Raw genomic sequence first — 53,078 nt, forward strand, 5'->3', positions numbered from 1 at the left:
CTGTCTCTTTGGGTTTTATTGTATGTAAAGCACTATGTAATTGTCATTTTTAGAAAAGTGCTGTACGAATACAGTTATTTTTATTATTGTTATTATTACAATATATAAGAAGTCAATGTATAGCCGGTTCAAGCCTCCATGTCGGCAAGCATCTGCCCTGCTGAAGTGTCCTCGAGTCCTTGGTTCTATTCTGTATCTGACCTCTGACCTCAAGAGAAAGACCCTTTCCCTCCATGGATACATAAAGAATCAGATTGTTATTACAAAACATACTGGAGGGCAAGGAGACCTAAAAACAGATCATTAACAACCTCATGATCTCCAAAGTGGCTGAATCATGGAAATTCTGGCAGAAAGCTTTTGCAATGTTGAAGTGGACATTTTTTATTTTTATTTTTTTTAGTATTGCATCACATCTTCCATGCAGGTTCCTCTTTCTGCTGGAAATCCTTCCAGGAGGAAGGTCACTCACCCTTCTTCCTGGCTCGCTAGAGGGATCTGGGAGAGCTTGGAGAGATTCTTGGCGTATTCCTCTTCTATCTTTATCCTGAGGGGGAAGTGGAGAGTTTTGTTACCACACCGCATTTGCAACACTCCGTCCGTCTCCATGTGCATTTCCTGCGTTGTGCAACCGAGCGATGTACATCAATGAGAAAAAAAAGGGGAAATAGCTTGTTTGAATAACAGCTTGTTTGGTTTTCATGGTAACTTGAAGATGAAGCGTGAAAAAAGGGAAGTTTGGGAGATTGCTGATTAAAAAACTGACCCCGCACACACCCCCACCCACACGGGCTTTTTACCTTTCTCGTACGAACTCGGCCATCTCTTTCTGCATCTGTTTCCCCTTCAGCTGTTTCTGCAGCAGAACCTCAAATCCTGTGATGCAGCCGTTGCCCTGAGGATCCTTCTTATCGGTCTGCGGGATCGACACAACAAAACACACGAGAAGCACGCTGAGCGAACAAACATGGAAACATCACACCTCGACCGCAGGGTTCGGTGACATAAACCGGCCTGCCTGCCGCATACCGCCTGAAATACTTAACGGTAATGCGGCAGCGCTAGTTAAACGGTGCATTAACTTAGGCTGTTAGAGTGGAAACAGGCAAACAAAGCAGGCCAGGGTAGAGTTGGACTGATATATTGAGCCGATACTGACCTTTTATTTAAAAAAATCAGCCAGTCAGTGTGGTTCACCTCTGATATGATGCGGTTTGTTTGATTACATATTTATTGTAGAATTGATCAATACTCTACTGGTTGTCTATGGGAATCAATTCCAATATGACAGATTCCACACAATGAATAAGTTTTATTATCATTAGAGTTTTAGTGTCCCATGATGGTCTAAATGCCGCTTCAGAGGGTTTTCCACCTTGAAAAGACTAAAATTCAGGGGGGAAACACTGAATACTTATAATTTTTGAGGATTTTTTTGGTATGAAAATGGTCAAATTTAAAGAATGAAAGCACACAACATCTAAAAATATCTGTATCAGCGCCAGCCTTCAAACACTCATATCAGTCAAACACGAGAACAGAGGCCACGTTACATAACTGGGAGGACTGAGCGTTTGTACGGTTCATAATAAAAATTGATCCGGTTTGTTTTGCCATTCCCAGGCTCGGGTGTACAGTTCCTCCGCTGTGTTGTCGCCTCCGTGTGTGTGTATCGCTGGAGTGTGTGTTAGCACTGCACACCGCACCTGGCTGAGATTACACCGCAGGGGTGGGGAAAGCGTCCAAACAGGCCGGCGGAGGCCAGCTGGCTCGCACTGGTCCCACCAGCTACATGTCATGTATTATCCTACAGCTCTGTCTGTCGGATCTCGGTAAACCCCGATCCCGTTTCTCACTTTCGCAGCCCGTCTCAGATGAGAGCGGAGTCAACGTTGGAGAGATGAAAAGGATCCGGTGTTGTTTCTGTTCTCGCGGACTTCTCAGGGACGCTAACTGAGTGATTTACTGGTAAGGCGAGCAAGACGCAGAATCACTTTACTGAAGGATTGTTTTCCTTCCTGTGGTTACACTGCAAAAACACATCCAGCTTAACAAGTCACTTCATCTAGTGCTGAGCCTTACAATCTTGCTTTTCTTAAAGCAAGTGTAAGAATCACCATTGGGGTGAGATAATTGCACTTTCCAATGAAAAGCAACTTATTTAAAGATTTTTTTTGGATCAAGTGTCATTGTCTCGATACTAGTAATCTGCAAATTATATGATATGATAATAACTATGATATGATAATAACTCAACCTGTAATAAAATGTCCCACTAAAAAGAGTCAAAAATGTAATACGACCTGTTAATGGAGTAAATTGATGGAATATGTAATAATATCTTCAAACTGATATTGGAATCATTTTTTTATTAATGGGAGTACCTTTTTCAGTTATTACAAAATCAGCCTGAAGATGTTCATATATTATTTGGCAATCAATAACTCTGTGGCTCTGTGTATGTGTTTATGCTTAGGGGAATTACGGTATGCACTGTTTAGGCAGCACAGAGCCCTAAGAACCATGCATGAAGGAAATCCATTGTGCGCTCATACACCAGGCAGTACGGTAGAGGTCAAGCCAGCATCATCCAACTGAACATCCACATACCAGACAGCAGCTTGGTGATTTTCTAACTGCAGTGGCTAAGTCGATGCATGAATTAAATCTGCAGTTCAGCGATGCTCTTAGTTACAGCAACACTGTGCTGCCACAGCACTTTGGTGTTAAGAGGCGTTATTAAAATCAACATAGTTACACTATGTTGTCACTCCAATCATCGCACTTGTTACATATTCAATCCATTTAGAGGGACCGCATTTCATTTTGAACAATTATTATATTATGTCAGCTCTTACAATATAAGTTGCTGCATGCCTTATTCTGGCTGGTTTCAACATAGACACTTGCTTTTAGAAAATGCAAGAAAAAATTCAGTAAAATACTCTCATCCCATTGGCAGAAACTTTCTGCTGATTTAAGAAAAGTACTATTCTAAGATGAAATATGAGACGACAGGGCTTGTTATGGAGATTTTTTGCAGCGTATTACTACATACTGTACTGTGCTGCAGCTAGTAGGAGCTGCAACGACATCAATAGAAGGTGTCTCTTCCTCCACAAGTCTCTGGCACAGCCCTCCAACCCCCCCCCCCACCCCCGTCCCCCACACCTGTCCTCTTGAGCTACGGTGGCCCGCACTCGACAGAAACAATAAAGTCACATTTCCCAGCTAATTAGAGCAGCGATCCGGCAGAAACGTCTCGCGAAGAGGTAAGTGTGTCTTGAAATGCAAATTCGAGGAGGAGTTTTTGTTCCAAAACAAGAGTGCCAGCTGGAAAGTGAGTTTTGAAATCTAGGAATCTCAGCACCTGGTGAAGTAATCATTAAGTATTGAGTATTGAAAGAGATATTTGATGGTGTTTTTGTGCCATGGGGCAGTAAAAAATGTTACTTATTGCCCCTTTAATGTTATGGTGCATTTACCCAGAAGTAGTCACAGTAGCTCCACTCGTCCGGTTTCAGCAGCTGTTGCTCAGGCATACTCATTGGCATTGGGAACGTCACACAGTTAATCTGGAGGGGGAGAGAGAGAGAGAGAGAGACAGAGAGAGAGACAGAGAGAGAGAGAGAGAGAGAGAGAGGGTAGTTTAATGGTAGTGGATTACAGTATCAGGAGGGTGACAGCTTCACTTTGATGAGTTTTACTGTACTGCAGGTTGACAGTGTGGGGTCACACGGTACACAACGCGTTGACAGACAGAGTTTATATAAAGAAATATCTACACACACACACACACCCACCCTTGTTATTCAAGGTATTCCGCACTCTGTTGCTTTGGCAACACTCTTTCAAACCAAAGTAAAGAAGACATTTCCAATCGACCCACGACTGTTCATTCACTTTTCTCTATTCACCCCGTCCTTGGGGATAGTATTGTCGATACAAAAAGGGCTCTGCCTTGGAGCGCAGCACTCTGCACCTCTACCTTGGCCCGGAGCAATCAGCGAAATTGATTCTCAGAGATTGCCCTTAATTACCTCGCCGCAGTTAATTGTCTGCTCCCTCTCCCAGCAGCAGGGGTGTTGGATTCGTTGGCTGAATGGGTGCCTGCTGGGCTCTGCCTCGCTCTGCTCTGGGGTGACGCTCTATATGACTCCATGTATCTCACTCCAACTCTCTCTCAGTCTGTGTGTGTCTCTGTGCTCGGGGCTTTGTGCTGTGCTCTTATGTCTTTTCTCCAAAACCACCAGGGTGTTAGAGTAAGGTGGATGAGACCGGTATTATGTGGGGAGCTCATGTAATTAACGAATTACACCACACAACCTCTCCGCTTGGTAATGAAATGCTCTGTTGTCACCGCTGCCTTGGATACAATCGTACATGGTCAAGATTTGACAATTGACAAAGATTTGACAATTCGTTACTGATTGATTTAAGTTCAATTCAATACATATATGCATGTATTAATGTACTGTATATGCAACCACACACAAACACACAGCATCCAAATGTCCTTTTCTCATCTATTTCTATCTTTATATATGTCTCTATTAAATTTGTTTGATCCTGTGTTTGTAAAGCGTCTTTGAGCACCGAGAAAAGCGCTATATAAATGTCATGTATTATTATTATTATTATTAAAGCTGTGCTGCAGTTGCAAACCAAATGGGAGGTGGGGGGGGAGATGGAGAGAGAGGGAGAGAGAGAGAGAGAGAGAGAGAGACACACACACAGAGAGAGAGACACACACACACACACAGAGGGACACAGAGAGAGACACACACAGAGAGAGGGAGAGAGAGAGAGACACACACACAGAGAGAGAGAGAGAGACACACACACAGAGAGAGAAAGAGAGACAAAGAGAGAGACAGAGAGAGAGAGAGAGAGAGAGAGAGAGAGAGAGAGAGAGAGAGAGAGAGAGAGAGAGGGTTTAGCAGAGACTCCGGGGCAGACAATAGAAGCTTTATCTTCTCTCACATTCATTCCAATTAACCTCAGGAGGTAAACAGCCTGGAGTGAGGATGCACTGTGTTTATATATATAAAAAAAAACTTTATCTGACAGACTCAGTCGCACCAGCGTACCCTTGTTTAATGCCAAAACCTCGCCTTTCATAACAAAATCGACAAACCCCAAAACAGCTCAGCGCAGAGCCAATAGTCAGATTTAAATGGAGGGAAGAGGAAGGAGAAGAGGCCTCTAATTCAAATGCATCTTGGCTTACGGAGCTTATAATTTGTTTTGAGGCCTCCTGTTTAATCACTGCTGAGGTCCAGAGGTTGACAGCTCGCAGTGCGCCAACACTGACCCCCAGCTTCTTTTTCTTTATGAAGATGAGGGCAAGACTACTGCCTTTCAACACACACACACACACACACAGCCTCCAGCACTTTCTCATAGATTCTTCCCTGACCTTCCCTGCCCTCTATCAATTGGCCTCTTTAACTCTTGACCCATAGCGGATATCAATGTGGGACTAAACACAGTACTGAATGTAGCTCTTTTCTCCTCTCTCTCTCTCCGTTTCCTATTATAAACATCTGCTTATCAATAGCATCACCCTGGTTGCTATGGAAGCAGAGACATGCCCCCCCCCCCCCCCCCCCACCTCCTCCATCTCCCTCCACCTCCTCCATCTCCCTCCACCCTCTAAAAAAAAAAGGCTGTGGCTTTAAATGTAGAGTGAAGAAGAAAAATAAACAGAGAAAAAAATAACAGAGAGAGAGAGCTCCACCAACCCCCCGTACTAGACCTCTAAAACCCCCCCAAAACAGCACCTCTGCTATTCAGCGAGCAGCGAGGCCCACAGGACATGATGACCCGACAAACAAGAGGGGGTGGGGGGGTGGGAGAAATCATCTGGATGCTGGATGCTGGAGAGGATGATGTCACTCCGAATCTGTGTACTAGCAACTGAAAACACTGAAAAACACTTGACTTCCCGGGCAGGAAAGTAAAACGGAGAGAAAAGGCGAGAGAGCGGATGAGGAGGAAAGTCGTCCCACCTTCTGCTTGCAACTTGTTCACGAGCAATAATGTGTATAGATGGAGAGATATTTATTGCTTATTGTTTATTGCTGCCACATGTGATATTCGACTGTGCTGCCCTTTATTGGATTTGCAGCAGAAGCAAATTTCTCACTAGGGAATGAGAGAGGAAATCCACAATTTTGAAAACTATATTACAGTATATCTTCATATGCAAAACTACCTGAGGTTTTTTTTCAACAAACATATAGCTTCAAGAGTGGCAATTCGGGGCCGCTGCAGTCGGGTGAAAGCCGGAGTTGAGAGTTCTGGGTGAGTTGTGGTACTCACCGTGATAGAGGTCTCCTTGTTCTGTTTCCTGGTGGGCGACGTTGATCCCGGGCTCTGCGGAGAGAGGTAGGACGCTCCGTCAAAACCGTCCTCCGTGTCAGACATGATCTCTCACATACACACACACAGCCGCTTAGCACACACACACACACACACAAAGACACTGTTTTCCTGGCGAGCTCTATTAGCGTCCGTCTGGGTGCTGTTGCTGCTCCCGCTGCTGCTGCTGCTGTGAATGTGTGTGTGTGTGTGTATGTGTGTGTGAGAGTGTGTGTGTGTGTTGCCGTGCAGAGTAGGGAGGGTAGTTCTGCAGCGCAAAGCACCGCGTGGTTGGCTTTCTCTGTGTGTGTGTGTGTGTGTGTGTGTGTGTGTGTTTTCCCACATTTACGCTCGGAATAATTTCCAGTGGCCTGAGGTAAATCATCAGTGTGCGAGTGTATGGAGGGAGAGAGCAATGAGGAAAGAAGTATAAAGTTAAAGTGAGAGAAAAAGGATGATAGCTATAGAGGGAGAGAGAGAGAGAGAGAGACTACATCCCACACTGCCCATGCAACGGAAAGAGAAGGAAAGAGCGCTTGTTTGAAAAGCACCACGCCTCTTCTCCCGCAAAAAAAAACAAAAAAAAACGACAGAAATAAAAAAGGGGAATACACTGAATCATCAGTGGCGGGATGGCGTTTATATACTTGAATGGCTCTGTGTGTGTGCAGGGCGCGTGTGAGACAGAAAAAAAGAGGAGAGATGAACAGAGAGAATGAATAAGTAGTGGGTGGATACTGTAGAACTGCACCCTGATTGCCTGGCTAATTATGATCAAGGGAACAGATACTGTAGGAGGGATTAATCTGCTCTAAACTCCTATCAGCCTCTCCATTAATGATGGGTAAGGAAAGAGAGAGCGTTTTTTATCATCTAGAGTGTGGAAACATACTGCATGCATCATCATTATCATCGTACACAAGCCAAATATACTCTATATTATCTATGATTTATCGGGATTACGCCTGTATAAAGAGACCATTATGAGGCAATTTGTACATTTTGTCATGTAGAAAACACTTCACACCCTTCTACAAATCGCTGTTATCATGTGTTCATAACTTCCAATTTGGCTGATTTACATGATTTAATTTCAGTTGAATGATTGCATGGTTCCTCTATGGGTTGAGAAAATTCTACAGCGCCTTGGTTTTATAAAACACTTTCAAACCCTTATTGGGCAAACTCAAAAATTCATTGTGGTCAAGCTAAAAAAAGGTCTGTTCTTTCTTAGTTCCTCTAAAGTTACTAGGCTTTCACCTGACAATGGCATATGGTTTTGCATAAGACTGCAAAATTAAACCTGGGCTGCTTTTTACTGGCACTGACTGGACTGTACAATACATTAAATCAGGTGTGAAACATGGAAAATAGAAGTATGGTCAAAGATTAGAGAATATATAACCATCAAACGGGCACAAACTGAGACATTATAAAAGCATGTGGTCTTGAGTTACTCCCACTTGACACAAAAACTGTTTAAACCACAACACCAGACCATGCCAAAGTTTCTCTTTAAGTGCTTTTCTGAGCACTTTATGAATATCTAAAGGTCCAGTATAGAGCAAGGCTCCAGCAATGCCAGGGTTCATAAGGTCTGATTCCCACCCACGCTCAAAATGAAGTACGCACTCATGATTCCTGCAAGGTGCTTTGGATAAAAGCAAATGACAACATCTATGACTGTAACTTTGGAGGTGTCCGCAGACAGTAAGAGAAATAAATGACTCATAATATCCTGCAGCAGGCAGCACAAGGTAGCATTGTTATTCACATGTGGTGAGGGAGAGCCTAAACAAAGGAAGCTGTAATAAGTCTCATCTCTGAACAGCCTGAGGCAAAAAGTGCGTGAGGGCATTAAAGACAAGCTAGAGAGGGAGGAGGAGGAGGAGGAGAAGAAGGAGGAAGAGGACCTGTGTAGCTCAGTGGGTTGAGAAAGACACCAACGCTGCCATGACTAGGACAGCGGGTCTCAAAGTGGGGTACGGGGACACCCAAGGGCCCTTGAGGAGGTTCCAGGGAGTCACCGTTGCGGCAAAATGAGGAATCATTTAATGTAATTCACTAGAAATGATCCCAGTTTGAGAACGTATAAGATGACTATTTCAATCACAGGTTTCACTATATTCGATACCATGGGAAATATCGCGATATTTCTTGAATATCGCGATATTCAATATTACCAAAAATTGGCCCAAGCCTACTACAATTCAATACTAAATCAACAATGACAAATATCTCGCCATATGGGGATTCCTGGGACGAAATCGTATCAAATGTGGGCCCCTAGTCCTAATGCATGTCTACTGGGGCGTCCAAGTAATGAAAATGGGGTTTGATTTCCACTGGGAGCACCTATACATAAAATATATAACAAAATACAGTCATATAACGGTCTCATGAAATTTTGTGAAATGAGCATGACGTCCTAAAATGCATATAAGGTGCATGAAAAGTGAGAAAAGTACGTTTGCCCACCAGGAAGTAGTTTGATGTTGAAATAGTGGAAAGTAAGGGTGTGGACGTGGGGGGGGGGGTGGATGGGTATATACATTTACCTTCAACTCCAACAACCCGGGTTCAATTCTCAGCTCATGCCAAGACGTTAACCATGACCAAAACCATACCCTAACCTTAACCGAAGTTGTTTGACTTAACCTAAACGTAACCGTTAGCCAACCTTTTTCAGGTCCACGGTGGAGGAACGCGACCTTCCCATTATTCACCTCCATAACACGTAATCCGCATTTCGGAAGATTCGCGCTCATTTCGCGAAACCTCTTGAGACCGCGTTGCCTATCGCGTTGAGGAGGAAGGAAGGAAGGAAGGAAAGAAGTGCCAGACAGCCTTACCTGTGGTTCTGTGCTGGTCTTCCTCACCAGGCTGTTGTGCGAATGCTCCACATGATGCAAGGGACTCCCGCCCGAGTGAAATCCATTCACTGGAGAGGGAAATTGAGTGAGAGATAAAGAGGAGAAGAGAAATTTCATTTGCCGTTCGGCGTCTGCGGATGAGGTGCCCCCACTGTAAAACTTCCGCTGCGCCTATTTGATCCTCGGGGGAAATTCACTTATCTTTACGACCCGAGCCCGATGGCAGCGCTGAACCGTCTCTTTGTTTTTTTTTTGCGGCCTGATAAATGTCTTTAATGGGGCGGAGACAGGTAGTCGAAAACAGAGCCGAGCTTGATGGGAAATTCGTCAAGAGATTATTGACTCGTGCAGCCAACATGAGCAAGCATTTTCCCATGTTTTTTTTTTGGGTTCAAATGATGATGATGTCTGGGTACGCGTGGGAGTTCGGGCTTGTAAGTTCGAGACAAAAAAAACTACGCAGCGGTTCAGACGCTGGACTTGACTGCAATGATGGAAGGGAGACAAATGAATGGGAGCTGCTGCTGGCGTTCGACCACTTCTGACACTGGGAGACATCTGACAAACCTTACTGGCCGTGGCTGTTTGCCGCCTCTTTAAGGAGCGGTGCCAACAGAAAGACAGAGGAGGCCTTAGTTCTGCAGTCGAGATAAAATTAGTCACAGGAAGTGTGTGCGTCTTGGTGTGTACGAGCGGGCCACTGTGGAATTTTAGACGCATTCACAGCCCCGGGGCACTACAAAGATGAAGTGGTATATAGAGAGAGAGAGAGAGAGAGATTTGTCATACCTGCTGGTAGGGAGTTCTTGTGTCGGAGGGGGGTTTTGGGCGTCCCGGGCACGCTGGACGGCCTCTCCCACGTCGTTTCTGAAATGAAACGGAACATTCAGGAGAAGGGGAAGAAAAGCAATGAGATCAGAGGACAAACGCTGGTCAACATTTACATAATGCTATAAAACTGTGTCGACCGTGTTACGAGGAAAGTATTTGCGGGCGCTTGTGTTTTTTAGTCGGAATTAGTGATTCCAAGCGTCAGCTGTCAGCGTTGGAAAACAAGAGCAGATTGTGTTCGGTCCAGATTTTGGTTAATTAATAACGAGTTTGAATGTGAATTCAGCTCTCTGGCTTCCTTGTTGATCAGCTGCCTTCATCTCCTCCACAGTAACGTTTGGCTAGCTGGTTTGCTAGCTAACGTTAGCAACTGAACTGTTAGCTAATATTGCGTATATATAGAAGCACTGCCTGTACAAGATGTTTATTATAAAATGCTAGCATATAGGTTGTCTTACAATCATAAAATGTTTAGCTATATCACTATATACCAGTGATTCTCAACCTTTTTCATATCAAGGACCCCTAATTTAGTCCACATTAGGGCCATGGACCCCCATTTGATGAGATTTTGTCCCAAATGGACCCAAATCTGAGAATATTTTTATTGTTAGATATGATTTTGTCCAGAATTCCATGACTATCTGTATTGTAGGTAGAGAGATAACAGAGAAACTATGATCAAAACAGTCATTCTTCTACATTCTCTAACTGAGTTAACTTCTTGTAAATGAAATAATGCTGAAGTTTGACCCCCTGGAACCCCCCCCCCCCCCCCCCAAGGACCCCTGGTGGTCCCCGGACCCCACGTTGAGAACCACTACTATATTCATCATTATATGACAGCAGTCTAGGCAAACTAATAGAATAGATACCCAGAACTAAGTTATCCCACTGTGTGACATTGTCAATGTGCATATAAACTGAATTATGGGAGAGTCAAATCACAGCAAAGATGTAAAGATCTACAGTTAAAGTTAAGTTTTACCTATCACAGCTTTACATTTGACTAATTATACACTGCTAAATAAAGAACAGAGCTGATTTGTACAAAATTTCTTTCACCACACCATGACGGAGTTTCACAGCCTGCAGGTATAGAAGAGTGATTTGTCTCACTTCCAGTTGCCCGGGCTGAATTTGGCTCTTCAAGACCACAGCGCTGTGGTAGAAAGACCTTATTTATACCAGCCCGGGGTGGAAGAGGAGCCTCGCGGTTAGACAGGCTGTCCTGTAACTGGATGGTTTCAGGTTCAATCCCAACAACAGCCGTGTGTCCTGCTGAAGAGTCTATGAGCAAAACACTGAACCCCCTACCTCGCTCACTCATTATAAATCACTCTGGATAAAAGCATCAGTGCTAAAATGTGAATCTTTTCTCCAAACATCTGCTCTGTAGCTCGTCTTGCATGCCAATTAAAGACAACAGGTGCAAGCTTTCGTTAACAAAACAGAGACAAAAAAAAAAAAAAGTGCTTTTGCAAATGTTTCATGAATCTCTTTTGGTGGCTCTGCAGTTTAATTCGGCTCCACAGCGGCACAACTTTTCCATCCTCTGTCCCCATTTCAACTTCTGCTGGTAAAAAACGCTGGAGAGAGAAAAGAGGATACAAAAAGCATGACCGGCAAAGACCAGAACAGAGAGGAAGGTCTCTCTTTGATTTTTACTCCCCTATGTCCGTACTCACCGCAGCATTTGAGCTCAATTAGCCCTTTACTGTCAACATAGAAAGAATAGGCACAGAGATGTAAAGGGCTCTTATTTCATTTGGGTCTTTTTGGCCGGCTCTGCCCTGTTTGGCGCTGCTTAGCAGTGGAGACAACTGAGCCAAGCCCATCAGCTCAAATGACACGCATGGAGAGGATAACTGGCAGCCAGGCTTATGGAGAGAGGCTGCGCCTTCGCATTTGATGTACAACACCATTGCAAAACCTTCACTCACAGGCCCCAAATGCCTCAATTTCTCTCCCTTAGCTTGTCATCAACAAATCGATACCGTGAGAGAGATAGGATATTAATGCAGAAAAATATTGCATAACCTACTTAGCTCAAGGAAATTGTTTTTTATTGTGATTGTCTGATGCGCCGGATGGTTAGCAGTTAAAATAACATTTATAAATCCGATTTTATACTTGATTTAATATGTGGCTAATACCCAGTTTGCCATATTCAAAAGGTAGAAAGTTGAATTGAAATGAGAAGAAAAGTCAGCATACCATTATCAGTTCAAGTCAATTAAACATGCACTTAAGTATACTCTTTTGAGTGCAATTAAACACGGGTTGACCTCACAACAACAGCAAATCACCCTTCTTTGAAATAAGGAAATACTGTAATCATAATAAATTAAGTGACGAGGAGGCAGGGAACCGTGCATATTTACTATAACGCATGACATCGGAGTGGAACAGGTTGGGTTACTAGGCAACTGGCTCTTGAAATGCAGATTGCCGCGATCGTTTCCTTCAAAACGAGTTTGAACACAGGTGAGAGAGATGGGCCTCGGCACCTGCCAGGCTCACGCCCTCCGACGCTCAGGCTGGATAAACAGCGGCGCCGGGAATCATTTCCGACAGCCGCCTTGTCACAGATGAGCTGGAGTGTAAAAGTCGTCAATCACCCTTAATTGCCTTGATAGCTCTGATTGATCCCTTTAATTACGTGGGTGGAACACCGGGGGGATGTAGTGGAGGGTAAACGCACCTCAGCTCAGTTTACACACCTTTCTATTTGCAGAATAGTGGAGTTTATAAAGTCATAAACCTTAATGATGTGAATTTATACCATATATCATAGTAAATAGCATCAAATGATCCACGTTGCATGAGGATAGGGTCTTTTACTGAAAATAAAAGCATAAATTAACACTTTTCTGAAAGTATAACTGGTTTCTGTTCAGATTGGTGCACCAGAAGTCGTCGATTATTCCCTGAACTCAACACTGTTCAGTGGAGCAGCTCAGTGGCTGACAGTAGAAGACTGTGGCTGCACTGGGTGTGTATGAGTGAATGTGTGTAACTGTATAAATACAAATATGATGCAGGGCATTGCTGAAAAACAGCATGCATGCTCACTGCTCAGCCAACCTTCCCTGGGTAAATAAAGGTCTTAAAAGAAAAAAAAAAAAAAAGGGCATCAGCATACCGTCTACCATCGCTACCAGAAGCGATGCGAGATATCCCCGACTCCGAGCAGGGAGACGGAGTAATGGCCTAGTTAGGTTTGACACTGCTATATTTTATTCATAACCATATGACACTCGCCCCCCTGTTGCATTAGCGGCCTTCTGTCTCTGGGTTTTATCAATCACAACACAGAGTCCATTCACACTCCATAATATCCCACAGAGGAGCGAGCGGCGACACTGACAGGAGCTCGTCTTATAGTGTCAGACCAAACAAGGATGAAACAGAATTTACACATTTGATTATTGCGAAAGTATTTACTGTTGCGTCAGGCTCCCCCCGGATGCTGTTTACACCACAAATTCCAACTACAAAGCATTTCTATGCATCTGCAAACCAAAACGCAAAGTTATTTATAGTTTAGGAGAAATTAGAAGTCATTCATAAATACCTGGAAACCAAGTGTCTGTGGTAACTAAAGCAGCAGCGTGTGTGCTGGGACTGTAAAGCATTTGGTTTAGTGTGTTTACACAGCAACCCGCTGGACAGGGAATGACGAGCGGTGAGTCTTAGAAACCGCCGAACGATGCACCGCTGCACCCAGCAATGCAGGAAGGAAAACCTCTAAGAAACAAAACCATAACACAAGGCCATGCAGCGCTCACCCACGCACACAGCTCTGTTACTATGGCGATGGAGAAACACAGAGGGCACGCACACAAACACACACACACACACACACACACACAGGCACACAGGCACACAAGCTACTATCTAATCTTGCTGAACTTTAGCATAAAGAAAGGGAGGTCCAGCAAAAATAGCGGAGATGCTATAAATACCGATTGTTTCAGTAAAATGTTATCAGATGGGGTTTTGTTTGGAAAAGGTCCGCTGTGGTGAGTTTGAAAGAACCGGAGGGGGGTGGGGGGGCCTCCAGTACAGTAATGACTGAGTGTGTGTTGGGAAGGAGCATTTTCCCTGCTTCAATTTTCTCATTATGCAGCGAAGACACAGTAAATAAGTCCTGGTGATTCCCCCCCCCCCCGCCCCCGCCCCGCCCTCAGAGGGCAGTTTCATAATACCTCAGCAACAACGCTGGTTTCATTCTGTGCCGAGATATACAGTAGATGCTGCGGATGTGTGCGTTTTGTTTTGGGTTTTTTTATGCAAAAAGTTATGAAAATTTAATCGCTCTCCCTCAAAGGAAATCCTGAAAACGGGTAAAACAAAGGCTGTGCCGCATCGCTCTCCTCACGTCTGACTCCGTCCCTCTGGGACAGCAGAGCCGAATTACTACTGAAGATAAGCTTCCAGCCCCCTGTCACATAAAGACAAAACAGATCTGTGCAATCCCCATAGGAATGAAACGGGGACAGAGGGGGGGAAACGGCAAGTGAAAGTTAGGAGGTTGTCTTAACTGTTACAGCATCTACACACACACCACTAAGTCCCAAACCCTGACAAGAAGGCGGAGCTGCTTTCGTTCGGTTTCCTCCGTCTAATTTCATCTAAAAAGAGACGGAGGAGGAAAAGGAGGGGAAAAGACGGAGCGACTTCCCCCCCCCCGGTCTCGTGCCCGGGTGGAGCTCCCGGCTTATTTTAGATCCCCACTCCCGCGGCCGCGACCAGACCGCCGCGACCACGATCGGAGACGCGCGCCCACGCGAGCGGGCCTTCGATGCTGATGTGAGGAAATACAGGTTGAAACCGCGAGTCGAAGTCATTCTCTGAGTGTGATGTGTTGAGCGGAGTCTGGGAAACGAGCCCTTTGTAAACCTTTATTACACCCCCGAAGTGAAAGGCGCATGAGAGTTGCCGCCATGCCAAGACAAGATATTAGTGTCATCAGTCAAGCTTTTACTGTGAGTTCACTTAGGGATAGTAAAAGCAGGCGTTGCTGTGTCTATGGGAGAGAAGAGGGTATTAAGCTGTCTCGGTGCCAGTTAGTGTGTGTGTGTGTGTGTGTTTGTGTGCTTTGGGGAGAGACAGAGTGGTAATTGTGTTGACAGAAACAAGGCATGGTGAAGAAGCGCTACCAGTTCTTATAGGCCCCTGATGTACTCTGTCTCCTTCTGGTACCGGAGCTGCCATAGGGAGACAGAGGGCACGGACGGCATTAAACTGTATTCCAGACAAACGGAACTGCTCAAGTATCATATTCAGGGTAAATTAATGATCCGCTATGCAACATTTTCATTTTCAACAAAAATAGCCTTATTTTCAATCCGAGTTTAAGTGCTTTGGTATGAAGAAGTGATCCATGAGACTTCCTGGTTCTGCCCATAACAGCCCGTGTGGTTGGGTATGTGGAAAAATCTTCTCAGCGCACGGAAGTGACAAATCAAAACTGGAAATTGCATGTTTTATGAGACTCTTTAAAAAAACATTAGAAAACATGCCATCTTTTGCCTCTCGTCCTGTTGCTATCTTTGGTATAAAGCCTCACAGACTGGCCGGGTTGGTAAACATGAGTGTGCTGTATGCAGTTTACTGACGTCATGTTACATGGTTTTGGAAATTCTCAAAATTAAATGTGCATGTGCCAATGTGCATGATTGCATAGTGAAGCTTTAAATCTGCACCAGGATTTTATGTAAAAATACACCCAGCCTAAATCACAAATCGGGGATGCAAAATTGTCAAGAGCGTCCCATTCCCCTAATTGATCCCTCCATAGTTTCACCCCATTTTTGCCCAAATTAAATTCTGGTGTTGGGTATGGTCACCTCTCCACCCACAAGAAATGATGAACCAAAACTGTCTCCTAAGCAGTCACATCACATGATTTCTGGGCATTGAGGTTTTTCAAGCAGTTACCTCTCGCTGCCATTTGGAGTCACCAACATACCAAGCTGCTGCAGCTTTAAACTGGTGTTTTTGTAGAACTTGAAATCTCTGCTACTCCTGAAATGGGACTATTACATTACATTTGCTTCTCCTCTTACCGTTGCTTGCTGTGTTGACATAGTATCGCCGCCCTTGTGGAGACATGTAGCATCTCCAGTGGGGAGGCAGGGGGTCTCTGAGGTCCTCAACGGGAAGCTGACTCAGAGATGCTGTCCTCTGTCAAAACAGAAAAAGCAATAAATGTATCAATAAGTGGCAATAACCCCAAACAGACTCGTCAGCAACTTGAAGGTTAATATAAACACCACCTCAGCTCCTAGTCAAACTGTTGTTTTTATTTCTCATGGGTCTGTCATAATTGAGCATAATCGCTGGAGATATAACTCTGCAGATAAAACAAAACCGCTAAAGATCAGGCAAGACAAGAGACACAGAAGAAATGCACAAGACTCAGCCTGAGTTCAATGAGGTTCTCATTTCCTGAAGTATTTCACAACCAGCAACCAATGACATCATAGCGGAGAGGGCTGAGTTGCACTGCCACACAAAGAACAACAAACTGGCGTGGGTCTTGCAGTTGGACCGGGACCCAGAGCTACAAAAGTCAGTCAGTGTATGTGCACAGAACGTACGGCTGAAGAACATAGGCAAGCATGTAGGCAAACTGCACCACATCTGCTATTGATTAGCATGAAAACAACATCAGGCCCCGAGAACGTTGTAACACATTGTGGAGATGCTGTTGTGAGACTCGGGGAAAGCCAGATGAAATTCCATATCAGTTACAGTTTTGCTGTTGGGGCCCGTGCCAAGTCATTCAAGCATCTAGGAGAGGTTCGTTTTAGGAACTGGAAGGGAATACAATCCAGTTACTGCAATGATTCAGAGGAGGCCCGCAGGCCAAAGACAGCTCCTTAACTCACGTCTACAGGAGGATGAGGCTTCGGGGCGTTTACGTTGACGTCGGGATTACCTTTAATATGATGCGTTTAAACATCAGATGAAGGTTCAACCCGTTGCAAGCCATTTGTTGTCTCTAAACCGAAACAGTACGGGTCAGTTCCTTTGTTTACATTCTCCTAAAGTGGTAGAGAATGAGAACAGGAAAGGGTCGTGGTTGAGGAAGCCAGTAATCCGCCGATGGAGCTCGGATTCTCTCTTCTGGAGTCTTGGGAAGCCACTCTGGAGATGTGTTTGGATGGCGGGGGTGGGGTCGGGCGGGATGGGTGCTAGAGTTGAACAGGAATGCTATTCGTTATCAGTAGACACAGCTAGACACCAGGCCCAGGACAGAGCTGACCTTTCGGCAAACGCGAGCATCAGCACTAAACAAACCTCACCGCATTGCCTTTCTTCATTAGGTATTTACCATCTCATCAACCAGTTGTCGGCGGTAATCAAGCGGTACTGAGTGCCCGCGCTGTATCGATTCGGGCCCGATCTGTCCCTCGAGGTGGAAGCTGCATCTCTTCTCCCCTCCTTTACCTCACACAATGAAGTCATTAGATCGAACTGCTGTCCTGGAAGAGGACGAGAGGAGAAAACGAGGCTTCTGGTCCCGCAGGAGCGGCGAGTACGAAGCCATGTCAACCCCGGGTGACTTATGACTGCATGTAATTACACAGTCTCCTACAACATTGCTGTGATGTTTTCCCTTTGATGGTCTCGGTGGCCACTGTTATATTCGTCCCTCTTCCGCCCTCGAGAAACGGATCCTGCTCAAACGGCCCAGTATTTTTGCTCCGAGCGAAAATGCAGGCGTATAATATTTCAAAAATGCAAACGCTGCGCCGATAGATGCGGGCGAGAAAGCGTGCGCGATGGGAGGCGGTGGCAGTAATCCAACATGTGCATGAAAGAAAATCTAAGCTATTTCCAATCATGACAGTGACAGAGGATCAGAGGTTTGCATACTGAAAACTAAATTGAGAAAAAAGTCAATATCGGTGCCAAAACACACACAGATACGGTTACAGTAGGACTAGGCGCTATATGAATGTGTGCAGAGGCAAGGCATCCTTCAATTGTCCCACACCCCACTGCAACAATGCTGTTTGTTGTTTCTAAGCCAAACAACACGGGTTATTAAATTTGTTTGCAGCATGTAATTAGATGAAAACAGGAAAGGGCAGGGAGAGCCAGTCATGAGTGAAAGTGACGGTCACCTGAACCCCATGCGCTGCAGTAACAAGAGACGCTTGGGGGTTTTCTCCGCATTTCCTGCCTCATGCCAAGTTTCCTGCTGGCTTCCTTCAGATACAATTAAACCTCATATCATCTGGGAATGTGAAACACAATGTTGTTTGGTCACATGTTCATTATCAGTAAAGTGATACCGGAGTATTGTTTTCCTCCGAGCGAAGCGGCTATGCCTCTCCAAGGCAGGCAAAGACAGATGGGAGTGGGCCGGTTATGGTCAGGAGGACGCAGATACAGTCTGCAAGATTCTTGGACATGAACACGTTTTAGCTCGTCGACATGGTGCGTTTCCAGCACCGCAATAAAGAAAAAAAAGAAATGCAGAAACTGACTCTGAACCTACTGTGTAAATCTGTCTTCAAACTATTACTGGAATGTCCATAGGTCCGCTTCAAGTGCGTCTCAAAGCTGAGCTACGCCTTGAATGAAGAGCGTCTCGAGCCACTAGAGACGGAGTTAAAATTCTCCCTCGTGACAGAATGTTTGTGGAGGATATGACAAGTCTCTCAAGCAGAAAAATAGACATGAGTGAGTGAATGGGAGCACCTTGGTGGTGGGAACTGTGACAAATCTAGAAGCCAGCTTGTCTCGGCATATGCAACATTAAATAATGCACCATTCCAGATGGTTAACCTTATAAACCCCAGACTGCCTTTGGCTCCACATTCACAGCATGCCAGAAAAGCCCCTGGCAGAGAACAGAAGGACTCATCCACGGCTCCGATGACTGAGGAGCAACCACAACAATCATGGCTGCTGTCTGTGAGCCATGCAGCCGCACTCAACTTGTCTGTCTTCTAGTCTGAAGTTGAAGTTTAATTAAACATTTATTAGTCATTACGGAAGGCACTGGAACAAAAATCAGATAAGATAAGCAGGAACTCTACTCTTCTCTCTCTTTCATGCTCCACCATGGGCTTACTCACAAGTCAAGAGCAACATGTTTTCTTCCAGCAAATTGTGACCTGGTGAAATATCGATGTGATGTCATGTCTTCTCCGTGGGAATAAGAAAAATACTTCACCAAACAACAACACGGGCCAAGAAAGACGAGGTACATCGCCAATAAGTGCCTTTTTAACAGCGGTAAAGTGCTTTAGGGTGGCTGTTTCCTTTAATGAACGCTGATTTGGTTTCAACATGCTCTTGCTTCATGCGAATTGCAACCTTAAATGCTAGCAAGCAAATAAAAAATAATAGAATCCATTCAACCAACAGAATACGACACTGACTCAGAAAGAAACAGGAACCTTGATTGGTATGCCTGGTATTATACACAGATTCCTGGGTTTTCTTCCTCAGATTACAGACGTTTTCCCACACCCCCAAAAACACGGGCAGCATCTCTTATTATGGAAAACAAAATACCTCATGGTCTCTCCATTTCAGTGACACTGGCTCGTTGCCTGGAAAACTAAGAATAATTTGTTCAATTCCCTTGGAAAATGGCTTTAAATAAATAGCCAGCCTTTCCTTGAGGTCAGTCGGGGAATAACAGCGTAGTAAACTTGGGTCGTTACCCCTTCACCTGGACTTTAATAGGCCGGGCTGGGGCCTACGGGAAAGATTCTGCTTGCTTCAGCTTCACAGTCATTACAGAGAGAGTTCAAACCCAGGGCATAATCTCACTGCTGGTGAAAATGTGGTATAAAACAAGCGGTTTATTCAACGGCATCCCATAAATATCGTCTGATCCAATGTATTGCAAAACAGAGTGTGTCTCTGAATGTTAATTGGACAGCCGGGTTAGACAGGCCACTTCAATATGTTGAACAGAGGATGCTCACTTGAAATATTTGACTTCAGTTCGGGGTTAGGAGAGGAAAAAACATGGAGAACTTAATTGGTTCCCACTAAGACCGGCTTAAAGTGTTGATTGGGTTTCGAAAGTCAGACCACATAAACATAACTCGGGAAAAACTATCATGTTATTCTAATAATCCGCAGAACAGTAAAATTAATTTCAAAGTTGGCCTGCTATGATATACAGAATAACCTTAAGTTAAATAGATTCTACCACTGACGTCAGAGAGGCAATTACTGAACTGAACAGTTTCCAACCTTGAGCAAGACCGCAAAATTCAGCCTTTCAGACGGATTTTGAAACCGAGTGACGAACGGGTCCTTCAGCTTTCAAGCCCGAGTTCCAATTTAGCAACGTTACAATAGAAACATTGTCCTGAAAAGGTGATTCACTGGATGCAACTGTCACCGTCTGAGGTCACATGGATTGCGAAAACGGTGAGTCGCCCACTCATCGGCTGTGTGGAGGAGGAGAAATGTGCAGCCTCAGTGGTCCAGAGTTTCAACAGAGTGGATTACTGGATAGGTCCCACTCTATACTCTAGCTGTCCTCACACTTGCCTCAGTGAGTGACTCAGTACCTCCTGACTAGTGACAGGGTGTGTGTGTGTGTGTGCTCGTGTGGTTTGCCATGTAGTATATATCGTCCCGTTACGTTATGCGCGTAAGCCGAGCCTGACCTCTGGTAACCCCCCCCTCCCCCCCCCCGTGAAAACATCTGGACGTGGGAAGGCGAGAGTCCGCGGGGGTCAAGGTCTGTCGGACCAGCTGTCCGCTTTCCATTTGGATCCTGAACGCGAACATGAGGCGGAAAAGGGTCCGGTGCTGCCTCAGCAGCAGGGAGAGCGTCGAGATTCTTAGTCACTTCACCCCCCCCGAGCTATTCTCGGCGCGAACATAGCCGTTAACGTCTTCACTTTTGCCAATACACTGATTAGTCTTTCCTGAAAAAGAGGAGAGTATCACGCTTTTCCATTTTGCTAAGATTTTAATGCAGCTGTGCAAATTGGAGCAGAAGCCACAAACACAAGGATGTCTTCTTCATGATGAGATGCGCACAGAGAGCGTAGGCCACCTCTAGTCAGGAGTTACTACTAAAATAGTAGCGATGGCACACAGCATCTCTGTACACTCTTTTTCCCTCCCTCTCCCACCTTGTCCTGTCAGCAGAGTACAGGAACAGAGGTGTGACAGACAGGGGAAGTGTCTGTTTCCTATTATTCGCTCATAAATACCTCGGCCTTTCCCTTTCTGTGTCAACACTGTCATATTAGTATAGCCTGTGTTTCTAGCCGGTTCGCACACAACTGCTGATGCCACTGTCTGCGCCCCAATCAGTATTGTCATGGAATAGGACGGCAGCAAATGCTGATGCTTCAATTTAACATCATGAGCAATGTAGCGTCAGCCTGAGATATCGGATAGACTGCTGCCCTTTCACTAAAAATCCAATATCGGCCAGTCAATGCTGTTTACGTCCGACTCTGGAGAGCTGGATGGAGGTTGCTTCTTGGCTTTCTCCCCTACTATTGGAAGTTTCATGGGAATAACTCATCTTTGGCTGCAGAGAGCGCTTACCCTTGTTATTTATTTGTTATTCAAACACATAAGGTATGGGATAGGGCTGGGCGATAATTCAATATTATCGTTTAGCGTCTTTCAGTGGAATCATATCGTGATGATATGAAGATATTTTGAAATCGTGACACACATTTCTGATGTCTGAATTGATGATGACAAGCAAATTTTACTTAAAAACTCGGATAAAATGAGGTATGGTAGGAATATTATTTGAATATTTCTGTTTTGTTTGACACCACACCTAACATCACCATTCGGTTCAATGAGATGAACATTCATTTGATTATTTAACGTGATTTTGCATACATGAACCATATCGTGATATATTGATATCGAGAAAAATCCTTATGATTATCATGATATTGATTTCAACCATATCGCCCAGCCCTAGTATAGGATGGGGGCTAGTATCCCACACCTAAAAGAACTCCATTAGTTTGGATTTTAGTGAAGCGTTTAGTGTGTCATGATGTAGTCTAAATGCTGTTTCAGAGGATTTTCCACTGTCACAAGAATAAAAGACTAATAATGTTTGACATAAAAATGGTCAAATTTAAAGATATTATTGCCACTATCGGCGGCTTCAATCCAAAAATATCAGTATTGGCCTTCAAAAACTCAGATTTCGCAAGCGACCCCAACCCATGCAAAAGAAGAAAATGCTTCCACTCAGACTCCCACACGAACAAGGTGGCTCTCTCTCTCATCACCGCTGTTACATACAGGCCCCGGTGGAGACTGGAAAGACCAACAAACAGCTCTCGCCCAAGAGTTTTGAGGCCGAGGAGAGAGTTCCCAACCCTCTGGGATCACTCGGCGGGTGTCTGGGCCTCTCGGGGTGTGAGAAGCACAGCCGGGGGAAGAAATTTCTCACACGCGCGTCGGCCGACTAATTACTACCGTAAGACCGAGCGAGAGGAGGAGAGAGCGTTCGGATATGGAAAGACTGAGCTGGTCTCGATGGAGGGGGAGTGAAATATACACCCTAGACCTTGGAGGGAGGGAGGGAGAGAGAGAGAGAGATGAGGGCTCTAGACCATATCTTTATTTGGGAGACATTGTTTTGGTTTGGGCAGATGTGGGAGCCTGAAGCGAAGCCACATTCCCAGATGTAGAGGCACTTCAGACATACAGAGACACTCAAGAGAGGAGGAGGGACACACATGCATGTTGAAGCATGCACTCGCGCGCGCACACACACACACACACACACACACAAACTGTCGTCATTGTCTGCTCAATGCCTCAGCAGTGCACGTGTGTTGTATGTGTGTGTGTGTGTACATGCGTGTGCAGGCTGGAGTGCTCAATCCAAGTAACAAAGCCTGTTTTGTGCGCACCCCGCCCCCCTCCGGTTTATGTGAATTGCTTAAACCCTGTTCCTCTCTGTCTCTCTCTCTCTCTCTCTCCTCAAGGCTTCTTCTTCTTCAGCCATACAAATGACACGAGAATACGACAGGACCAATGTGACACACAACTGAATTAGGTGAATGAATGAGTCCACTGAATACTAAGCGAGGAGCACGCTCTCCAGCGAGCGGGGCTTATCTGGACAGCGCCGGTCATGTTCTCAGGATCAGATATGGCAGCATGTCAACCCACACTGAAGTACTAAACTCACTGTGAACTCCACAGTAAATAATGCGTTTTTTATCTACAAATTGGATCATGCACATTTGTTAATATAGATTATGTTTCAATGTGTGCTATGGATTGAGATCTGACATTTTTTTGTACCTCGGGTGAAGCTAAAAGCCACACGAGGCAACATTATTATGTAAAAATACACTTCTAATCGGCCTAAATCACAAGACAAGCATCCTATCCCCAGAAAATTCAGGTGTTGAGTAATTTTTTTTCACTACCTCCAGCCACTAAGAAGGAGAAAGAGGAGTGCAGAGTTGCGGTGATGTCACCACAAATCCTGCCTTCCTGTACGAACTATAAGAGAAGAAAAAACATATGACTTCATCTCTTTGGAACCCTGACACTGAAAGGGGTTACAACAGGATCTTTCTGGAGGTGTCGCTAGTCTAATTCAAACCAACATCTGAGATGGGAGATGCCCTGTTGATATACTCTCCCATACCTCCTCTTTCCTCCATAACATCCAAGCTAGGCTTCTATATAAGGACTCTTCCAAACTAGCACAACCAATAATAATATTTACATCAGATCTTGTGTACTGGTACATATTCTAATCTATTCTATAGAGGGCTTTCTGGTGATGTAACATATCCTCTGGAGGTCCTCAGCTCTTGGGCAACAATAGCTGTGAACAGCATGGATGTGTTTCTAAATGTACAACTTGGTCCAGCAGAATCAATCGACATAATGGCAACAAATAGGAAAATAAGGCCCAGGTTGAAAATAACCAGAATTACTGAGCTGATGCATCTCAAGCAACAACGCAAAGAGTGTTTTGGAGTAGAGACTAGGGCTAAAGACAAGACCTACATTTGGAAACGCATCTACTTCATCAGACATTACTGAATTGCCCTACTGCCACACCACAACAATATCTTTTCAGGCGTCTTTCTTGCCCGTTTGTTATATATTTAGCCATTATTTGAGCAGAACCAGCGCACCACTGGACCTCCATGACTGCATCAGCCACGGTTGCTAGGAGATTTGTCACACAGCTTCAAAAGCCTCGATTCTATTCTATCCTTCAGCGTCAAAACATACAACAGATTGTGGTTAACAAGGGCCAAGGCGCTGTAATGCTTAGCCATTAATCTGACATTTTAGAGCTCTACACATGTTCCATGACAATAAATGACTATGTATTTTGGTATGACGTCTGCGCGGGGAGGTGGGTTGAGTTTTCCAGCGTGCCGGGTGGGGGGGGGGGGGGAGTGGGGGGGGGGGGGGAGTGGGGGGAGCACCTGGCCGCGTGTCGGAGGAGCCTGACCCCCGGCATTCCACTGCAGGGATTATGCCAGGCTAAATCACCATCCAAACCTCTGCTGGAAGGCCCCGCGGCCCCCGGTTCGCACCCGCTTCCACGGTTTCATAATAAACACAGCTGACACACCACCAGGAGAAGCATTAGGGAAGCAAAGTGGTTCTCCATAATTTACGGCTCTCAGCAAATTGCTTACAATAGTTCCCCCCAGGCTACGCGGAGACGTAATGGCATACAGTAATTCACGCTGTAGTGAAAATAATTCATAATGCTGTAATAATGTAGGCCGAATATTAAAAATTTGGGAATATCAACATTACATCATCTTCAAAATGACTGGCCTCTTTAACTGGAGGAACAAACTCCTGGACTGGACTGTGCCAAAGTGCACCAGCAGTTTTAGACTGTATAGGAGTCAATGGGGACTCTCCAGATGGCTCCTGCTGGGCCCAGCTGCAGGCTCCTATTACATGTTAACTGCCCGTGTTGATATTTCAACACTTATTGGCGAGTCCTGATTTGTTGTGGGAATGCCCCATGGATCCCCAGAGCAACAGCACTGGATTTACTGCACTCCAGCCAGTCGTCAAAGGCTATAACCCGGCGTGTTGGACTGGTTCAGTGAACTACACTACAGCCAGTGTTGTGTCTATCACCAGATGGGTTCTGGAGCATGACCCCGAACACCTACCTGCTCACTCATTTTAAGCTGGAAGTTGGAATGTTTCTTCAATGATTGTCACCTTCCAGATAAGCTACTAATCAGCCATTGCGGTCTTGATACATAGTCAGTTCAGATTTAGTCACACATGAGCATAATGCTGGCTACAGAAAGGTCTTGGTAATGGTTAATCCAGTAAATAGTAGCAAGTAGAGGGGACTAGGAGAGCGCATACCTCCGCCAACACTGAGCAATTCTCCAACTTGCTCTTACACCCATTCCTATCTCTTCAATTTTATGTTAAATTGATTTCCTGACCCTGTAAACAAACCCTGAGGATTTGGAATGAAGTCTCTATCTCTGTTAGTTTCATAGTTATGGCGAAAAAAAAAGAAAAAAGAAAAGATAATTGTCTAATGGCGGAAATCCCAGAGTCGGATCGCCACCAAAATCTAATCAATTGTTCCTTGGCCCGTGGCCCATCTGTCCACCAAATTTCACGGAAATTTCATAAGTCATAAGTGTCTGCGATTTCCAGCTGACAGACAGACAAACAAGCTAACCGACAGGGGCGAAAAAACATAACCTCCTGACAGAGGTAAAAGCAAAAATCCCCTTGAGTGACAGTAAGAAAAAGGACGGAACGCTAAAATGAGAAGCTGCTCCACAACAACTAATGGGATAATGGAATAACAGTATAATAACTCAGAGTCAGAGTCAGAGTCAGAGTCGGGTCGGGCCAAGAAGAGCTTAACAGCACATCTAACATCTGTCTGGAAACAGTGATGACGCTGTGACAGACTTGATTAGATATCGGCGGTCAAACGCATTGGGAGGCTGACAACTCATTTGCAGGCCAGCAGGTTAAAGGAATGCGAATTGTTCTGATTCATTTGACAGCAAACGCTCTCCGACATCAGAGCGTTTCGAGTCTGTTTGGGACAAAATATTCCGTTCCAGCTGCTGGGTGACATCAGCGAGTCATCAGCCGAAGCTCATGGCACCCGAGTCATCATCGATCGCGCTCAGCTGCCGCTCTAACTCCCTTTTGTTCTAAATCCTTCCCTGCCATTTCCTCCTCATTAGTTGGACAGTGCGCGCTGATGAGCCAATCACCAATATGACTCACTGTCATGACTCACCGTCTAATGATCACAAAAAAAAAATCCCCTCCAGTATACGAGTGAGGCTTCGACACTGACATTATGTACCATTCCTCATAGAACTGAATTGTTAGCACCTCTACACACCAACTCTGAATCTCATTTTACACCTAATGTCCACTGACAAAGAGAATCCCGGCTTTCTTTCTTGAACCATCATATTGAAAATGATAGTTAAAGCCGAGGGAAAGGCTGATGAGCAGTTCCTCATCCATACAAAGACAGGCAGCCTCATCCTATCCGAAGCATCATCCGCTCCGATCATCCGTCAACACTCAAGGTTCAAACTCGCGGCGAAGTCACGACGCACGCAAACTGAGTTTCGCAGTATTATTGACTTGCCTCCAAAAAAAAAAAGTGACGCAGCATCAAGTGTTGGAGGCTCTGGGGAATGTTTAGAGCGAGATGCGCCAGGCGACAACAGGTTTTCTGCTGAATGATTCATTGGGCTGCGAAGAATAGAGCTGCTCGGAGAACAAAGCCCCCCAATGCTAAAGATGACAATAGAGGGTGTCTCAGAGCTAGATCAAAGAGCTGCATTGTCAAGCATGCCAGCTATGGAAATCCTCACCCAGACTATTAGCGCACATTAGTCTGAATTTGTGATCATTCGGGATTATGAAAAGTGAATTCCTTCCGCTGGAGTTGGCGTGGAGCAGCTTGAAGGAATGGTGGTGATTTCCTGGAAGGGCCCCCGACCTTTGAACACGTCACCAGATTGAGGAAATAAAAGAATTGACTTTTGCTTGCCTCCTCGGTCGGCCCCCGTTCGATCTGCAGACGACAGATTCAAGGGGAACTGGGTGAAACCTCGAGTTTCAGTATGCGTAATTCAACCCACATGTGGTAAGGAGATGCATCGCTCTTGTCGTGAACTACAGCGCTTTACATTCCACATGAACGATTGCAACACTCATATGGAATATTTCTCCTTCTTCCACAGGGGCAACCGGTCCTGCTCTAAAATTGAAACCTTGATTTTCTAGCCCTGCCCCTGCTGGATGTACTCTCAGTTAACACATGAATAGAGATCCTTTGTGATTCCCAGCTGAAGCGGTCCGCCTGGTGGAACGGGTAGGCTGAGGTGATGGTGCAACACTCCCCCCATCAAAGCAAACGATCAACAAGCTCTCTCTTTCTTAATGGTTATTTTTGGGGCATTTCCACTGCAGAGACCGGTGGAAAAGTGACAGGGAAGGTGGGCCAGCGTGGGACGAGGTGACAGTTCAGATTTGAACCCGCAACGGCAAAAGCTGCAGACCACGGAGCTCCAAAAAAGCCCTAGTTGAGATGAAGCTGGGGAGAATATTCGCGATAAGTCAGACCTCAGATCAGATAAGCATGCCGCTGATTCCTTGAGGGGTTGAGCAGTTATCTAGCTTTGCATCAGTGTTGTGGAGAAAGCACATATGCATCCAACCGACTGAGGGACACACCCAGCATGACTTGATTTTGTTACTGCTTTTAGAAACCAAGCAAATGCCCTTCCACCTCTTCAGATATTGCTTTTCTGCCATCTCTGTATGGTTGAAATCAATATCACGATAATCATAAGGATTCTTTCCGATATCGATACATATCGCGATACGGATCGAGTGGTAATGTCAGGCGTGATGTCAAAGAAAGCTAAAATTTTCAAATAACATTCCTACCATACCTCATTTTTTCAAAGTTTTTACATAAAATTTGCTTGTTATCATCAGTTTAGACAGCAGAATTGTCATGATATCCCAAAATCACCATATCATCACCATATGATTCCACTGAAAGATGATAATATTGTACTGTATATCCTTTCTTTACATCATACTAGTACACTCATCTAAAATATCTGGAGACTTTATTGGTCTTTTCTCTTGCCCCTGCCCCACAGGGAGGTCAGAGGTCAAAGGTCAGGGTCTGGAGCTGGCAGGGATTCAGCGTCCGGCTCGAGGACACTTCAGCAGGGCGGATGCTGGCCGAGACGGGGGGGGGGGGCCTTGAACCCGGATCCTCCGGTTGAAGGGCAACTTCTCCGCTTACTGCCCCACCCTGCTGCCCCACCCATCCATGCCATTCCTCAACAGATCTGAGAAACCATCATAGGGGATGTTGTGCTTGAACTGCCTGCTGCTGCTGCTGCGGGTTCCCCAGTGCTTCATATCCTCTTTAACCATCAGCACAAGCCCAGTATTAGGATGGATTGGGCCGGAGTACTGTCAGTTTCAGTCAGTTTTTTCACCAGATCACGTTATATCACCTCGCATCCAGTATGATGATAAAGTGATAAAAATGGCAGGGAACGCTGGCCACGTGCCCGTCTCTCTCGAATACAAGCCGATTATGACAAATTGTCACAATACAGAGTGGTGTCACCGACTGGAGACCGCAAGCCATTTCCTGAACCCAAGATTCAATCTCTTCCAACGGAGTGAGCCGAAACACGATTTTTTGCAAATGAAATCAGCACAATTGAAGAAATGAAACAGAAAAAAAAAAAAAAAAAAAAAAAAATGTGGGTCTCCTCTGCCTCAGCTTTTTCTGAGTTGGAGCGAAAGAGAAGGAGGGTGGGGGTGGGGGTGGGTATGGTGGGTGGGTGAGGGGGGGGGGGGGGTGTATGTTTGACCACAGTGAGAGAGTGCAGCATGCCTCCTCTCTGCCCCTGCCCCAGTGCATTCATGCACACAGAGAGGAGACCTGAGAATTTAACTGGAATGCGCCCTGGAATGAGGAAGTGCGGAGGCTTCAGCCAGCCAGACAGCCAGCCAGTAAATAGGTGGGAAGGTTACAGTTAATCTGATAAGCACAGCAATAGGGAATCTGCTTGTTAGCTCATCTCTGAAAACTATCTTTATCTGTAAGTACTGTGTGTGTCACTTAATTCTCTCTCACTGTGTGTGTGTGTCACTGAACTCTCTCACTCTGTATGTGTGTGTGTGTGTGTGCGTGCATGAGAGAGAGAGAGAAAGAAAGAGACAGAAAGACATTCCATTTTCTCACTATTTTGAAAAGCACAAACTAAGAACGCATGTGCAAAGTCACTTGACAAAGCAAAACTGCATCCAATTCGAGGCTGGTGTAAAGTTGAAATAAGTTGAGATAATAAAAGTCTCATCTGTAAAGCTACTGGGGCTGCAACCGGACCAGCCTGACCTTACCTCCAGGACCTGGACGTAACTTGAGGGAAACCATCCCCGGGCTCCATCCTTCTCTCCCTCCCACCAGCCGCCGGGCAGAGGCTGGACGATCTTGATAATGTCCCCCGCCTCGAAGCTGAGCCCCTGCTGGTGCTGGTCCCCGCTGAACGCGTACAAACTTTTGCAGTAAGATCCAGACATCGCCAGCGCTGCTGATGGTGTAACGGCGTGACGATCCCCCCTCCTCGGAAGAAAACTTGGCTTTTCAGTTAGCCTAAACCGAACGGGACTTTCTTGCTAGAGTTTGTGTGTGTGTGTGTCGCTTAGCTCGCCGATGTGTATGACATGGCGAAGTCCGAGTAAAAGTTGTCTGAAGTGGGGCGAAAGTAACAGGTTATCCCTCTCGGTTGTCAAGGCGTCGCTCTCCGCTCAGCTCCTCCAGCCTGCCTGCCAGCCTGCGTGCCCTGGACTGGGGTAGCATCAAGTTAGACAGAGGAAGATAGGGGAAGACCGGAAATGAAGCAACTTCCCCTTCAAAATAAAAGCACACGAAGTTGTTTTGTTTTCAGTTGTTAAAGCACTTTGTAAATTCAATACTACTACTACTACTACTACTGCAATTAGTTCATTAATTACTGTTATAGTATTTCTGATTGACCTGACACCAAGAACAGGAACTCTCATTCTATAGTCTTTATTGCTGCTATAAATTAAAATGTAGGCTACTTTTCAACATCCTTCCAAGTTGTCTAGTATAGGTTTCGTGTTTGAGTCTGTGTGTTTTGGCAGCCCTAGATCATAGAACATAATGACAGATTATCTTGGTAGTAATTACAATTATAGCAACAATTACAATTGCTAATCCAGTTTGAATAGACACATATATTCTGGACATTACATACATTTAGTCCTGAGGGCTCCGTCCCTTCAGCAACAGTTTTTTTTTTATTAATTCATTCAGGAATAATTGCCACTACAATATTTTCAAACTGACTTCTTCGAGACAGTAGACATCCTTCCAAGTTGTCAGGTGTAGATTCTTTGTTTATTCCTCCTTAAATGTATTCTCTATTTTCACGTTGGTACTTTCCATGTTTTATTTTGGAAAAGTATGACCGGAAGTCTTATTTCTTATTCTGGCTTGCTTGACACTGGTGCGACTGTCAAGTCAAATTTGCAACTCCCCTCCAGCTCCTCTCTCACTTTCATAGACTTGCTTTTATGTAATGATGATTTAGTGTCTTTGTTGAATTGTATTTTCCTTCCCTTTTATGTTTTACTTTTACATTCTTGCCTTGTTTTTGTCTTTCTTATCTTACTTCAATTGCCGATTTTTTAAATGTATTTTATAATTTACATAAATAAATAGCCAAAGTCAATCATTGTCCTTTTTTAAAGCTTATCTCTTTGATCATTTAACTTAACAATATTTTTGTAAAAACCCTCAATGTTTTGATTGCTTTCTTATTATTACTGAATTTAAATATGGAGTTGACAAGACCTTTAATTTCAAAGCAAATCAAGCAAGAATGAGCTTTGGTATGAGCCACTCTGGACTTGTGATTATTTCCCAAGAGACACAAAATCTTGATAGTTCCTCTGCTGCTCTGTGGCTCCACTGCTGTTGTAACACATCACTATTTAGTCTCAGCCTACATATCACTCCTTATGGATGATTCATGTGGCTGTAATTAAGCTTTTTTCCTTTCCATGTTTGGATGAATACAACCGACTTGAATTAGGGAAACGTTTTTATCAGTTGAAATAAAGGTTTCTCCTATGGAACTGATTAAAGTGAGAACTGTTTTATCTCTATGGTGACAACAGTCAAGAGTTGCTCTTTGAGATCATACCAGAAGGTGGCGCTATCAGCCTTTATCAGCACTATCACTCTGTAAAGCACTTTGAATTGCCCCAGTGTATGAAATGTGCTATACAAATAAAGCTGCCTTGCCTTGCCTTTATAGAGTTGCATAGACTCCTAATGTGTTGGGCTTAAAAGTGAAAAAATTAAAACATATTGTACAAGTAGACCTAATGCATCACATACTCTAGATATGAAACAGTACATAACCTTAAAAAAAACGGTGATTTTCAGTCATTTTGATCCTGCTGTGTTGCTCTCTTTCTTTCATTCTGCTGGGAAAAACACTATTGCAAATGATGTAATAATAATACATCATGTAATCACTTGTTTTACTCCCGAACGATGCGCTGTAGCACCAAGTGGCATCAATTTATACTTATGGCTTTGGTCCATTTGAAAAATATTGTCATCATGTACAAGGATTTAAATTAGTTGATAAGATACTTTTTTTTATCAGTGGCTGTATTAGATGATTTTTGCCTTTTATTGAGTATTCCTGCCTTTTATTGAGTACATCACTAACTTTTGACCCCAAACCTCCTTATTCTGGCTGTCATATTACTGTCTGCTTCCAGCTCAGACTGCACCGTCCTTAACTTAGCCAGGTGCTGATTTGCCTGTTCCTCCTGTTGATCATTTCAAAATTTATTGTACACTATCTGCATATAAAAACAGATGTGTTCAGGAAACGGGAGATGAAATACGGTCTTACGGCTTCCTCCCTGTCTGCCGGTTGTAGGCCTTCACTTCCAGCAGCAGCAGGACGCTCTCCTTGTCCTCGGCCTGGGGGAGAAAAAAGAATGAAGTTAGCTTGTGTGCTGCGACCTCCGCTACTTGTGATTTTACTGATGATCTTGCCAGCATGGATATAAACAGTGACATTGGACATTGTAACTCACTGGACTTCTTTGATTTTCATTGTTTTACTTGAATTGATTAGGCTACATAGGTACCCTAGGTAAGGTTCATGTCCCTAGGGCCCAATCAAAATCCATTTTACAGTTTAAAAAAAATCCAGTTTTTGAAAGCTTTATCCCACTTCTGGAAATCAGACTAATTGGAGACACAAACGCTTCATCCGACAGCTGCAGTTTGCTAATCTTTTACCATATTTTCTGACTCCCTTCACTCCTCTTTTTTTGCTCGGTAGCCGGCTCTCCTCCAGCTCACGCACCTGCAACAAAGACATCCATAAATCCATATCTAACTTAATAAAACAAAGACATACACCTATGAAAAATGCATTACTGCCGTTTCCGGTTTCTGGAGCTGCTCCTCGTCTCCCGTCAAAGCCAGTTTCTCTCTCTTCTTCTTCTTCTTCTTCATCCTCTCTTGGTGTCCTGCTCCTTCTTCATGGCTGCCTGCATTTACACAGTGAAGAAACCATCTAACAAAAGTGGATTGTGGTCCTGGTTCCCACTACAGGGCCAAACAAGGCTAGCCAAGGCTTACTTGTCATTGCTATGGAATTTCCCCCATAAACAATATCTCTGTGACTCTTTACATTTTATTGCACATGGAAGTGATTTGTCTTCTGGACAAAAGTTTCAACTAAACAAACTGCTTTTGATGAAGTGGGCCTGTGACCTAGCATACCCCCCCCCGTATTGCCTTGCTGTGGGAAAACTGAGTGAAGGGATCCTGGCATAATATCCAAGAACAATGCAATAGCGTGTATCTAACCACTTTGAGTGTCACTACCATCAGCAATGGCTTTCTCCTCAGCATTCTTAGCTTCGTGGACGGGGTCCAACAGGAGAGGAGCGGCATCAGCTTCCAGCTACTTCTTCTTCTTCTTCATGTTCTTCAGGTTGGCATTCTGTAACAGAAGTTATGGATTCTACTGTATCCCTGGGGAAGCAACAGCTTATGATATACTCTGCAGATTACTCAGTCAGCTCTAACTTACTCCTGGATGGATTCTTCTTCTTCTTCTTCTTCCCTCCTCCAAACCTCACCTTTGATCTGTGCTACACCCAGCAACCTTGGGTTCCTCAAGCTCCAAAGAAGCTTGTGAGCACTTGAATCTTACCTTTCACGATCTCCACAGTCTTCTTGGCCTTTTCCTCCTCATGAATATTAACATCTTATGTTGCAATAGCTTGTTCTCTCGCTGGAGGGTTTCCAGTTGTTGGATTTCCTCACATTTTTGCCTCTATTCGGCCAGAATCTGAAATATTTGTTAGATGTACAGATCAATTTTCACCCCGTGGCAAAAAGATACAACAACAGTGTTTTCCCAGGTCCATTATGAAATTCCTGGGCCAGGTTCAAATCCCCCTCCAGCTTCTTCTTGGCTCTTTCTACCTCCATGCTCCTTCTCTTGTTCAAGGGAGCCCTCTAGCTGCGACATTACAGCATTAAAGATGATGCCAGAATATTGTGTAGCACTAGGGCACTCCAGTTAAATTGGACTATCTCACACCTCCTCTCTGCATCTGGGTCTATCTATCTATCTATCTATCTATCTTAATGTACAATAAGCGTACCGTGAACGAGGCTGAGGCTGTTTGAAATGACCCTCTTTTGGTCTTGGCTGGGTAGAGCTGAACTCCCTGACTCATCCGGAGGTTCTTTATTCTCGTCCAGCCAGTGAGTGATGCTGTAGTCCGCGGGGAGCGAAGTGAGCCTCAGCCTTGCCGGTAGCAAGCGTGGGCTTCTGGAAACAGACGGGTTTCATCCAAACGCCGATACGTACAGCTGGTTTTTGAAGGTGGCGTCTGATGCTTTAGGGAACATACACTCCTCTTCAAGGATGGAGAAGATGCCCTTGATGATAGAGAACAAAAACAGCTGATAAAAAAGCAATCCTCATATACATTTCTATCTTTATCAGTGTGTAATAACATCTTTGAAACTAACATTTTGTACTATAAAACCACCAAAATTGTTGGTGCGATACTTGTAAGACTTTTTCTTAACTTTCAAAACAGTGATTTATCAAATACAGGTTATATTCAGTATAACAGTTCATTGGTGCAGTAGAACATGATCCATCTGCATTTCAATTTTTTATTCCATTCACCTGCAACTTGCCCCTTCCTGAAGCCAAAAGAGAAGCTCTGATGATAGAACTTGGAGCTTGGAGCTTAAGTGAAAAGGATGTACTGGTTTTCTGTCTGTGAAAAGGAACAAATAAAAAGTGAGCAGAGAATTACACCTACATTGATACTACATTGATGAAGACACTACAGCCTTGCTTAGACTGGGAGCCACTATAGGAGTCCGTGGTGACACAGAGTACGTCTGAAGCACACAAAATTGTCAATAAATCAACTAGATCATTTTATCTCAGTGATACACACGAGGACCTACAGTATATAGGAAGGGTCAAGTAGATGTTACTCACATAGATCTTCCGTGCTGCATCCTCCACCTTGTCATGCACATCAACATTCTTCACTGTTACAGCCTCGGAGACATGAGGAGTCAGGAAGAAGCCTGGATCTCCATAAACAAACGTCACATCAAGCGTCTATTTTTTTTCCGCTACAATTACCTGAATGTTTAAATAATTGTACCAGTAGTACTTTAAACATGATCACATTAGTCACTTGCAGTAGTTTAGTATAGTGAGTAGCACTCACTATACTAATGGTTTTCACAGTGACTTTACCACGTCTCTCTTCTGAATGTTCCCCTTGACATAAAACTCTGAAGCATCAATCACACAGTAGATTGTTTTGGCATCAAATGACCTGTTCTGAGCCTCGACCCTGTACTCCTCTTAACAGCTCAAACATAAAATGATGTGACTTTAAAACGACCATGTCACAGCTAATTTACCCTAATCCACAACTGTTGAAGCAGATGTGCATATCTCTCAAAATCTCAATATCAGACATCACTTACCGAGGTCTTCACTTTTTGTCTTGTAAATATTTCTTTTTAAATATTACAGCCAATCAATGACCATTAGATATGAGGATTAATAAGGTAAAATAGTCAAGAAAATTAACATTAAAAATAACATTTAAGATTTAGCATTCATTTGATGAAGACCAACCAGTCTCTTAACAGTTTCATTAGTAACTGAAAGGACTGCTTTTATTGAGTTAATTTGGTCCAGCAATTCTTTGCAAAAAAGACTGAGCCAAACCTCTGATCAGGTTTGTGACATATCGCATTATAGGCTTATATTCACATTGGATGTCAAAGTTGTGAGACTGGTTTTGAGTCATTAATAGTATAGATACTGTATAGTGTATATTATTATAATAAATAGTTGTCTCTGGAAAATATATACTGTATGACACATTGAAAAACTGTGCAATGCATTGTCATTCATGCTGTACAGATAATTTTCCTCTGAAGAAATTACATACAAAAATTAAATTACATTTTTTGAATGATTGGTGGTTTTGGAAAACACTTTTTTAAAGTGTACAATTATTTCTCACTTGGCAACCAACAATCAATTGCTAATTAAGTTTGTTACTCAATATGCCTTTTATTAAGGTAGAGACCTGGTGATCGAAACAGAAATCTAATTAAAACTCTATGTAATCCTGCAGTATGGAAGACATGCAGATGGGTATTATACTTCCATGTCAGGCTTAAGTTCCAGTCTGGCTCTCAGACAATTGAAATTCCTGTTATGATGAAGACTTTGAGACACAGAGTATTTATGACTGAACCCCAGAAAAAACAAAACAAACCAAACAAAAAAAAACTGCAAATATGGAATACCTCTGTCTAGTCTAGTATAGTAAACAAATAGCCTCAATGAAAGGAAATGCTCTGCTGCCTTTCTGATCGGCCCAGGTTATTTTATGGTTATGGGGCCTAATTGTGGTTAATCCACTGATCTCATGCTAGCTTTAGGTATCGTATGTGCATGACTGACACTGCAGAGGAGCCTATTTTAGCCCATAATATAAATGTCAGCAGGCATTCTGCTGAGGATCTGCCCTGATCTCTGCAAACACCAGAGTTTCTCAAATTAGACTCTTTGTAGTAGGAACCAAATATCCATCCATTTATGTTGTTATTTAGATCAGTCAGCCTATTTTCTTACACAACAGCTGTAGGATAACCATCTTTCTGTGGGTCACCGGAAAATTTGACTGGGATTTTTGGTGGCTCATTAAACTAAAGAGTGAGTGAATATAATATGGGAGCAGATGTGAAGAAAAATTCCAGACAAAACGTATGCTTCACACCACTTTATTGTACTACGGTTTCACAACGGAACAATAAGGTTTGCTAACTTCAGTGAGGAACGTGCATAGTGGATGTGCAGTGAGCCATCACCTCAAGGTCTACTCAGATTCAGCAGGCTGATAGGACATAAGGGAAGGAAAGGAAAGGAAAGGAAAGGAAAGGAAAAGAAAGAGGTATCTGAATAAACTGTACCCTTTCAATTTTCAGTTTTCACACAGTAAACTGGAATAAGCCACATATCACATATAATATATCAAATCACAATCACTCATCCAGGTCACTCAATAAAATTTTACAACTGGATCCATAATTCAGGAGAAATGTTCCGATCATAATTTGATTGTCTACTTTTCTCTTTTATTTCCCAATCAAACAGAAAGACAAAATAAAATGAACTGTATTCATCCTTGAGGGGGAAAATTGGGCAAGAGGGAGAATGAGACTGGAGAATGAGGAGAACGACAAAGAAAACACATTGGAATGATCAGAATGGATATTACCTTTCCGGCGTCCCTGGTCTTGGCTCTCATCTTGCTGACCTGGGACTCGGCGATGTCCGCCCGCTCCTCTGCCTCTTCCAGCTCATGCTGCACCTTCCTCAACTTAGCCAGGTGAGTATTGGATTGCTCCTCCTGCAGCGATCAACCCAACCTTAATAAGTCCTAGTCATCATCAAAAACAGCATTTGGTTTTCTGTCAGTCAAAAAATGTGATCTTACAGCTTCCTCATTCTGCCGTTTGTAGGCCTTGACTTTCAGCTGCAGCTTGTCCACCAGGTCCTGCAGTCTCAGAATAGTCTTCTTGTCCTCTTCAGTCTGATAGGTGAGCTCCTTGACCCGCCTCTCGTACTTACGGATTCCCTTGATGGCATCGGCGCCTCTCCTCTGTTCGCTCTCCACTTCTCCCTCCAGTTCACGCACCTACAGGAGAATCGAAACCCCAAAACCCGACTCCAGCTGTTAAGATGTAATCAACTTTATTTAGTTCTCAGTGATGCTATGTTAATCTCATATAAAAGGCTGAGGTACCCGAGTCTCCAGTTTCTGGAGCTGCTTCTTGCCTCCCTTCAAAGCCAGGTTCTCAGCCTCGTCCAGACGGTGCTGCAGATCCTTCACCGAGGCCTCCAGGTTCTTCTTCATCCTCTCTAGGTGACCGCTGGTGTCCTGCTCCTTCTTCAGCTCCTCGGCCATCATGGCTGCCTGCATTTACACAGCAAAACAACAACACAGAAGGGCACTGGTTTCCACTAGGCAGCTAAACAGTGCCAGCTGGGGCTTACGTTGCATTCCAGAGATGTCAAAGTCAGAATTTCCGGCTTCCTACTTGGAAAAATGCAATGGAACAGCCTTTTATGTTGGAATTCCAAGCAAGTTAGTTGGTAGCAAGATTTCTCAACCCTGATGTTTCCTAGATGCAGTTATCTGATGTCACATACTACTAACCCAACATGGCGGCATACACTGTTACATTACTTTTAACATGTTAAAGTTCTATCTTTAACATTGCATGGCCTTAAATCTATCAAAACACCTGTGTGGTAAAACATATACATATATTTGAAATGCAAAGTTACTAAAGTTCAATGCTCCTAGCTAGCTAGGGAACATTACTGGACAAAGAACATTTTGCAGATGCCCGTGTTTCTTCCCTCGTTTTTTCCAAGCTGGACCACTGGAACACACAGCAGTTGTAATTACGACCTACCAGCTGGGAATTTCTGAATTCCGACTTTCAGTGGAAGGCAGGATTACTCATTGTTGACACCGAATTTAATCACAGCAATAGTTATGTTATTCTTCTTACATGTTATTGCAAGTGGAGTTGTGATTTGTCATCTGGTCAAATAACCAACTAGTGCAAGCCGCCTTGACCCCACCATTCCCTAACATGCATACATTGGATAACGGGATCAAAATCACTGGAAATAGCACAAGACGGAACATGTATGATATTTACATCAGTGATAGCCTTCTTGGCCTTTTCCTCTGCATTGCGAGCCTCTTGGATTGCATCCTCCACCTCACCCTGAAGCTGACTGACATCTGCATCCAGCTTCTTCTTGGAGTTGAGAAGGCTGGTGTTCTGCAACCAAATGAGTTAAGAAACTGTAAATAAAAGGACTTAGTATACTTCACACAATTGTGCTTACAAAGAGAAAAAGTGAGTAATCATTGAGTCGCTGGCATTGATCAACAACTCTATCAACCCCCCGCAGATATACAGTATTAGGGCCATTTTGTGCTATGGGACAGTAAAAATATGTATTTCCCCTTTAAGATTTAGATGGCCTCAGTTGGCATGCTTTCTAGTGATGCTGCTCACCTGGGAGTGCAGTAGCCCCACTCTCTCACAGGCGTCAATCAGCTCCTGCTCGGCCAATTTGCGGCTCCGTTCGGTCTGCTCCAGAGCGGCTCTGAGCTCCTCCACCTCTGCCTGCAGCAGGGTGCTCCTGCGCTCCGCCATGGCCACTTGCTCTTTCAGATCCTCCTGGCTACGCAGGGCCTCGTCCAGGTGAAGGGTTTGTTCCTGGGGTGAGAAAGGAAAAGTAGGAGGGTTCGACCAATCGTTATTTGACCATTTTCAAGCCGAAAAAAGTGGATGGAAATGCCTTTGAAACAGTGTTTAGACCATCATGGGACACTAAAATTCTCCATTGAAACCCAAGGGTTAGCAGCTCTTTAAACTCCCACCCCTTAACAGTAGGGAGAACTATGGGAAACATTACTAACTTAAATGTCATTGCGGGTAGATTGGTCATGGTGGAACCACCATCATATCAGATGTGGACAAAATGACTGGTTGATATCCAGTATTTAGGGAACCTCTGCTGTAAATAATTCCTCTCATTGCAGTGTTTTTATTACTTTGAGGTGCGCTTGGATGTTCCTCAGCTGCTTCTGGGCTTCGGTGGCCTGCCGATTGGCATGGCTCAGCTGGATCTCCATCTCGTTGAGGTCAGCCTCCATCTTCTTCCTGATCCTCATGGCATCGTTCCTGCTGTGTATCTCGGAGTCTAATGCCGACTGCATGGTTTCAACAGTGCGTTGGTGGTTGCGCTTTATCTGCTCTATTTCCTCATCCTTCTCAGACAGCCTGCGATCCACTTCTCCTTTGACCTGAGTGAGCTCCAGCTGGATACGGAGAATTTTGGTTTCCTCATGTTCCAGAGAAGCCTAGAATATAGATAAAAATAAGCAAAATACATCAATAGCAAATTATAAATGTAATAGAAATAATTTGAAAGCAACAATCTCGTTGAGTTACCTCAGCCTCCTCCAAAGCAGACTGGATCTCTGTCTTCTCAGTCTCAGTTTGTTTCTTATTCTTCTCCAGCTCATGGATGGCTTTGCCATTTTCCCCAAGTTGTTCAGCCAGATCAGAGATTTCCTCTAAAAAAAATGTATCATATTTCTTCAATGATGGGTCAAACAAAAAAACATCATAAAACAGGATTTGCATATGTTAATTCTAATGTCAAATAGTACAACTCTCAAACTATAACGTTGTTGTCTCTGTGATGTGAGCAAGCGATAGAACCTGGATTGTTGCCTGAACTGTCCCAGATCACAGATCAGAATATATGGGAATTATGACCCAGGATGAAATTTCCCTTTAACAAATCGGTATCACATTAGGTAATGTACATACGTTGCAGGTTCTTATTCTCTCGTTTGAGGACCTCTAGGTGCTCCAGAGCTTCCTCATAAGAGTTCTTCATTTTGAAGAGCTCAGTGCTGAGGGAGCGAGACTCTTTCAGTGACCCTTCCAGCTCAGCCTGGCTCTCCTCAAACTTCTGCTTCCATTCTGCCACAATCTAAGGAAGATTCAAAATATTTTGGTGGCAATTAAAATTTTTATTTATTGAGGCAAGATCCTCTGCAAGATCCTTTTTTTGCTGACGTTGCTGTGGTGTTTTTGCGCTGCACTTCCCACAGATCACTCGTCAACAGTGTGTTCAGTACTGCAAAGTCTTTTTCCTTGGATTTTCTGTTAGTAAAGTCTGAGTTTCTGTAGGTGGCACTCTTTTCTTTGTTTGTTCAGCCATGGTGGCTATCACTGCTCATGCTAACTACCCAGTTCTTCTTCTGTTTATTCCAAATATACCACTGTTGCTGCTGCAGGAAATTTATAACGCATCATTTCCTGTGCACCAGGTGTTTAAAATAAAGCAAATATAAAAGCTTTCATGAACCGGCTATAGGTTGAGTAACTATTGGGTTATATCAATCGACAAAAGAGAGTATCAAAATAGATGTTTTAAACTAAATTTGCAAGGTGTCTGTTACCTTATCAAAGTTTCTCTGCTTTTTATCCAGGACAGCTGCTTGTGCATTTGCCCTTTCCACGTCAGTCATGAGATCCTCCACCTCTCCCTGCAGCCTCTGCTTGGTTTTCTCCAAAGACGAGCACTTGGCACTCACAGCCTCGATGGCCTCCTCAGCATCCTGCAAACGCTGAGCGAGCTTTTTCCTGAGGAGAGAAAAATTAGGTTTATGTTAATGTAATGATCATTTTGAATATCGCAAAAATAATATCTTAGTATTTAAAAAAGAATCTCACTTGGCTTCCTCCAGTTCATCGGTGCGCTGGATGGCATCAGTCTCATACTTGGTTCTCCACTGGGCCACCTCACTGTTGGCCTTGGACATTCCTCTCTGGAGCTCGGCCTTGGCCTCCTGCTCCTCCTCAAACTGCTCCCTCAGCAGATCACAGTCATGGCGAGCAGAATGGAGGGCATGGGCAAGGGCATTCTTAGCCTGTTTTAGAGGCAGATTGGAGTTTTAGTCATACAATTATTTCTCAGAGGCAGAGCTGCTCTGGAGGCAAAAATAGGCTGATTGGTTGAGTTAAACTTAGATCTTTGAAAGGATGCGCCTTCCCAGTATTTTGTTTGTGGTGCTAAACCAAAGTCATATAAGTTCCAACGACAGGACAAAGTTCTTCAGGACAAAGTTGACTAATCTCAATTTCACCAATTTATTCTGGCCATGTCAACAAACATGCTAACGTTTCGGCCTAGTGACCTTCATCAGAGCATGAAGGAAAATGGAAGTCATGTCATTTATATACAGGAGTTGGCAGGTGATTGGCTTAAAGGGTCACATGGTAATTAACTTCCTGAGGTCACATATCATCAGATGAGTCAAACCTCAATGAATGGAGCCAAAGAATACAGTTTTTCTAGCTAAGTAATGACTGAAAACCAGTGAAAAAGGCAAGGGGAATAGGTAATATTATGAAGCCTTGCGCTCTTGCTTGTAACTGAAAAAAAAAGCAATCTAGCCAAGTTATCTAGGTGACCTTCCAAGTTAAAATTAGCCACACTAGCCGCTAACTAGGTAAGCTAGTTAGCTAGCTGCTGGCCTTCCAACATCATGAATGTGATGGTCATCATGAGTGAATAAAAAGTCATTGCCATTCATATTTTTTTATTTATATTTTGACCAGAGTTTGACCACAAAAACCCTTTCTTTGACTCCACACATGAAGTTTAACACAACCAATAAGATTATTTGAACCTGGCAACTGAATTAAGTATTTCCCTATTCATTTGCAAAGGGCAATCTTAATATGTGAAGCTTACTACTACTACTAAGGTTGTTACTTGCTGTGTTCGTATTCATGGTTTAAAGAGTGCAGTAATTCAACAAACCTTCGTTTCTTCCTCAGCCTGCCTCCTCAGTTCCTCAATTTGTTGAGTGAAGGCAAGCTTAGCCCTTGACATTTGAGAGAGTATTGCTTCTTTCTCCTCAAGAAGACGAGAGAACTCACCTAGTCCAGAGGTATCAGGAAAATAAAGTTAAGAAAGGTGTTTGACTCCAGAAATCATTTAAACTAGATTTAACACTGTATTCTCAACTGCATACCATTTTCATTCTGAAGTCTTGCCCTTTGAGCATTTATTTCAGTGATCAGACGAGTGTTGTCATCATGTTTTGTCTTGAATTCACCCAGTTGGTCTTCCAGAGAGTGACACAGTTTCTCATAATTAGCCTGATAATATTAATAAAAGAAATGTTGTTATATGTATGATATATTAATTAATTAATAATATTTTGTATACAGCTCTAGCTCACCTTTGACTTGACCATGGCCTCTATGTTGCTGGACAGGTCATCAGTCTCCATCTTGTACTCACTCTTCTCCTTCTCCAGCTTCTGTTTGACCCGCTGCAGGTTGTCAATCTGCTCTCCTAGCTCGGCCACAGTGTCGGCATGTTTCTTCCTCAAAGCTGCAGCGGTGGCCTCGTGGTGGAGAGTTGACTCCTCGAGGTCTCGTCTCAGTTTCTGGAACTCGGCCTCTCGCTTCTTGTTCACCTCGATCTGAGCAGCGGTGGCTCCTCCGGCCTCCTCCAGCCGCTCGCTGATCTCCTCAAGTTCCCTGGAGAGATCACACCTCTGTTTTTCCACCTTAGCCCTGGCGACGCGCTCAGCCTCGATCTCCTCCTCCAGCTCTTCAATGCGCGCCTGGGTAAAGCAACATACAGGAGTTGATTGTTGATTTGCAGTAAATTTTAATTTAATAGCCAAACAGCTTTTCTACGTACCTGGAGCTCCTTGATCCTTTTCTGAGACTGCACAGCCATACTCTGCTCATCCTCGATTTTGGATACAAGTTGGCTGAATTCAAAGTCTTTCCTGTTATGCAAAACCATGTGATTAGAGCATACTGTGTAAAGTACCTATCAGTATGTTTCACTGCACCAACACTGCACCAATACATACTTTTTAAGGCGTTCCTCCAGCTGCTGTTTGTCATTTTCTAGATCCATCATGGATTCTTGAATTAGTTTCAGATCTCCTTCAAGCTTCCTCTTGGCCCTCTCTACATCCATCCGGATCTTTTTCTCTTGTTCCAGAGAACCTTCAAGCTAACACATTGAAAAGCACCTTCACAGTTACATTATACAGTATATTATACTAAGATTTCAACAAGGCAGTAGCTTTAGACTCACATCGTCAACTTGTTGCTCCAGCTTGACCTTGGCTTTGGTCAGAGAGTTGACTTTGTCTTCCTCTGCTTGCAGGTCATCCAGTGTCCGTTGGTGGGCCTCCTGGAGGGCCGACTTCTCCTTAGATAACTTGCCAATGGTATCATCTAGAGTAGACATTTCCTCAGTCAGATTCTTCACCTGAATGTGCAGCAAAAAATAGCATGTTAGTAAATGCTTAAATCTCTTATATTCAGATGATGTTCGGAGGACACACACCTTGTTTTCAGTGGCGTGTTTTTCTTTCTCCACTTTAGCCAAGGTGAGCTCCAAGTCATCGATGTCTTTCTTCAGCTCAGAGCACTCGTCCTCCAGCTTCCTCTTCTTGGCGGTCAGCTCAGAGTTAACCTCCTCCTCATCCTCCAGTCTCTCACTCAGCTCTTTGGCTTTGGTCTCCAGCAGGATCTTGCTCTTTATCAGGCCCTCACACCTCTCCTCTGCATCTGCCAGGCTCTCACTTTCCTGTTGCAGCATTTAATAAAATGCTCAATTAGCATTTGTGAAGCATATTACTACTCTCTTATGACAACATGACACGTCAACAGCAATGTTATCTGCAAACAGCATGTTCACTCCACTCACAGATTGAACCTGCAGACACAAGTCATTCTTCTCCTGAAGCAGGGAAACCATTTTGGCTTCCAGCTCCCTCCGCTTGGCCTCAGCTTTAGCCAAGTCGTCCTTACACTTGGCAAACTCCACTTTCATGGTGGCCATCTCCTTCTCAGTCTCAGCACTCCTCAAGAGTGGCTTGATCTTGAAGTAAAGCTTCATCCACGGCCAGTGTTTGACGTTCATGAAGGAGCGAATGTTGTACTGGACAATGTAAATGGATTCTCTGTGAAGCAATTGTTTGAGTTAATTCTTAGCTCTTAGATTCAAAGCAATCAAGTGAATTTTTATTAGTTATATGCATGTTTACTTTGAAAACAGTGTATCTTTAATAGTCTATGGCCATCAAATTCTACTGTCTGTGATTACCTCCTCTCCATCATTTTCTGAAAGTCCCTCCTCTTAAGGAAGCCACGACACAAGGCTTGTGTAACAGTGATGAGAGAGGCCAGTTTGTCATCCCTCATCTCTTCTAGAAGACCCAAGAGCCCTGCTTTGAAGAACACCTACAAGAAATAGAAATTTGGGCTCATCTTTGGATACCTAAGGACACTAATTCTATAATCTATGACAATAACAGCAGGTCTATAACATTCAAAATAATTTACCTTGGTATGCCCAAACTTATACTGCGTGTGGTCCACATCGATTGACCCCAAGAGCTTCTCAGCAGCTTTCTTGTTGTCAATGAATTGGCCGTCAGGGATCACACTGGCATTCAGTACTTTGTACCTAGAGAGAAAATCTCAAACAATTAAAGATAGGTTTTGTGGTATTTTTCACAAAGGTATTCTGTGCTATTTACCTTTGCTTGAAATCCCCGTACTGTATTCTACTTGGAAAGCCCTTTCTGCAGATCCTGATTCCTTCCAGCACACCATTGCATCGCAGCTGATGGATAACCAGCTGGTTCTCCATAGCCCCTAAGGTCAGCCAGAACCACATTATAATCGAGCCGCTTAAGATACAGCCATTTAAATTGTTTAATATGACATTGTTGAAATACCTGGAGTTTTAGTTTCATTTGGAATCAGACACCTTACAAAATGAGGATGGGTGCTTCTCAGATTTGTCATCAGCTTTCCCAGGTTTTCCTGTTCGGGATTATCAATGTCATCACTATGTAACACAAAGTCACAACTGCTATCATTGCTTTATCATTTGTAACAAAATATTCTTACACATCATTCAATATTATATCACACTTCAACTACCCTGAAGAGGGCTGACACTGTCTGGAAGGATGAACCCTTCTTCTTGGCCGCTTTCTTCGTAGTTCCACTGCTTTCTACAAGAGCAAATATTTTCATCTATGAAACATTTATAAGGCTGCACAGTAGGACCTTGAAATTAACTTTTTTTTTTTCAGAACGATGACAGTCTCCCACCTGTCTCACGTTCTTACCATCAGATGAAGAATAGCTAGAATAGAGGAACGCCAGCAGCTTCAGGCTTGCTTTCTGGAAGAGCTGGACTACAGTTTCATTCAGCGGATCCTTATTCTTGTCTAACCAGCCAGTGATGCTGTAGTCCACAGTGCCAGCGTAGTGTACCAGGGAGAAGTGAGCCTCAGCCTTGCCTTTGACAGGCTTGGGCTTCAGGAAGTTGTTTGATTTGCCAAGATGTTGGTCATACAGCTTGTTTTTGAAGGTGGTGTCTGACGCCTTGGGGAACATACACTCCTCTTCAAGGATGGAGAAGATGCCCATTGGCTGTTGAGGACGGAGAATGAAGAATTTCTTTTTAACACAAAAAACACTCAACAACTTTGTGTAATACCATCTCTGTATAAACTAACCTTTTCAATGAGCTCTATACAGGCAGCCAAGTCCATTCCAAAGTCAATGAACTCCCACTCAATGCCTTCCTTCTTATACTCCTCTTGCTCCAGCACAAACATGTGGTGGTTGAAAAACTGTTGCAGTTTCTCATTAGTGAAGTTGATACACAGCTGCTCCAGACTGTTGTACTGCAAAGGAAACCAGTTAGAGCGTTATCTAATTATTAATTATGCATTTCAGTAAACACGCTGCTTACTGCAAACTTACATCAAAGATTTCAAACCCAGCAATATCCAAGACTCCAATGAAGAACTGCCTCGGTTGCTTGGTGTCCAACATCTGATTAATGCGAAGGACCATCCACAGGAACATCTTCTCATAGACAGATTTGGCCAAAGCACCAATAGAATTGTAGACCTGCAAAAAAAACCCCCAAAAAAACATGCTCCAATGAGTTCACCACACATTTGGGAAATAAGACCTTTAAAATAAACACATTAGAAGAAAATTATATGATTGTTGAAATGTTTGACTTGTAGATTATGTAAATGAAAAATGTGGTTTTTACAACCAATTTAACTGCAAATAAAGGTCTGTATTATACAAATCTGAACAAATCTTTTATACCTCCAGAATACCTTTAAAGCACACATTCAGCATGTCCCATTATAGCTACACCCAGCTGATAGAATAGGGTCAGACTACAGCAGCAAAAAATAGATCATTTAATTTGTCATTCAGAGATCTCATCATTAGGTTTTCATAGTATTTTTGATTCAATATATGTTCAGTCTATAAGAAATCACTAAAATTCTATCTCTCCAAAATGACACCATGGGGCTTTAGCTGTATGATTTCATCAACCTCCTTGCCAATATAAGCAGTTTCTTGAGGTAAATATAAACTTATAAGACACAGTTATAACAGTTACAGTTATAAGAAGTAATATGAAATTCATGCTGTATTGTAATGTAATTTGTTGTTTTACAGCACTGTATTATAACAGAAATATACCTGCTGAACAGTCTGCCCTTTGGTGACATATTCATTCCCAACCTTCACTCTGGGGTAGCACAATGCCTTCAGCAGGTCTGCAGAGTTTAGACCCACCAGGTAAGCTGCTTTGTCAGCCACTGAAACAGGGAAATAGCAAATATGACACAATTATTAAATATTTTGCTTACAGTGCAGTGAAAGAGAGAGCAAAATACCAGGGCAGAATCCCAAAAAATGATGCTCATATCTACCCTCTGTCCCATCTGGCTCTGCCTGCTCCTCTCTTTGCTTCTGCTTGAACTTCATGTTCCCATAATGCAGCACAGCGCCGGTTAGCTTGTAGATGCCAATCTTCTCCTCTCCGGTGAAGCCGAGGATGTCAACAGCGCTCTGAAAGCGCAGCATTACAGGGCCGAGTTGAGTCACAGAGCGTGTTTGCCGGGAGCGAAAAGAAAAGATTAAAAACGTGACTCACATCGGTGGCCATCAGTTCCTGAGTGTCATCGATACTCGCCACGCTGATTTCCCCTTGGCTGATAAATGGGTAGTCGAAGGGGTTGGTGGTGATGAGAAGAGTCTCTGGATTGGAAAATAACGTGCCACAAAAATCCAGGCTTTGCAACGAAAACACACTGCATACCCCGTCACTTACAACACATCAACTTTGTTTCAGATGAATTGAAACAGACATCAAATCTGTGTTGTATTGAGTGTTCCTTTGAAGAACATGTGGGACAAATATGACTGACATAACACTGAATAAAACGCTTTTCCCATATGTTACCTATGAGCTCAGGCTTCTTGTTGGACATGATCTGGTAGAAAATATGATAACTCCTCTCTGCAGCCAGCTGAAACGTCACTCTGGATTTTTCCAGCAAATCTACCGAAACAAAAAGAGATGGGGGGTAAACGAAAGATTCTAACAACTAAACATTACATGACTCTTACATGACATTATATTCAAACTCACACGTTTCAATATCAGCGGAAGCCAGTTTTCCTGTGGTTCCAAAGTGGATTCTTATAAATTTGCCCTGAAAAGGAAAAAAACTTCTAACAATCGAAGAAACAAGATGACAAATCAGGAATGTGTAATAACAAAATCTCTGTCTCTTCACTCACAAAACGAGAGGAGTTATCATTTCTGACGGTCTTGGCATTTCCAAAGGCCTCCAGCAATGGGTTCGCAGAGATGATCTGGTCCTCCAGAGTCCCCTAGAGCAACAGAAAGAACAGGTAAAAATTAATTAATTCACTCATAAATTCACTCATCTACTCCACTTTCTGATGAGAGGCTTTTTTGCTGCTCGTTAGTTGATTTTAATTACAAATGTCTTCATACAAACACTGTTTCCTCGAAAACAACAGAAGCTCACGTGTATTTTGCCAGCGGCGCCAACATCCTTCTTCCTGTCCCCAGACACTGCGATTGTCGCAAAGTACTGGATGACGCGCTTGGTATTCACAGTCTTCCCCGCACCGGATTCTCCCCTGCAGAATAGCAAAATACACACCAGCAGCTATTTATCTCCTCTTTCATACAAAGTATCTGTGGCATTTTCATCACTGTGCAGCTTACGTGATGAGGATGGACTGGTTTTCTCTATCTGGAGGAGACAACACAGTCATATTAGAAAGTTGTCATGCATTGCCTCTAAGTTAATACAATACTGAAAACATTAATACAATGTTCCCAAAGACAATTTACCAGTAAGCATGAACTGATAGGCGTTGTCGGAGATGGAGAAGATGTGTGGCGGAGCCTCCTGGCGCTTTTTGCCCCTGTAGGCCACCACTACTTCCTGGTTGTACACTGGGAGCCACTTATAGGGGTTCACAGTGACGCAGAACAGACCGGAGTAGGTCTAAAATAAAAGATAAAAAATGTCGTTTTGGCTCCTGTTGAAATACAATACAGTAGAGCTGCAACGATTAATCGATTTGAGTAATTTTTTAAGAAAAATAAGTCAAAATTCTCTGATTCCAGCTTCTTAAATGTGAATATTTTCTTGTTTCTTTACTCCTCTATGACAGTAAACTGAATATCTTTGGGTTGTGGACAAAACAAGACATTTGAGGACGTCATCTTGGGCTTTGGGAAACACTGATCCACATTTTTCACCATATTCTGACATTTTATAGACCAAACAACTAATCGATTAATCGAGAAAATAATCGACAGATTAACCGACAATGAAAATAATCGTTAGTTGCAGCCCTACAATACAATAGTATATAACACTTCCCAACAAAGCCAAAGAATAGTAGCTGCACGAGGAGTGAAACGGAGAAAAATGATTTTAAAGTGCTGTATATAGCATTTAGGGGTATATTTATTGTTGATATGAAATCTGAAACCCTAGTCTTGACCTTTGACCTTTAAAATGCATAAAGAGTAGTTACTGCTGTTTGCCTTTGTTGCAGATGCGTTTCCAACATCATACATCACACTCAGTAAGCCTCTAATGCGGGCCTACAGCACTCCTGCTGGATGCAAGACAGGCAGAGGCTCTCTGACATTGTCTGGGAAGATCATCCACTAAACGCCGCATCGCTCACATAGATCATCCACGCTGCGTAGCGCTCTTTGAGGTTGTACAGCACGGAGGCCTCGTTGAGGTGGGTCATCATGGCCATGTCCTCGATCTTGTCGAACTTGGGTGGGTTCATGGGGAAGACTTGGTCATCCTTCACTGTTAAAACCTGTAACGGGGAAGAGAGACGTGCCCTTCACCAGCTGAGCAGGGGAAAGCGAACCAGCCAGGACTAGCTCATGTCGTGGAAGTCATTTTTCCAGCTGATGGAGGAAACCAGTACAAAACCACAGCTACCTTACCTGTCCTGCATCAGTTTTAACGGATACTTTCCCCCCCTCTTTGCCTTGGAGAGTGCCTTTGACGTACAGCTCCTTCGGCTCAGTGACGAACACAGCCGTTTTGGCATCGAACGGCCTGTTCTGGGCCTCGATCCTCTCTCGTTCCGGCTTCCTCAGGTACGGGGCGGCCTCCCCAAACACTGACATCTCAGCGTCCGAACTCATCTCTGCAACGCACCCCAGAGGGGACTGCAGCGTCCAGGGGTTAAAGGTTAGAATAGTGTATCTGATGTGTGACAATATGGTAATAACTGTAGGAATCTGCATTTCAAAAAGCTTCGTTTTAATCAGAATCAGCTCTTACCTCCCTCGGACACAGAAGACTTGCTTGTGAATCTTCCACTTAAGAGATGCCAGAGCAGAAAACGAGCTGAAATTCTACCAATGAAGGCGTTGACCCTTTACTCCTTTTATAGGGTGCCTCTCCCTGCATTGGGAGAGACACAGCAAACACCTATATTTAGGTCAACCCCCCCCCCCTCTTAACGAATGTGGGTGGGGAGAGGTGATGATTTCGGTATGTGACATCACGGAGATGTCGCCGAGCTTTTGTTTTAAATCCGCGGCGGAGGGGAGGGGGGGGGGCAACTGCGGCTCAAGAAAAGAATCGGGGCGGAGAATGCCAAAGGAGGGTGACCTCTGCCAGAGAGACGGCCCTCGCATGATGAAGGGACTGCTGCATGACTACCAGCATAATAAGGGGGGTCTTCTATTGTTGGTGTAGAGTCTTCCTCGCTGACTTTGCAAGATCAACACAGAGCCATCGAGACGCAGCTGAATATTTAAATATCAAGATACTCTGTAGCTAGTGGGCCATGAAACTCAAGTTCTCAACAGTGTACAAAGGCAAACAGCAGTAATTCCTTTTTGTGTGTTCTAAAGGTCAAAGGTCACGAAGATGGAAATTCTGTTAAATGATATAGAATCCACTTCTGTACCAACACTACTTTTGTCGGGGCAGGAAATTAACTTTAAAGTCACTTCTTCCAATTTAACTGTTACATAGTGTTCTTTGGCTTTGTAGGGCAGTATAGGTGTGTAACTGTGTGTGTGTGTGTGTGTGAGACAAAAGGACCTCTATGCAGGTCTAAATCACATAAAGGTTAAAGGTCATGACGATAAAAATTCTGTTAAATGATATACAATCCACTTCTGTACCAACATTGCTTTTATCATGGCAGGAAATTAACTTTAAAGTTATTTCTTCCACTTAAAGTGTTTACATAGTGCTTGTTGGCTTTGTATAGGTGTGTAACTGTGTGTGTGTGTGTGTGCGTGTGAGAAGGACCTTTACACAGGTCTAAATCACATAAACCTCCTCTATATTGAGGTACCACGTAAAATAATGCAAGTCCCTCTTAGGCTTATTAGCTGTTTTGAAATATTACACAAAAACGCATCCGTGACCCTTGCGATTGCTATGATAGGCTTATAAATAATGGCGTGGCTGATGACTCCCTCAATAGAAATTCCTTCAGGATCTTCCTGGGGGCTTTAGAGATTATAGGGGACTAATGGTCGTGTCAGAGATTTGGAGTCCTCTCTCTCCTCCTGCCAGCATCTCCCAGTGAATCAGCTTTGAGGGACACCAGAGGACACCAGGAGACATTAGGTTCTTTTTTTATTTGAATGAGGGAGATAATGTCAGGTCAAATAAGAAACGCTGTCCAGTTTGTTATATTACTTATTATACCAAAGCATGTGAAAAGATATCTAGAAAAATGAATGTCTATGTATAAAACGAGGTAGCCTACTTGAACTACCTAATCATTAGGTAATCATTAGGTAGACATTAGGTCCTAATGTCATGCCATTAAACACTATGACATAATAAACATAACCACTTATGCTAATGAGGTTGCTAATTAAGCTAATTAATGCATTCATTAAATACTTGTCTCCACATAACTATTAACATGTACAGTATGTAGTAGTATTAATATGAACTCTGAATCTTAAAGCATTACTTTAGCATTAGTTTCAAGAAAATCATTTTTCTCCTCATTGATATGTAAATTTATGCAGCAAGGTACATCAAAATCTGATTATTTACTCTATTGGGGGAACCTGAGGCGTAAGTATGAAGTTTCTATCATGTATTGTTCTTGAGTTATTGTGTTCTACACACACACACACACACACACACACAGACAGACAGGAGAATTACATTATAAACAACTGCACCAGTTTGCAGTGAAATGAGGTTCAAACTGTCACTCACTGGCAGATCTTGTGTCAGTGTCATGAGAGAGAGATTAGAGGGCTATAAACTGACAAGAGTGGTGCTAAATCATGAACAAGCAGCACATGAACCCGCAGTTTACAGTGCCTCCATCTTAAAGCTGGTGTACTTAAGGGTATTAATTAAGACTATAGCGAGGAGAGGCAGTGAGAGACATACTATACATAGACAACAAAGCAATATATACTGTATATCATCACTACAGTCACAAACTGTCCTTTTTTGAACAGGCCTATACACACTCCTGAGCTAATTTGTTTCTATTGTTTGCATGATGACTGAGTAACTGCCTCAGTGCTGTGAGCATTTCGTACATCACCTACTTGAGAGTCTCAGAAAGCCAAATTGAATGCAATGGATGGCAACCATACTGCATTTCAAAAGCTAATCTTTAATGCAACAGATGGTAAAATCTCATGGCTTACGAGCTAATGTCAAGTCAAGTTCAAGTTGTCTAAATAAAGCGCTGCTAAGCAGAGGTCACGCAGTCCATTATCTGTCACAGATATCATTTGATATCATTTGAGGGACAACTGTTAAGAACATTTGCTAATGGTTCCTGAATAGCTTATCTCAAGTGATAATTAATAAACATTAACCATACATTCAAGCAATATGTTTAAATTTGTAAACCTATTGATTCCATTTATTTCAGAGATTACAGTTGTGATTTATAGCCTATTAATAAATTAGCCGTCTCACTCTTTTATACTGTAGAAGAGTGGAAAAGTACTGGTTATGGTTATGGGCTGCAGCCCGACAGCAGAGTTTTGTCCTTGCTGAGATCAGTGTCTTTGTTTCACATGTAACCATTAATCTGCAGCTGTGCTGTTTCCAGTTATCAGATAATATGCATCTTATCCTGTTAGAGTCAAGTAATAACCCTGAAGCAGAGCACTAACCAATGAGATGTGCTGCTGAAGCTTGACTAATTAAAAGAGTTTCTAAGATGTATTATTTTGTTTCCTCTTTGGCAATATAATTACAACTACAAGTAAGTATTCAGTGGTGTATTTTGGGCGCCCTTACAAAAAAAACCTCCAGTAATCCTATCGTAAGTTTGGGAAGGATACT

At 43.5% G+C, this 53,078-nt stretch overlaps 2 protein-coding genes across 2 annotated transcripts; both read right to left on the minus strand.

The window, feature by feature from the left end:
- Positions 1 to 472: 472 nt before the first annotated feature.
- On the minus strand, positions 473 to 29,904 carry LOC139646201 (growth arrest-specific protein 7-like; the record flags this gene model as incomplete). Its single annotated transcript, XM_071522143.1, has 8 exons — positions 29,496 to 29,904; positions 16,142 to 16,259; positions 10,026 to 10,103; positions 9,216 to 9,304; positions 6,325 to 6,378; positions 3,486 to 3,575; positions 801 to 916; positions 473 to 547 (listed from the first exon to the last, which is right to left on the minus strand). Coding segments are annotated over exons 1-8 (800 nt in total), but the record flags the coding sequence as incomplete, so codon positions are not given.
- A 6,682-nt stretch (positions 29,905 to 36,586) lies between these two features.
- On the minus strand, positions 36,587 to 49,927 carry LOC139646199 (myosin heavy chain, fast skeletal muscle-like). The gene is made up of 38 exons (XM_071522136.1): positions 49,724 to 49,927; positions 49,447 to 49,590; positions 48,596 to 48,752; positions 48,467 to 48,494; positions 48,264 to 48,378; positions 48,010 to 48,102; positions 47,858 to 47,921; positions 47,669 to 47,767; positions 47,360 to 47,463; positions 47,136 to 47,274; positions 46,903 to 47,021; positions 46,156 to 46,305; positions 45,906 to 46,076; positions 45,533 to 45,819; positions 45,322 to 45,406; positions 45,114 to 45,201; positions 44,913 to 45,030; positions 44,716 to 44,839; positions 44,477 to 44,613; positions 44,078 to 44,333; positions 43,715 to 43,957; positions 43,460 to 43,636; positions 43,230 to 43,375; positions 43,052 to 43,142; positions 42,582 to 42,971; positions 42,372 to 42,498; positions 42,158 to 42,276; positions 41,065 to 41,261; positions 40,791 to 40,974; positions 40,153 to 40,318; positions 39,769 to 39,893; positions 39,369 to 39,677; positions 38,827 to 39,030; positions 38,461 to 38,586; positions 37,533 to 37,703; positions 37,224 to 37,424; positions 37,005 to 37,136; positions 36,587 to 36,620 (listed from the first exon to the last, which is right to left on the minus strand). Exons 1-38 carry the CDS (start codon positions 49,925 to 49,927, stop codon positions 36,603 to 36,605), a joined length of 5,808 nt encoding a protein of 1,935 aa, XP_071378237.1. The 3' UTR covers positions 36,587 to 36,602.
- Between the last annotated feature and the right edge of the window lie 3,151 nt (positions 49,928 to 53,078).

The sequence above is a fragment of the Centroberyx affinis genome, unplaced genomic scaffold (assembly GCF_046629955.1).
Source record: "Centroberyx affinis isolate AG114_WGS23_722 - 3 ecotype Tasmania unplaced genomic scaffold, CSIRO-AGI_Caff_v1 ptg000955l_1, whole genome shotgun sequence".
Lineage (NCBI taxonomy): Eukaryota > Metazoa > Chordata > Actinopteri > Beryciformes > Berycidae > Centroberyx > Centroberyx affinis.

Excerpts from the sequence above, each read along its gene's own strand:
- LOC139646199 (XM_071522136.1), bottom strand. The coding sequence starts at position 49,927 with ATGAGTTCGGACGCTGAGATGTCAGTGTTTGGGGAGGCCGCCCCGTAC. Across the intron at positions 41,262-42,157 it reads AGGCTGAGGAAGAAACGAAG|GCTAAGAATGCCCTTGCCCA; the intron begins GTTTGTTGAATT and ends CCTCTAAAACAG. Across the intron at positions 37,704-38,460 it reads CCAAGAAGGCTATCACTGAT|GCAGCCATGATGGCCGAGGA; the intron begins GTAAATATCATA and ends GTGTAAATGCAG.